The sequence below is a fragment of the Strongylocentrotus purpuratus genome, unplaced genomic scaffold (assembly GCF_000002235.5).
Source record: "Strongylocentrotus purpuratus isolate Spur 01 unplaced genomic scaffold, Spur_5.0 spur5_scaffold_19, whole genome shotgun sequence".
NCBI classification, from domain to species: Eukaryota; Metazoa; Echinodermata; class Echinoidea; order Camarodonta; family Strongylocentrotidae; genus Strongylocentrotus; species Strongylocentrotus purpuratus.
Window position 1 is genome coordinate 27287954 of NW_022145604.1, and position 60948 is coordinate 27348901.

The following is a 60948-nucleotide window of genomic DNA, read 5'->3' on the forward strand; positions in this document are numbered from 1 at the left end:
TCGCCAGATTTCTTTTACAAGAGTGACCTTTTGTCGATGAGCAACGTCCATATGGATAATCCCCACGTACGAGTGGCGATCCATACATTATTCAAATAAGGCGTCTTCATCGAGCTTTTTGTCTATTATTCAATCTGCCTCGAATGGTATTTGAGTCCATCCAAGTCTTAGCTCTGTTTTCCTTGCGTCTGTGAGGAGTAAACCAAGATGGGTGTTTGGACGTGCGAGATCCTAGAAGATTTGCGTTCGAGTGTTTAGGATGAGTGGGGACAAGCAAACTGATCCGATACATAACAGATGCCGAAGGTTCGGGCGAGGGCGGGCCGTGATCCAAAAAAAAAAATGAGGAGGGGCGGCATAACATGTAACGTTGATAGTATTGTACGTGACGAGATGGAAAGTGTTCAAAACTATGATAACTGTCTTAATCGGACTCAAATTAGAGTCAAAATGGAGTTTGTATGTAGGCCTATTATAGATTTCACTTTGATCCGCATAAGGTGTGCGTATGTTAATGTGTGTGTGTGTGTGGATGGGGGGGGGGGGGTGCGTAACACAATTTACATTATGTAAGCAGTAGGTCTATTGTAGTCATCATTTGCCATGAACGAAGGAGGCGGTAATTAGGATGGCGTAAACTATAAGGAAAATATTTGATTATGTACACTGTAGTAAATATGGCTGACTCTGTTTATGAATATTCTGAAGGAAAGCATTAAAGGTGTATGTGTCAATTGTCAAAGGTATGGACAATATATGAACCTTATGAACCTTACTATATTAACCCTTCACTTACGGGAACCTGATGGTCCCTGTGTTAAGCCTATGGGACCCAGACAATTCAGTAGTTAACGGGTTAATGAATCTTTATGTGTAACTCTCTTTGTGTGTTTAATTATGATCTGAATCAATGGGGTCGTGTAACGTCTGTAGCAGTGGATTTCGAACTGACATCCATTTTGTTTAAACATTCTCTGTGGTAAACTATTATTCATGTTGCGTTAGTGTTTATTGTTTTCCTGTGAATCCAAATGTAATCAATGAAAGTGTAGGGTAACCTCGTACAAAAGCTTAGGTTCGGTCGGTCTAGGGGTTTAAGATTCAATGTGATATACACAGAAATGAGAGTGAGGCAGTCCTATAATATAGTTGGCAATGTTAAATGTATTGACTTTATTTGAATCTCTGTTTGACTTTTCTTTTCTTATTTTGCTGGGTGTCTGTATCGGACCTAACCGGTTTAAAGGGATAGTTGAGTTCTGTTTTCATACCGCAAATGCCTTCAAAGTGCGTGGTTATTGCTCTTATTCTTATCTATGACATTTCTAGTGCCCTTTTAGAACCTTAAATTGCTATGAAGGCAATTTTAGACCCCAAAATGTGTGAAATTTAGCCAATATAATCATAAAAATTCAGCTCCACTTTAAACAAAATACGATGAACGTTAATTAATGATTTAATTAAAAATAATGATGGGCCGGCTGGTTGTGCGTAATATAACCAATACGAAAATGCCATTAAAAATGCCAACATTGGCATTAGCTGAAATACGACGTAAAAGGCGCTTTTTCGTATTTTTCAACGGCTTTTTCAAATTATCTAATAGTTGTGGTACACAAGTATTAGAAATCGTTATATTTATGGATATTTCAGCTGTCTCTGAATCGATTTTGATCAAACAAAGATGATTTTGTCATTTAAATTGTATCTTCTTTCAAATTTGACACTCAGTTTTTCATTATCTCATTGTGTAGCGCCCTCTGCCACAGAACTCAACTATCCCTTTAAGTCTATTTTCTGTTCACCTGGAGAAATAGGTATCAGTAATCTAAGGGTATTTACTTTGCTGTGTATTCCGCAACAGACACTATTAGTTTAACGGGCAAATGTCAACTTGTGATCCAGAACGAATGTGGTCGAGCGCAGTGACAACTGCCATGTTCGCACGGCACCAGTAGTTTCAAACTTTAAAGGGCGAGAGTCAGTCGTCAGTTTCCATGTGCAGAAGGTCTTCATTCGCTGACGCCAGAAGTGGTGGAAATACATTGTACCATTACTGGGCGTACAAGTCTGCACACAGCAAACCCGTAGTCCCATCGAGAAATACCCCCTAGTCTCTCGGGGAGTCTTTGGGTGAAGGTAATGTAAGATAATTGAATTTTCCATATGGGGCGGATGGGGGGGGGGGCAGGTTGAACATGCAGAGCATTACATAAGGCATGTTGGTAATAAAACAGGAGGCTTATCCTGGTGATTGGCAACACTTGTCATTGGGTATACATCCGAATGGTGTCGAATTCCTCATGAAAGCCCACTACTATGCTTCTTTAAGTTTACCGTGCCTCAAAGTTTTAAAGACCCATAATCGTGGGTTCTCATTGGGAAATTTTCACTATATTCGCCTGTTTAGCTGTCAAACATCGAGAGTTTACTTCACTTTACGTCTTACAAGTCTTACGTAATGCACAGCAGCCTCCAGCAATCGCCTCGTAAGGAAAGTCCATCTAATATCATGCACTGCCCTTACTCGTTATTGAAGGCAAGCTAGACTATTAGTGCCATATCGAGTGTCGCTGCCAAGGTTACTTGTACGCACATTAATTAAACTACATTCAATGTCAGGGAATTTTGACGCATTGGGCATGGAAACGACTCTGTGTCTTGTGTAAACAACGACCCTCTTACAAAGACTCGGGTTCACACGGCATCATAAATGAACAATAACTTGTTCAAGGTTTTAAACTACAAGCTTGGCAAGCAGTCAATACAAGTACACCTTGCGAAACACCGAATATAAGTGCGTCCACACGGCACAAAACTTCCGACGTTGGTCTCGCAACTTGTGTGGTTTAATAGTTCGAGTAAACTCTAACTTTCCAAACCACGAGCTCCCCCAACACAACTCTAAACTACAAGATAACTTTGATAACTTTGATAACTTTGAAGTTTAAAACCACGATCTAAACTTAAAGTTCAAGGACTCTCGTGTGAACCTCTCTTCTATTAGCTTTACAGGCAAACGTCAACACGTGATGTTGAGTGAATCTGGTCAGGCGCAGTGATACTGTTTTGAAAACGGTATGGAATCGATACTAAGATAATGCCTCCTGTTACCGGCGATTACAACCTCTACTTGACATCCGTGTTATTTAAACAAGACGCTTCTCCTGATTATTGAGACAGTTGAAGAGGATATATCCATTGTATATTGTCTGGCGTGTGTCTTTAGAACAGACAACATTCAAGAGCCTTGATCAGTTTTTTTTCACAATATGTTTTTCTTTAAAAAGAGAAGGCCACCAAAATATGCTAAAGTTCTGAAAAAACCCGACCTATTTCATTTTTAGACGATATGGTATACTTGTAACGAGCTGTTCTTTTTTCTTTCTTGATAGCATCTTTTTGTTTACAAAATGTGTTAGCAGACATTATTAATGAAGATCAAGTAGGCTATTTAAAGGGTAGAAGCGGTATTTATAATGCTAGACTAGTTCAAGACGTGGATGACTACCATCATTTAACGGCTAAAGATGGGGCAATTATTTTCACAGATTTTAGAAAAGCTTTCGACTCGTTGGAATGGATATACATTGACAAGTGTTTGCAGTTATATGGTTTAAGGCAATCCTTTCGGCAATGGATTGGATTGTTATATTCAAATCCAAGCTTATCAGTTACAGTAAATGGATGGTTTACTGGCAATATTAAACCATCTAGAGGCATATGGCAAGGTTGTCCCCTGTCTGCCCTACTTTTTATCCTGAGTGTCGAAGTTTTAAGCAACAAAATAAGACAGAATGTAAATATTAAAGGTATTACTATTGGAAGACACAAAACAGAAATTAAGGTAACTCAACTGGCTGATGATATGACAATTTTTGTACAAGACGTTAAATCCGGAAGGAAGGTAATAAATGTGATTGAAAATTTTGAAAGGGTATCAGGAATACATTTAAATACGAATAAAACTAAAACTATATGGTTGGGCAAAATTTCTCCTTCAGAGACAATAAAAAATATAAGTTGGTGTGATACTTTTGTTAAATCTCTGGGTATATACATGTACTTCAGTAAGAATAAATCTTTGAGTGTGAATATGAATTGGTCTCAAGAAAGATTCATTAAAATACAACAGCTTTTAAATTCTTGGAAACGGAGGAACTTGACATTTAAAGGGAAAGTAATTATCTTAAAAAGCCTTGTTATTTCAAAATTGATTTATACAGCTCAAGTTTTATCATGCCCTATGAAATGGATAAAAGCGTATAAAAAGTTATTTTATAATAGAGCAAAAGTGAAAAAGGAAAACATGATAAATACTCTTCAAAATGGAGGCATGAATATGGTTGACATGTGTATGCAATTTATGTCTTTACGAATAAAATGGTTGTTTAGCTTCTTAAGTTTTAAAGAACTCCAAGAAAAGAAAGGGAAGTGGATAATTTTTGTTGACTATTTGATTGAAAAACTGGGAGGGATTGATATTATTATGAACTGTAAATGTTTACCAAAATATGTGACTTTTTATAGAGGGAAAATACCTGATTTTTATTGTGACTTACTTTGTACATGGTTTACTGTAAAGCAAGTTAATTATGTAAAAGATATACACCACACCTATGGAAGTGTTACAAAAGAAATGATTTGGTTAAATTGTGATATCAAATTTAAAGGAAAAGCATTGTTGTATAAAAATTGGATAAAATCGGGTATATTATTTTTAGGGGATATAGTGATAGGAAATAGATTTTTGACAGTCAAAGAACTGAAAGATAAACTTATCTATTATGCTGGTAGATGGTTGAGTGAATATGCCAAAATAAGAACCGCAATACAACAAAGATGGAGGCGAATCATGAAATATGGCGAACAAGTTTATGATTTCAACGATTACAAACGTAAATCAGTTATATACTCTAATTTGAATTTGAATAGTTTTGGATTTGAATCCAAAAACCATCTAGGGCAGTAGACTTCTGGAACAAAACCTTACAGACAAATTTTACTATTAAGTGGGATTCTTTATGGTTATTTAAATTGAAATATGCTCGTGATAATTATTTGATACAATTCAACTTTAAATTTATGTATAATATTTTACCAACACCTGTTAATTTATTCAAATGGAAAATCAAATAAAACAATTTGTGTTATTACTGTAATAAACCTGGTACTATTATACATGTATTTTTTTAATGCGAAAATATTTACCGATTTTGGAACGTTATTGGAATATTATTATGTAACTCCTTCTGTAAAGATTTCAAATTCTCACCCATTTGTGTTGTATATGGTTTTCATGACGCAAAAGAAAATGTTACAGATATTGATTTAATACTTCATTATGCTTTATTTGCAATCTATAAAGCGAGCGTAGGAAATCAATTTAATAAAAATGTAGTAACGAGAATAATAAGCAAATGTTTTTGTTTATGTTGAAATACAAAATAGAAGTAGAGGAAAACAAAACTAAGACAACGAATTTGAATATTATTAAGTGGAAGAAGACAATTACTAATTTAAAATCTGCTATCAAGTAAATAGAGATATAATTTGATTTGACCTCATTTAGACATGTAATTAAGTGCTTTGTTATGAATATTTATGTATTACGATGTTATTCATGATTTTATCTGAATAAAGATTTATTTAAAAAAAAAAAAAAAAAAATTGTTTTAAGTGGATAGAATGTGAAACCGGAGCTAGCTGTGTGACAACATGTAATGCATTTGTGTTACGTTTTCAGATTAGGGTATGCGCTTGGGTACCCCTTCTGTACAGCGATGGTTGATTGCCCTAAAAGAGATTGGTGTCATAAGCTTGATGACTGTCAGTAGAACGGCATATATATATTGCCACAGCCCTGTGACAAGTATGCAATTAGCTGTCTATTGTTGTCTCTCTTTCTCTTTCTGTTTTCTCTTCTCCCACTCCCTCTCTCTCTCTATCACACACACACACACACACACACACACACACACACACGAACGCACAAACGCTGACACACTTTCTCCCTCTTTCTCTCTCTGTTCTCTTCTCGGTCCTCTTCCCTCTTTGTTTATCTCTCTCACCCAAGACAGGCACAGGCTCACTAATATCTCTCTTTCGTCTTCTGTTTCTGTTTCGCCCCCTCTCCCCCTTCCCCTTTCCCCTTCTTCTCTCTTTTTTTCTGTCTCACTGTTCATTGATCTTTATCGCTCTCTATCATCTCTTTATGTTTTCTATATCTATTTTACTGATACTTTTTTGTTCATCTTCAAAAATGCAAAAAAGGACCATAAGCATGTTCCTTTTCCCCTTCTTCTGTCTCTCTCCTTTCCCCCAAATCAATCACTTTTGAACTTCGGAAGGTGCAAGGTAATATCAGGTCGTGCTATTAATAATTGGAGTGATTGTAGAAATCATGACAGCATTCCTTGATATTTGTAAAAAAAAAACGAAAACGAAACGCGCCACTAGGGCATTATCAGCGGTCGCGGAGCAAATCGATGATTTTTTGTCGCAACTGTCTCGCGGGAAAAGGTAAAGCTTTGATTGTCTATCTTGCAAAGAGCGTCGGTACGATGCACTTAAATTCCTCCTCTCGACCTTCAGGCGATCTCTTTCAATCATGTTTACACATTGTTTCAAACAAGAGGCCCCCAGGGGGGTGTCCGAAAAACGGATCTTGATTGGCGCCAAAGCTTCATCGTCGGCGCAGCAGGATCAACATCTGAGACGCCATTTTGGCAACAGGTCTTTTTCACAATGGGCGGTCCACACTTTCCCCTTTCCCCGGATATGAAATATTTTTATTTTAGCACGGCCATATTGACTTGCTATCGAATTTGTGCATGCAAGATCTAGATTAATATAGAGCATGACCTGATACTTTTTTTACATTGACTAAAGTATGAGTAAAATTGAGGTTCAGTCACCTAGTGGCAGGGGGGGGGGGGTCCTTTGTGGTGTGGAGGGAAGGGTGGGCGAATGTCCCTTTTTCATCTTACAATTAATGTTATTTATATGGTTTTAATTTTCTCTCTCCTTTTTTTTTCTTCTCTCTCTCTCTCTCTCTCTCTCTGGGGGTCATCACTGCTATAAAGAGAATGAGACCTCATTGAAGATTAATCTTCTTCAAGGTATTTCTTAGATTCTTTGCCGAAGTACTACTTCATAATTCAAGTTATTATGTCTATTATTTTGAGAAAAAGACACACGCACAAACACAAAAAAAAAAATGCGTTTTTTTTAATATTTCAAACATTTGTCACAAACAAAATACAACATTCCTCTGATGTATACAACCGAATCAATACATCTTATAAACTTATTTATATGATCCTGTAATGATACAAAACAGTGATACAAAACAGTAAAAGTCGGATACTGCATGGAACATTAATCATAACTTTCGTAAGTACAACAACAATAAACTCATAGTGATGTAGAACTAAATTATATGAACTTTTCCACAAATTCAAAACAAATCAATATTCGTGAAATTGTGATTACATACTATAACATTCTTTAAATACATCGTTGCCACGTTTAATAGAAACTAGCTCTCAGAAAGAAAGAAAAAGAAAACAAAACCGCGATTTTGAGATGTAAACGATGAAAATATCTTGAAGAAGATTCCTTAATAATTCGAGTTTACAGTTGAACCATCTTAACGATCTTTCAGCAGACTTTCTATGTCGAATCTTTGTTGATGAATTGCTCTGCTCATACAAGGATTTGAAGATTATGATTGCTTTACCTTACTGCTGAGAAGGCATTCATATGCTTGTAAATTAAATACTAGGGGACCGATAGCTTTAAGCCCTCTCCGATGGTCTTGCTAATGAGGATAATTATATGCCTCACCAAAGGTAACGAGCGCATTGAATTAGTTTCGATCCCGGGACCTATTGGTTACGAGACCACTGCTCTTCCACTGAGTCGTCATGTTTGAATATGAAGTCGGTTTGGTATCTAAAAACGTATACCTCATTCACAAAGTCACACCGCCAAACCAAATTACCAACTCTTGGCGCCTTGTGTCGTAATGTAAGTCCTTGGTCTTTGTGATAACGGTCTTTAGACTGTATTCTCGGTGTGACTGAGGTACTTGAATAACATTTCTGACAAAGTCATTCTGACAATATTTCAAATTATAAATGTTACTTATCATAGCTCCCAAGTCACTACCAATTCATGTTCCCCATTTGACCTTCTTTAATCTAATATAATTGATTTAACTCATTAGAAGATCGGAACAGTCTCTTGAGAATACATGCGCAAGAGACGGCATTAAACGACGTGAATTGAATACCGTTGTATGAACAGTCTTCTAGACTAGCGATGCCCTTTCGGCGTTTCTTTTCGTAGCTGCTTCTCAGTACGGAACTCGTGGCGACATATCGACAGATATCTCACGGGGACAATGTACAGATGCCATGCAAATCTTATTAAACGTTCTCCAAATTGAAATGTCTCGGCATGAGCAATTTGGCTTGTTGAATTAGCGTAGTTAATTTGCCATAGCTGCCGTTGAATGTTCAATGTACAGTCTTGCTACTTCGGGGAAATGACGTAGCAACCAATACATTATGGCCGATTCGGGAGATTTCATTAATCTTTATTTGAATCATTTTAAATAAGGCGGGTGGGGGTCAGTACAATTCGACCAAATATTCATCAATTGTACTGATTTTCTTTTCTAACCGAAGAGAGGCTCTTTTCAAAAGAACTGACAAATAAGGTTAACTTTATGTCCTTAATTAGTTTTCTATGTAGTGTACATTCGAGCCGCCATTGATTGTACAACACGTCAATTATACTATGAATAGTCTTCTTCATCCGCTGTGCGAAGAATGAAAACTTAAGTATTCATTTCATGATACCTGACTAGATTCAAAGCCTTCCAATCAGCTTTTGAAAGGAGGAGCATTGCTGCAGCGAACCCAGCACAATCTCTTCAAAGGAAACATAGAAATACGTCTTATCGTTCCCGCAATGCCCGAAGCCTAATATGGGTCTCGTTGAACATCCACCGTATCAGACCAATTCAACAAACACATTACCATCACTTTAGAAAGCTCACAATGTGATACGATCAGGGCACAATCACAGCATCTATTATCGACCCATGCTCAGCCGATCAAGTCCAACATGGCACTGTGACCTAATTTCCTCCGCATGTCTCATGTGTGTCTCACCTTTCCCGCTTAACCATTCGCCCTATTCCTCGCCACAATTGCACAATTAATCCACTTAAGGCTGCCCAGGCATCGCGTTTCAATAAAAGTTCATTGCCAGGAATAGAATGCCATTCCAAACTCTATCGCTTGCAATTGCTATCAAAAGGGCATTTTACTCCATTTTTCCTTCTCATTCTTCTCCTTCTGTCAGCGCGTAGGCAACCACTAATGTGCCTCGGAGGCTCGGAGTAACGTAGAGTCTTTGCCCAGAATCGTGAGGTGTTTGGTACGGGATATGTCCTTGCACTTTTCACCCAGAACATGACTGATGCAGTGAGCTGTGAGCAGGACTGGTATTACTCTGTCTTAAAAAAGCTCCAATAATTCAGCTATTTTTCACATACTTGACAAATTACAAAACCTTGTAAGGGTATGAATAATTACGTTTTTAATTACTCTCGTTGTCTAGTACTAAGCAAAATGTTCAAAGGAAATATTATGTAACTGACGATAGACACAGAAAACTCTAGTGAAAACCCCTCGTATATTAAACACGATTAACAAGTAAAATCAGGGGAAATGTCAAAACCTTAACGTTTGGATTCCGTATAGTTACGATCGCGAATTTTAAAAGGTGATTGTAAAAGGCTTTTGAAATAGCCGTAGGTTTTAATTTAGTAGATTTTTTTTGCGTTCGTGTTCAAAACCAGCGTATGGCAATTTAAAAAACAACATCTGCGTCACCTATTGAAATATGCGAGCAAGGCAAATTCATGATCTCTATAAAGAAAATCAACAGGAAAATTAAGTTGCTCTTGTGTTTATTTCTTGAAAGTCTTCTCAATCGTGTTGCGTTCTGAAAAGGGAGAATAATTAAGGAATTCGTGCAGGACAGGGTATTGTATACTGATTTCCTATCACCCATAATTTTTTTTTATCTTTCTGTGTCACAGAACTGTCACACATAGTCAACAATGAATGCTACATTTATTTAATAATGTTATTCCAGCTTTTAATCTCCTGTGTAAATTGTGGTATATTTGATTGATTGATCGGTTGCTTATAGTGTGATATTCCATGTATAATAACAAAGCATAATGCATTTTAATAAACAGTCAAATTTCTTTTAGTAATATGGAAAATAATAACCCTGAGTCCCTGAATCATAGTAATTATTAACACGAAATAAAGTTCTGTAAATCATACCGGAAATGAAAAATGAACCTACTTAAAAGCTTGGCTTATTGAGTGTCGGTTCACTGGAAACTCTATCGTAAGTGACAGAACTGAAGACTACAATAAGCGGAACTCTATGAATAATTCAGGTTCGAGGACCTTGAAATTTGAAACTTCAATGTCATTGACCGTCTCGATGGCTGCCCAAGTTCACCTCCTCGAGTTCCTTTTTTCCAACGGATAGAATATTCCGTAGCCATCACCGTAAGGTGGAAACCCCCTTTAGCATGCATAGAGAGGAACGATCCGGCCGCATTCGACTTGAGATTCAGGGGATTCAAGAGCGTTGCCTTTCAGAAGTGCGTCTGAAGTGGTGTCCTCAAGGAAGTCCCTTTGTTGCGTTGCGTCCGCTCCCTGAGGCGCGCGTACATACGCTGGAATCACATACATGATGAATTAAGAGCACTAACTAAGCACGTGGCTTCTTTTCTGGCGAAGGTTGTGAGACGGACCCAAAGGCTATGTGGACAATCATCAATTTCGCGGGAAGGTTCACAGCTGATCTTAGATAATTCCCTGCAAGACATGCCACCCGATATCGGATGTACCTCAAGTAGGACATGGGACCTTCAAACTCAAATAGATATTGACAGTGAGCTTCTCATTGTATTTTCGTCTTTTCCCTCACTCCGTGAAAGCAGCTCTGTAAACAGATTGAGGACGGTGTAACTTGTATTTAAAAGCCTGACAGAGAGTGAACCTTCTCATTCCAGAAGGATTTACTCCATGTATTCCGTCTGTCTTAACTTTCTAATTGTGTATTTCGGAGACCTCGTTATGGTGAGTTGAGTTCAAAACGTTTTATACCTGTGTATTCGCAAAGCTGCTTTTTTGATTGATTAATTTGGACTTCTTTGTGTTAATGATTTAAATGCCACGCAAAATAATCTCCCTGTGTATGGGATGGATACAACAAAGGCTTCAAGATTAGTTGACTGTTTCGGGTGCAATTTTGATCCTTACCGGATGTTAAAAGGGTTGTCATGGAGCTAATCAAGACCGGAAATGGGTACTTTTGCAAAGCGCTTTTGGCGCCAAAAGCGCGTGAGGCCAAACGAGCAACCGCGCAACGAGGCGAAGAGAGCAACCGAATTGTTAAAAGCTTTATCATCAATATATTGAATAAGTCATTATATCATGGTTAATTCCAGAGCAAGCTATATTGACGCATATTTCACGCATGAGTGAGTGAAATCAATTTGAAGAGAGGAAATGAAGTCTTTCGTCTACGGCTGATTGTGAGCGAAAACGACTTCAATTAATAAAATTATGGAAATGCGAGCACTACTTTAAACAAACAGAGCTTTGTTATTCCTAGCTCATTTTTCCTGCTTGCGGTGTCATATGAAAGGGCAGAAACTCAACTTTCTAGAAATGTGATTTTCTCTTTGAAATTCAGATACCGTCCGCTAAACGACTTTTTGGTTTCCTTCTTCAAATTGATTTCAATCACTCGTGCGTGAAATATGCATCATATGAGTTGCATCAAATGATTATAAATGTGACTAAGTTATGATAAAAAAAATCGATAATCCTCGGTTTCGTTTTTACTGGGACGCACTGTATAGGATGATACTGAGCAGCGAAAAAAACCTCTCTTTATCGATATTACTACCTTGTAAAATGATGTATTACTTTAATACGTCTTTGAACTTAATATGAAGCATCATTGGAATTCGTTTTGCCATGGGGTGAATGAGATTGGCTCACATTCTTCGCATTGGCGTATCCATACCCTTGCTGCGAGCGTACCGTCGAGATAATGTTCCAGTCTTTCTTGTAATCAACAGACCTCGTTAAGTTACAAATTATCCATACTCCCGTCTCTCTCTCTCTCTCTCTCTCTTTCTCTATCTCCCTATCTCTCTGTCCCTCCCTTCTCTCTCTCTCTCTCTATCTTTATCTCTTTTTCTCAGTATATATATTTATTTTCTCCCTCTCTCATTCTCATCTCTATCTTCTGCCTTTCTCTATTCTTTAAAAAATTTATCTTTTTGTCTTCACTCACTGTTATTTGTGTCCTCTATTTCATTCTCCCCTCTCCCCATCCCTTCTCTCTCTCTCTCTCTCTCTCTCTCTCTCTCTCTCTCTTTCTCTCTCTCTCTCTCTCTCTCTCTTTCTTCTAGTCATGTATATCTTATCTTCCGTCTCTCATTTCTTCATCCGGAGTTATAAGCGGAAATAAACTTTGTTTAACCCCATGGATTTTCTGGGGTATTGTTGTTGACACTCTGCTTCAATTCTCTTTTTTTTCTGTTCTGTAAATACCACCTGATAAAATATAATCCACTTCCATGTCTCCTATTTCTTCCGCTAGGAACAGTATTTAATCTCTTTTAAATATAGACATTTCCGGAGTCAACAAAAATATAAATTGATGTAAACGTTTTTTTTTAACCGAGAAAATATATATTTTTAAACAGATTGTTATCGCTTTTTACCTTTCAGCAAATACAGACAAGAACCCAAAGGATTTTTCTTTTGGTAACATTTACAAGGCTGTACATATGTCACTCAGCAAGCGGTTGATTGTTATCTTGCTACCCATTATGAATTTGTTTGTTTTTTCTTATATGGACAAATGTTATGCAAAAGGATTTTTAAGATTTCTTGCCCTTTTTTTAGTAGTTAATATTTAAATGAAGTCACAAAAGAATCGGTGCAATATCAAAATATATTGCTTTTGAAATACCTCCAGATATAGCTGTTCCTCAAGGTTTATACCACATGTCTGTTTAAGTCCCGTTTACTCAAATTATTGTTTGTCGGTTTTCTTGTTTAGCTTTGTATGTGATGTGCAGCAATCCCATATCATTAAAATGGTTCTTTGACCTCACAATACACTACTGTATTAGCCTTTCCAATAATCATTTAGACAGTTTATTTTTAAATACATTTGCATGATCGCTTTTAATATAGCCCTACCTTTAAGCGGGCCTTTAGGAGCTTTGGTTTAATTTATTTGAATTACTTTCTTCGCAACATCCACTCCCTGCAGGAAACGACTGTGGGCAAACTAGCCAATTTTGGTTAAATGTAATGGGTAATCTTGAGAAGCATACCTATAGCGGTACAATTCCACAGTTCACCGTTTCCATAAATCTAGCATGCACAGATATCGGGATATACTTACTCCTAACAAATCTCTTTGATTTGTGTTTCATGTCTTACTCGGAAAAAATTCGGTAACCAAGGGAAATCATAGAAATAGTCGTATCTGCGTCTGATTCTCTGAAAACGTTTTGCCTAATACACATAAGTATTTCGTTTCATGTAATGATTCTCTGATACTTCTTTACTCGTGCGTCTTTCGCGAAATTCGTCTTTAAGACTATTATATGGGGCTAGAAATTGTTGTTAGTTTTTTTATTTGGTTTCTTTTTTCTTTTTTTTATTATACTTTGAGCCCAGATTAGTAAGCTAATCATGAAATAAATAGTTGAATTTGAACACGGCCTGGCATTATATCGGTGCTTACGCAACAGGTCTTTTGTCGCATCGCTATCGACATCGCGCTGCTGCGGTCACCGCCTGCAGAAAGCACGCGGCCCATCCAACTTCGGCGTTTCAATCTCGGCGGGTCGGGTATCATGAGCGATGGAGCTCGCCCAAGGGCGTGCATACTCAATTACAATTACCTAATGATATAGCCATCCTCCCCGTATATGTTACGCAGGGGCGGGCTTGGGTGTAATCCCGGTGGGAGGGGGTCTCATTTCCCGTAAACCAGTGCAATGAATGTGGCTGCTTTTTGATGTCGCTCAATCGACAACTGATCGTGAGTCCCCTTGCTGTTCCTCATTCTACTTTCTCTCTATTTCCCTTAGTCCCTCTTGTGCGGATTGTAATTTAATCCGGAGCAAGGGCAACTGAGGATTCCGTCCTTGTGTTTGGATTAAATTCATGATCTTGGCGGGTTTATGTTTGTCCAATGTCTGCATTTGTTTTAGTGTTGGCTTATCCGTCTGTCCGTCGCAAAGCCAGTGATAACCAGTTAAAGAAAGGAAAAGGTCTCTGAACATAATTATCGATTTTCTTATCAGGCAATGGTAGACATACATGAGCAAACAGCTTAATTGATACCAAGAAATGATAACATTATAAGTGTGCTTGTTTCTTTGTTTGATCTCTTGTTGCTTGTTGTTGTTTTATTCACGACTGCAAATCATTATTATGATAACACGTCTTTATATGTTTCAAGCGTTATGTGTCCGCAATATACTTTTGGAATCTCAAAATACTTATGTGATAATTAAAATTGTAATAGTTTCAGGCCGTGAGCATGCACAATATGTGAAGCTATTATAACATTTTCTCTTTTTGCATATGAAACGAAATTTGTGTTGCATAAATAATATTTCAATTTAAATACAATATGTAGATTATGTTCGGGACGATGTATCAGTTTAAATCTAATTCATTTTAAGAAACATAATCACTGTCATCACCGCAATAAAGGGAAAATATCACGGAATCACTGCCCCCGCCCCGAATCCCACCCCTGTCCCCCACTCCCTGCGCCCTAATACATCCTGTGCATGTATCTTCAGCCCAACTCCATTGCTCAAAGCTATGACATAATTCAATTCACCTAACGATATATACGATGGCGGAAATTAAGCGTGGTGCTGCTAAGATTACCCACGCCGTCCTGTACGGATGGGACTAGTATCTACGTTAGATGTTAAGTTACTATCTGCGTTAGATGTTAAGTTACTAACGCACTTTGCTCACCTCTTCATAACGCAACGTAATACGCTAGAATGCCGTTGTTTATTCCGATTCGTATCCATGCCATACGAATGTAAACAACATGTCCACTCTAAATTGCTTTACACCTTTTCTTTCCGGTGGTCCCGGGAGAGCTGTGGTGTGGTACGCGTTCTAGTTTGGGGTGCTGTATAAGCCGGGTTTTTGTAGTGTAAACGACGTCGCTGTGTTTGTATATAGTATTAAGGTAATGAAAGAATGGGATTTGGGGATGTGTATTTGGTTTGATAATGCGTCTGTTCTGGCTTGCAGTTCTGACCAATTCGAATTATATCCACAGAGCATAGTACAAGCTAGAAAAATGACCTACTATAATACCTGTTCATAAGCAGATGCGTTGTTGTCGTGAACGACACTGCTTAGTACATAGTATCTATTCCATCATACTATAAAATTTAAAACTCAAATACATTGAGGTAGGAGAAAGATTACAACTTAGATGAAGTAATGTCGTATCTATATTTCGGAATAGTAAGTTCATATTTCAATTGCTAGCATTTATTTGTATAAATTCATTATGAAAATGATATAATTGACCATAATTTCCGGTGCTCCCAGAATTACTTGGAAGCTATACGCGTACGAGTTTGGGATACCGTATACGCCGGGGTTTTGTAGTGTAAACGAAGTCGCTATGTTTGTATACAGTATTGGTATTGACAGAATGGATTTGTGGATGTAGATTTGGTTTGATAATGAGTCATTACAGGCATGTAGTTCTGGACAAATTTAATTGTATCCACAAAATAAAAACTAGAGCAAGTGTCTGATCATTAGCACGTTGGTTGTTGTCGTCAACGACAATGCTCACTACATAATTATGTCATATCTTAATTATGTATTAACTAAAATCGAATGAAGGATATTTCAACTATGATGATGATAACAGTTTGAGGTTTGGAAGGAAGGAGCACGCTTGGTGTTGTCACCAATAAAACAATTTTGGCCCGAATTCACAAACTAAGGAGGTTTGTCGACAGGCCTAAGTTTATTTGCGTCATATGAAGCGTTTCGATGCGTTTCAGACCAAGGTTCAGACAAACCTTGTTCTGAAACGCGTCGAAGCGCGCCATAGGCCTATGACGCACATAAGTTTGTCAACAAACCTCCTTTGTTTGTGAATTCGGCCTTTATGTATGTACATTTTTCTTTAAGATATCATAAACAATATAGATTGTGTAATACAATTCTTACTTAATAACATTTGCATACAGAAGTACGAGGAAATAGTGTTGAGTGATGCCGTCACATCCGATAAGCTTCAAAGAAATAGAGATATTACAAATAAGAATGGCTGGATTATGAAGGAGAAAAAAATACTCGTCTATATTTAACGGCTTTGAATTTATGTTATATGCGTTCTTGATATCTGATACAAGATGATAATAAAATAACTCCATTTTGGGGCTAAATATTCCAAATAGCCCACAACAACAGATAATGTTACTTTTATGCAAACTATCATAGCTTATGGCAGAAAGCACACTTGCCAAAATTTGAAACGGCGACCTGAAAAGGGCACCTTCGTCGAAAAGTGTCGGCGATACGGCCGTACCGTAATCGCGTGGAAATCCTAACGACTGTTGGATGGACAAACAGGACAACACCTAATACGTGTGTACCCGAAAACCCACGAACTCTCAATTCCATATAAAGTACAAGTAACAACTACGTTGAAGACTTGAGAAACTGAAATAGAAGAACTAAAGTAGAAGTTCTTTCATTGGACGAGTCAACCCTGTAAATTGAAACAAAAAAACAACACCACTACACAAACCACAAGATCAACAACAACAATTTTCGAAATGAAACAAAATACAATTCGAAAAGTTTGAATTCATATCATAAACTGGAATTCAAACATTGTAAGTTTGAAGGATTTTGAAAATATTTGCAGTAGGTTTTTTTTTCTTTGAAAAGAGGACATAATGGATAACAAGAATAAAAAGCAAACACCTCGATATTTAAGGAATATTATTCTATTTTGTCCGATCAATTCTTTTAAACTTATTTTAACAAATTGTCAAGGAAATGGAAATGAAATGATTTTTTTCTTAAGATTTGAGGCAGCTGGATATACGTTTTATACATGTTATAGAGAGCTTGTGAGCTTTTCCGTTAAATGCTAGTGAGGAAGAAAATCAAAGGAAAATGCTCTTTAAAAAAGAAGGCATATCAAATGCTGATGTAATATGACAAGAACTAGCTAAAATCTTTGGACCAAACGTTCATGACGCGTATTCGTATAGTCCCAAATACACATTTTTGTGTACAGTGAAACCTGACTTTCAGCACGACCGATTCAAATTATTGTGATGATTCAAAACCTCGCAGCGAAACACCCATACTAAGTGTGGCACATAATTGACCCCCTCCAATCGCTTCCAGTCATTTCTTTCACAATCCTCTCACAGGGCCTGAGCTCAGCATAGTATCTTTAACAAAATGACCGCTATCTTGTTACCCCTTTGTATACGCATTGTCCTTGCCTTTAGGTACTGCTACGGTTGAACAAAGACGCTAATGCAAAGATGTACTCTAAAAACGATCCCCCTGTGCCCAGTTGGAGTATACATTGGACAGTTCTGTCGATGGAAATGTGTCGAAGAGAAACGAAATGGGGGAAATTCCCCCCACCAACCTTGATATTGATGGAAACCTGAACTAAATGCTAAACGAGAAGAGGGAACATTTAACCAAAACTGGCGTCCCTTTGCTCAGGAAGGAGAGCTCGCACTTCAGAGTCTATCCCGCCATCCCTAAACAGAAAAGGATAAGAAGCAGGCCAGTCATATTGAAAAAGAAGTTTTTTTTTATGAATATGAGCTGCAATTTTGATAGCAACTATTCGAATTCCAGCGCGATCTAGATCTTTAACTCGATTGCAAGGACTTTCGGAGAAATCAACTTCCGGGAAATTCAATAGCCTCTTTCATCACCTTAATATGTAATATGCGAACTTTACATTAACGTATAACGTAATCCGGACATGATTGAAATGGTATATGCAATGTCGTATTGGTATTGCCCTTGATTTGATATGTGTAAAATAGTTCCGGTCGTGTTTTTCTACCAATTTTTTTTTAAAACAAAGTCATCAGAATGTATCCCATTTTCACTGCTGATGTTTTCAGTAACATGTATGGCGCAAAGGTATTGACTCCCCAAAAGAGTTTATATTTATCATGTAGAGGAAATGAGGGAAATTCTGGAGGATATAGGTCTCCAAATCGACTCACAGACAATTGCTGGTTCTATTTTATTAACTTCATATCAGGATAGACCAACCTGCACCCTCTACACAATGGTGCCACGGAATAAGGTCAGAACAAAATGGTACACAATTAAATCTACATGTACTATATAAAACACAGGAAAACGGGAGAATGGAGAACCTGTAATAGAAAAGAAGTGGGTGGGGTGCGGGTCAAGGGATGTTCCAAAGATTGTCAACATCGTGTCTTTACTCTTTTGTTTCTCCAGATGAATTAATTATTTTGGATATCACCAGCTGGCGCCTGTTTCGAACATAACAGCAACTGAAATTAATCGGACGTTTGATGTCTCTTTGAACCTCCTTTGTTATCGTTAGTTTCAGTGAAATGCAAATATAATCGATGACACAATTTTCATGGGGGTAAGAAAATTGACACCATTCTAAAGATGTGAAAAAATGTATGCACTGAATAGTTTATTAAGTGATGATCGATGTATCAAAACGCCTCTGCCGGGCTTGGAAAGGGTTTAAGGGTAGGTCGAATAGGATACGAGTTACGCTGCCGACCACGCCATTCCGTCCCACATTCTCTCTCTCTCTCTCTCTCTCTCTCTCTCTATCTATCTCTCTTTCTTTATATCTCTCTCTCCCTATCTCTCTCTCCCCTCCCTCTCTCTCTCTTCATCTTTATCTATCTCTCCCTCTCTCAATAAATATATATATATATATCCCTCTCTCTGTGTATGTCTGTGTGTGTCTGTGTGTGTTTCTCTCTCTCTCTCTCTCTCTCTCCCCCCCCCCCTCACATCATGACGGACATCGCCCCGCAACGCTCTTTCGTAATACAATCAATCAATACATCCCGGGTGAACCGCGTGCAGCCAAAAGAGATCGATAGCTGTAGCCCAAGACTCGAGGGACTACCGGCGACACACCAACCGCCCGCCTCCAACCCACTGGGGATCGCGGCCCCCTGCACCCACCGTGTGATATACTCCCCTCTCCCGACAGGAAACACAAAATTAAAGTGTCCGGTTTCACATCCCACCGTGAAACGTCAGGTGCTTTTTATTTTATTCCTCTCTATATATCGGGAAAATGGATGACGATGTCTTTGTTTAGATACAGTTGGCTTTCCTTGCATTATTTAGTTCGCCAATATTTCTTAGACCCCTCTCGCTGCGTCTAACAGATATACTCAATCAGTTGGGAGAGGTGACGAAAGCTTTGGCACACGGGGACGCTGCAATTTATAACCCGGATTCAAACTGGATAATTCCATGGCTATCCGTATTGCATCGCTGCCTTTATTAGCTTGTTTGTCTTTTGTATACTATTGCGTGTGAACTAGAATTCAAATATTGTTTTTGAAAACCAAAGCAACAACAGCAAAAACAACACACGGGGACAAATTAAACTCGTAGTTTGCCTAAATTTACAACAGTTTTCCGCCCCCAGTAGTTAGCCACTATACACTCTTTTACGGTTACAACAGTGCGCATGCGCAGACATGGACGCCATTTTAACGTACATTAATTTAAATGTGAATTAAAATGGCGCCCATTTAAATATGATGCGAGCCCACAGCGCAGGCAGTGACGCAACAATACATGCGCATCTGAAACATTGATGACGCAATGTTTACGAACAAAATAAAATGGCGGCCTTAACCTTGAAAGGGTGTATTAGCCAAAATTTGTATGAAACGCCATGTGTTAAATTTGAAATTACATATTAAATGAAGGAAAAACATAAAGGCGTCGTAAATTTCACAACATAGGCCTACTGATCTCATATATAAATCTTCGTTTCATTAATGATAAACTTGTACTGAATAATACATCTCATTGTTGGCGATTCATAGTTTTATCCAAGGAATTGTCACAAAGCTCTGTTATCGGTAATAACTCCTTTGTGTAGGGCCCCATAGCAGTCTTCTTTCATAAATACGGGCCTGCATAATTGAGTTATAGGAAACTTGAGATATTTTCCAGGATTATATTAATATATATGACATATGTCATTTCCGTCTAGGCAGTAATCAAGTGGTATTTGGGTACTCAGTTTTGACGACTTTCTCCGCTGAGAATCCCTGTTGGCACTTGTTATCTTCAATCTAATTGCATTCTAGACAGACAACAACAATGAGGAGGGTGGGCTAGGCAGTGTTTGAGGGGGGGGGGGCAAGGGTGGAGCGTATTAATAACATCCTTGATAGCGCAATAGATCCTTCCTTTTCTTGCTAAAAATCGTCATCGAGATCAGATCGGATGTTATCCGTCTCTTTTGTCTCGACATTGTTTACGCTGGAGAATATCAACAGAATCGATTGCAATACCGAGAAGTTTGAAATTTGCGGATGGACATCGGCAGTGTAATTGCATAATGCTGAGCAGACAGGGGCCCCGTCTTATAAACAGTTGATATTAATCGCAACTATGTACATAATATATAGGAGACTGCAAACTTGCGATTGACTGGAGGACTTACGATTGATTTGGACCAATCGCAACTCTTTGTAAGACAGGGCCCGGGACTACAACACTCATCTTATCGATGACCCAAGCCTTGCGGTTCAATTTCAAAGTTCTTTACTTTTCTCTCGCTCTCTCACATGCAGCCTGTGTCCGGTGATGCTATCCCGACAACCATGAGGGACCTGAATCCACCGGCCAGCCCGGCCACACCTAGCAACGAGACTACATCACTGTCGGTATCTGATGATGACATCATCCATGGCTTCAAGAAGTTATTGTGCGAGATGGATCACCTCAATAAAACGCAAATACTGGAAAACAGTGGAGGTATTTATCTTTTTTTTTTTTTTCATACAGGACTGGGATCTGTATGCGTGTACTTTTTTCACGATTACAAGTTTTGAATAACTGTGTGTTAATTAGTTTTAGCGACCACGTCACAAGTTCTCTGAAAGATCATATTTCCAATGTTACAATTACTCTTTAAATATTCCATCGTTTTCTTTAACAGCCAAATATTGCAGTTACACCGTTTAAATGCAAAGCTAAAGCGATCATTACATTAGTCATATTTCATTAATTACATATTAAAGTTTCATTATTTTTCACATTTCACTTTAGAAAATTCAACCTTTTATAAAAAATAAATAAAAAAAACCTACTTGTGATTCACTTCTTGAACTTTACAAACATTTTTATAACATATTACGTAATCCTAAATTGGTTTCTATGGGATATACAGTAGAGTATTGATATTGACCTTGAGTTGATTTTTCGAAGATATTTTGCAATCATGTATTTTGTTCAAGCCCCCGGCCCCTTCCCCCCCCCCTCCCCTCCCCCGCCCTCTCCATCAAGTCAAAGTAGGTGGCTTATATGAAGCTGTTAGTATTATTCAAAATAATCAAACGCGTGTCTGGTCGCCTTTATTTTGTGAGTCTCTTTCGGAAAGAGACAGGAAAGAAGTGTTTCTCAATCCACGTGTCATCTGGGAAATCCAATAGTCACCATCCTTAAGGCACACGCCATTCCCTGGTGCCTAGATCTTCGTTCAGACTTACAAAAATATTCGTATTACCATACGTATACCGTAAATATATAATATGAGTATTATTTCTTCTAGTCTGAACGCCGTGTACCGAAACGTCGTATAACGCCACGCGATTAAGCAAAACGCATGTTTAGCATCGTCTAACGAAAATTCGATAAAGAATCAGAGGCCCGTTCTCGTCTAAACGTCGTATCGTACACAAATCGTGTGAAAATCGTACTAAATTCGTACGGAAATGTTTTTTACTAAAGGCAGGGCTTGTCGTGAGCGACTACTAATAACTGGTCAGCTATCATGTCAACTGTTCTCTTCAAAACTAGTTTCTTTAAACCACATTGTGATCCAGTCTTTACAACCATTTCATTTTCTATGTTTCTTTGTACATGTATTATAGTACGACGTTTCTTTATACGATGTTTCTGTATACGACGTTTCGTTATACGCTGTTTCTTTAATGATACGACGTTTCTTTAAAAGAATGCGAGTTTCGTAATCGTTTCCTCTGGTCTGAACGAACTTTAAGAAGGAACTCTTAAAAAATTCATAAATATCTATTCTGATGGATTAAGGGTAAATCTCTCGTACTTTGCAGGGAACATTTCGCGAAAATCTGCCTGGAAGTTATTCTGAATTGTTGATTGTGCGGGAAAACATAATATTCATATCCGACGCCAACGGGGCCTTTAGGTAAAGTACAAGATAAAATGAACGGAAGCTTACCAATGTTTACTGAAAAATTGTGTACACCTTAAGGCAGCAATAATGGTGGATGAAGGAAAATCATATATGAAACTTGTTGTTTCTGATTGTAATTAATATGGGCTTAAAGTATGGTACAATTTATATCAAAAATGATCATCATGCAATACAAACAGCCAAGGGTGCGATTGTCATTATCGTCCTATTACAATTCGAATAAATTTAAAAGTCGGTTCTTTTAAATCCCTTTACAGGCGCGGATCCAGGATTTTCCAATAGGGGGGGGGGGGGCGGAAATTTGAAAATTGCGCATACCGTTTTTTCAACTCAACATAACAATACTGACAAGGTCATATTAGAAGCAACATACCGGTAATTTTTTTTTGACATTTTCATCGAGGGGGGGGGGGGGGGGGGGGGGCTATAGCCTCTCGCCCGAAAAGTAATTTTCTGGTTTCACAATTCGGCTCGTGAGCGAAGCGATCGAGCAAAATTTTGAGCATATGTATTCTGTGAAAGCGTTATTTATTACCAGCAAAAAACGAGAAAATATATCGAAAATTCCTATTCGGGCAGCTCGCTGCCCCCCCCCCCCCCCCATTACGCGCGAAGCGCAGAAGCTTTGATGTTTCATGAAATTATTAGAGAAAGGAGAGGATTCGTTGTACCATTCTCGACTCTTACTCCTTGTTTGAATTCAGTTCCCCCCCCCCCTCCCGCGCGAAGCGCCGAAGCTTTGACCTTTCATTAATTATTAGAGAAAGAAGACGATTTTTTTGTTGGTACCATTCTCGACTCTTATTCCTTGTCTGAATTCAGTTCCCCCCCCCCCCCCATTACGCGCGAATCGCAGAAGCTTTGATGTTTCATAAAATTATTAGAGAAAGAAGACGATTCGTTGTACCATTCTCGACTCTTAATCCTTGTCTGAATTCAGTTTCGGCCCCCTTCCAAGCGAACCGCGGAAGCTTTGACATTTCATTTAATTATTAGAGAAAGAAGACGATTCGTTGTACCGTTCTCGACTTGTCAGAATTTCAAAAATGTTTCCTTGACTGCTCCTTTTTCGTCCTATGTCCTCTTACTGCCCCTACCACCCTTGGCTACGCGCCTGCTTTAAAGGGAAAATGAAACAATCACGATTGTAATAGCACACAATTAGGTCAGTAGAAATGAACGGGAAAAAAAGAAAGATCTATTACACCAACCATGGATAAATCACGCCCGGGAGCGTCAGATCATAGTTTTTTGTTATCGGGCGAGGGCCGGGGAGTAGCGGCCAAGCGAGATTTTGCAATGTTGAATGCTGAAATTATGCATTCTAGAAAATCCCTAAGCCCAATATGTACGTTCTTTCCGCTATATTTCTTTCGAGCTATATTTCTAAATTTCCGGGGGACGTGTCCCCCTATCGGGCCAGGATTGCCGCCCCTGTCCATGATTACTACGAACATGAGTTCAAATACAAGAACAAGCTAGTCAGTATGAGCTAAATTTAAATGAAGGGCAAAATAAGAGTTGTAAAGCCGTTATTTTCAAATTATATGAGTATATAGCTTCTATTTAAAAGACATCCAAAATATGGTGCCCTTTTCAAATTGCTCACTAAAGAGTGATGACCTTTGTAGCGCAGGGGATGTTCTTAACGTTTAACTTTGAATCCGCGGCTCGAGATTTTATGCGGCCGGCCCGACCCCCTCTATTCATGAACGTTTGTCAAGCCTTCTGGAATGACCCCAAATCTCCCGATTACAGTTTTCCCTTATTCGTCGTTAGTGTCACTTAGCGCAATTTCCTTTTCTTTCCCCCTTTCTCACCCGACTTTTCTCTTCCCCCATTTTTGTGTATTACGGGCCGGACTTTGTTGGGAGATTTTGGGAACACAAATTCGGTCCATCCGACCCCGGAGTGGGAGAGAAGGGGGGGGGGGCGTTCTTCGTGTTATTTTCTACTTTTTTTTTCTCTCTCTCTCTGTTTCTTTTCTCTTCTTTCTTTTTTTTCTCTTCTCCTTTTTTTTTCTTCTCTTCTCCTTTTTTTCTTCTCTTCTCCTTTTTTTCTTCTCTTCTCCTTTCTTTTTTTCCCTCTTCTTTTCTTCCTCTTTTTTCCTTTTTTTGAGCCGCCAATAGGGGGGCCGCGGCCGTTTCGGCCCCCCTGGATCCGCCACTGCTTTACAGACCATTTATGATAACTTTTAAGTAACAAAAACATATAAATAAGCTTCTAACCAAAAATGTAAGTCTTATTCTACATCTGATTTGGTTTAGACAACGTATAGAAGTATGAATATTTTACTATTTCTTTTTGCTTGACGGAAAAAACATGTAGATATTTAAAGATTTTTTTTAAGCATTTTGATACGTTGCACATAAATACAATTGTTCAGCCAAAGATACATGTATAACATCTTTGAATGGTGAAACAGAACTAGTTTTACAAAGCACTTTACATTATCCTTTCATGAATTTCCGAGATTTTCGTTTTTATCCATTTATTCGCGTCCGAATGTTACTTTTTGCTTCCCGAAAACTTTCCTGTTGAATTAAAGCTATCACAACAAAAATCACACATGTAATCAGTAATTCACAAGTTTTATCGTACTCTTCTTTGCGGTTATCTATCACTCACACAAATTAACAAGACCCTGATCAATGAAACCAGCACCTGTCCAACAACGTTTAATAGACAGGCGTAGAGAAACGTTTGAGCTCGATTTTGGACAATGAAAAGTGGGAGATCCCAATTTACTATATTCGCGGTTTTATCACAAAATATGACTTTTTTGTTGATTTCCCCCGGCGCATAGTAGCCATGTCCATCTATCGTGAAATCAAATCTTTAGCATCTCAAAAAGCGCGGTAAAAGCAGATTGGGCCTGGGGTGGTCGAGACAAGCGAGAAGAGGATGAGGGTGGAAAGGGGATGTGGGGATGCGCGGTGTCATCCCTCCTTGTGTTTGATCCATACTTAAAGTCCTATCCGAGGGGCTTAAAAGGATTTGATGGATCGAGGCTAGAGGCTATAAAAACTCAAGATGGGAGAGGATGAGGGTAAAGGGGAGTGTGGGTAGGAGCGGTGTAATCCCTCCTTGTATATGATCCATATTTCGAGTCCTATCCGAGGGGTCGTTATGATTTGATGCGCCTAGGGTGATCCAAACAGGAGCACGATGGAGTTGACTGAAAAGTTATCTATTTATTTATAAGTAAATCAGGTAAATTGTTTATAGAGCAGCGACTTTGTTTTAAACCAGAATTCCTTCGGTTCCAGAAATAAATGTGCAACTGGGTAATATCATATGTAGCTATTAATAGTAAATTTGCTTTCATTTTGTTAAATATATGCGCAATGTGCTTGTAAACCAATTTTTACGAATCAGAATGGAAAGTAAATATTATTTTAAAGAAAGAAATATCTCCAACATCACTGTTACCCCTTCCCTTCAAAGTTCTCCGCCTTGCTACTCCCTCCCCATCCCGTCGTGTTTAAACATCATCCTGTCACTCGATTCCGGGCTTTCGACGTGGATCGAGGGAGGGATTCGTCCAAATTCAATCAGATAATTCCTAACCGAAGAACGTCTCCCGAGCGTTACAAAAAAATATAGGATTACACCAGCTGTGACCCGCAACGAATGACGAGGATTATATGTATACGTTAATTTGACAGATAGCTCGCTTGTGGATTTATTTTTTTAAATGAATAATATTTATTCGAAACTATTAAGGTTTAAGAGAAAGGGTAGATTTGGAAGACTGTGTCTTGCCACGCCATGTGAAACTTTAATTTGATTCAATTCTCAGACTCTGGAATAAATTCATGAATAATATTTTAAGCACAATCTGCGAGTTTTACGTGGAAGAGTCCCGAGCGCCGCATTAAAAAAACATTGATCGCTCAAATGTCCACTATTTTTGTTCATAAATTCATATTTTATTATTTTGTACATAACTTATATCAGAACTATATACAGCATTTCTAATCTGCTGAAACTCTTATTTTGATAAACCACAAAATTAACTTTTTCCATCAGTAAATTAACAAAACGTTCAAATAACGTAAGTAAACACACAAATAGCACGTTAAAGGGATAGTAGAGTTCTGTTTTCAGATCACAAATGCCTTCACAGTGCATGGCTATTGCTCTTATTCTTATCTATGACATTTCTAGTGCTCTTTTACGACCTACAATTGCTATGAAGGTAATTTTAGACCCCAAAATGTGTGAAATTTAGCTAATATGATCATACCAATTCAGCTCCACTTTCCAAAAAATACAGTGACCGTTAATTAACGAATTAGTTAATAATAACAATACATGGGCCGGTTGGTTGTGCGTAATAAGACCAACACGAAAAAGCCACCAAAAAAAAAACCAGCATCGGCATTGGCTGAAATACAACGTAAAAGGCGCTATTTTGTTTTTCCAACTGCTTTCAACGGCTGGTTCAAATCATATAATATTTGTGGTGGTACACAAGTATTATAAATCGTTCTATTTATGCCTCAATTCCATGACCACCCCCAAGTGAATTTATAAAAATTTGATAAATACATATATAGATAAATGAAATAAATAAATAAATATTGTAAATACATGATGACTAGGTTCAGTGGATTTTACGGACATAGTGAAACCCTCACATACGATAGCAAAGACTCGAAAAATAGTCGTGTCTATCACCTGTATAATATGTGCGAACATTTGGAGGGTTGAAATTAACCGTAGGGTTGATTTTTGACAGTCTTTGATATTGTTAAAGAGAAGGTTGAGTTCCGGGAAGACATGAAAAATAAATTTGTGAGCGTTATCATTGTTATTATGCAAGTGTGGAAGAACATCAGATAAAAAAGCATGGCTCTTCAAATGCCTTAATATTCTAAATATGGCGTGTAACAGCATACAAACCTGGTCTGAGTTTTATGCCACATGTTCGTGTAGTCCCATATACATATTTTTTGATCGATTCCAAAACGTTTCTTTCACAATGCAATCGCATGACCATAACTCCTATTTATCTTTAGGTATGCATGTTCTCATTTTTCATACATACTGATTACAACGAATTGCAAGGTTCTGTGCATGCAAAATCGACTGTTATTCCGGGCATTGAACCACGAATGAGTTTTCCCCTATCAGTGATATGTCAAATATGTCAGAATCTGCGGAAAGAATTTTCTCAACAAACAAAAATTGGAGAAAAAAAATAGAATTCCAAACAAACACTATCCCGTAACACTCTCGATGATTAAGAGATTGCCGTTAGGTGCATGCTTTCTGACAAATCTGAAGGTGCTAGACAAATTATGCGTTTTCTTCGTTCAACAAATTAAATTCTTAGAAAATGCAAGCGCAAAACAAATATAATTCCTCTGTGAAAGGGAGATTCCCTCTTCTTTTCCTAAGACACACGGGTAAAGATTTCTTTGGGAAAGGAAATATTCGCAAATAAAACTGGAAAGACTCTTGTGTTCCAAATGGCATTGCATCGTTCAAATTACGAATAAAATGTCACACATTCATCTTTCCTGAAGATGTTGAACTACGAATGTGATTCCCCCTATCCATCAGGCACCAACGTCAACAATCAAATGTTGAGATGTAGAGGAAAGAGGAGAATGAGAACGTACAAACAACATAAATTTCTCCGAAACACCCTCTTTAATTACGAGCTTGTCGTTAGGAGCACCTTCCATGACTGATTAAAACGTGCCAAGTGGATTTAAATGACAAATTAAGTTTCGATAAATCAAAGCAAAGCAACGAATAGTATCGTTATGAGTGCGCAAACACATTCCCTACTGATTAAGAATATGTGTTTTGTTTGTTTGTCTGTGACTTTATTTCTACTCATTTTACTCACTTCGGAATAAATGATAGTAATAGGAACATGACAGCGATTGTTAGAGACTTGTATGGATAGTGCCATGTTTAAAACGCAAAATGAATGATTATAAATGGAAAGTATGATACCCACTGTATGTCAAAATGATGTATGAGGGAGAGACTTGTTGAATACATTTAAGATTACCTCATAAACCACTGTATCTATGTCTTTGTCATGACAATATCGCCTCCTGCGTCTCTCTCTCTCTCTATCTCTCTCTTCTCACTCTCTCACGCACACGCATACACACACACGCACACACACACACACACACATTCTATTTGTTGTTCTCTCTCTCCCCTCCATTCTCTCTACCACTTTGTCCCCTCCTCTATCTTCAGCGAAAGTGCGTTGCACTGTGTAGATAGTATATCTACACAGTGCAACGAACTTTTCTTCTCCCATCAATGATGGGCGAACTATCTTTCATCACGTGATTTACTTTTGACCAATCGTAGAGCCAGATTCTTAGTATGTGGAATATTTATCTACATGATGCTTTTCGTTCTCTTTCATTCTTTATCTCTCTCTCACTGTCCTCCCTTATAGTGCCCTACTGCAACGCCTCGCACGATAGGCTGACGTGCTGGCCGCCAACAGAAGCTGGTCAGAACGTGAGCATGGATTGCCCTCCAGGTGCATTGCGTAAGTATCGGTAGTAAAACCATATGGCGGTGGTGTGGAGTAGTAGTAGTAGTAGAAGTGGTAGTACAAGTAGAAGTAGAAATGGTAGTCGTGGTAGTAGTAGTAGTAGTAGTAGTAGTAGTAGTAGTAGTAGTAGTAGTAGTAGTAGTAGTAATAGTAGTAGTAGTAGAAGTGGTGGAAGTAGTAGTAGTAGTAGTAGTAGTAGTAGTAGTAGTAGTAGTAGTAGTAGTAATAGTAGTAGTAGTAGTAGTAGTAGTAGTAGTAGTAGTAGTAGTAGTAGTAGTAGTATAAATAGCAGAAGAAGTCGAAGTAGTAGTAGTAGTAGTAGAAGTAGTAGTAGTAGTAATATGTGCAGTAGTAGTATTAGAAAGGGTAGTAGTCGTCGTCGTCGTCGTCGTCGTAGTAGTAGTAGTAGTAGTGGAAGTAATAGTAGTAGTAGTAGTAGTAGTAGTAGTAGTAGTCGCATTCGTTCAACCAATACATCAGTTTATAGTTTCCACTGCTCTTTGTCCGACTGTGTTTCAAAGCTATTGATAAGAGAGAGAGAGAGAGAGAGAGAGAGAGAGAGAGAGAGAAACAAAGAGAGAGAGGGGAGAGAGAGAGAGACGGAGAGATAGACAGACAAACATACGCGGATGAGTGTGGGGAGGAGAAGTAAGGAATTTCGAGGTAAGAAAGTTTGTGATAGTGAGTGAAATGCCCTTCATGTCAAGTGCATGTAACGATTACTCGTGACAAGTGCGATGCAGAGTAGATACCAGGAAGCCTCTCACCTCCGTGTATAAAATTCGCTAAATATCGAACGCCTGGAGCGCTGGAGATCACCTGATCTTGTCATGTGACATCCCTGGGAGAATTTCTCCTTCTCAGGCCATGGGGGAGGTGTAGCTTTACATATTTTGTATGTACAACAAAAAAGTGGAGAAAGAAAGAGTAAAAAGACGGAGGGAGAAAGGGACAGAAGTTATAAAGAGAGAGAGAGAGAGAGAGAAAGAGGAAGAGAGAGAGAGAGAGAGAGAGAGGGGGGAATGGTAGTGACAATTCGTTATATGTGTGAAAACGCATATTTTTGTATATTAAAGCAGAATGAATAAATTTGAAGAAGGACAAAATAATTAGGCCTATACAACAAAATAATAACAACGAAATAGCAATAGTAATCGATGAACTTAAAAACAAACATCTAGATAACATTTCCTACCATATCGTTTGGTTGATAATGCACTAATAGTTATAGTGACTGTTCAAAAACATTCCGACTGGAAATTATTGTACCATTATTTCAGAAACTGTGTTGCCCGATGTATTGTATCTTGTTTCCCACAATACAAATCCATCCTTAATGTAATCATGACCTCATGTAATTTCACAACAGCTTATCAAACGATATGAACCATTACTAATAACATTATGATGATTCGCCTTTCAAGGACTAATATCAAAATAACGCTTTGTTCCATTCACACATAATGCATTCAACGTGACTGTGTGATGAATACTTTATTAGGCTTCATTATGTTGACAAAGCCTGATCTAAATTAATTGATAATCCACAATTACATCATGACACTAAATCAAATTGGTTAACGGCATGATATCGAACAGTCCTATTCAAACTGCATTACGGAGTTAAAAATTGAAAATCCCTTGTGTACTCATAATTATTTCAGACTTCACGAGTCAACAAAAGTGCGTTATAATTACGTCCCTGCCGAATATACCAAATGTTAATGCCTGCACCGTTGTGTATGAGGTGAGAGGCCAGGTGGAATCCGATATCACGGGCCTCGTCTGGAGGAAATTAAAGCTCAATCAGACACAAAGAGTTTAATGAAGAGAGGTTATTGATTTGTCTATGGTGGTGTGCTGCGAGACACCGCTATGGCCGGGGTCAGGTTCATGCCTCAGTCGCAAGACGAAACCGATCTCAATCCGACTCCAAATAGATTGATTCGGCTCCAAATTGTAAATAAATAAAATGTAATTCTTGTTAAGTCTGTTGTTGGTCTGGGGCCTGTTTCATAAAACCTGCCATCTATAACAAATGCTTAATTTCAATGATTAATTTGCTCTCAGCCAATCAGATGCCTTGATTTCAGTAGCTTATAACAGTAGCTTGTAACTTGTTATTGATATCAAGTTTTGTGAAACAGGGTCCTGGTGTCGGTCTTTGAGGTGTGACAGGGGTCACGTTTTATAGAAAGGTCGGGTTTCAATGACATCTGATTGGTTTTCTTACTCGCCGCGGAAATTCTTTCTCTCATTACCCGTCCCAATGATAACCTCTGAAGTCGTCAAAACCTCGTCACACCTTCCTCTTGTACATTTTTATTTTGTTTATTTTATCTGTTATTTAGTTGTTGTTTTTTTCTACTTGTATTCTATTTGTATTTTTGTGTTGCTGTGCTGTGTTCCCGTGCAGTCTATTTATCTTGATATTTCGTATTGTTTCTTGGTCAAGTTTTGCTTCGTATTCATCATTATCTTCTATTCGTTCCCAATAAACAGAACACCAAAAAGTAACCTCTTTTGGGAGTGTATTTTAAGTGATTTTAAAGTATAATGCCTTTTGAACTAGATTTAAACGTTATCGACACGTGCCTTCATTTAAACAAAAAAGGTACTCCTGTTCACGTTTTCATCTAACCTAAAAACCACCAGTTTATCACGCGACTGGAGTAGCGTGATTCCACTTACCTCTGTAAATCAAGTGTTTATGACCAAATAACCACTTGACCAAGCAACGAGTTTTTTGTCAGTTAACCGATGGTGGCGATAAATACGTAATTATTTGGTCTTGTAAGCACCTTTATTGATTGGTTTCACAGGTTATCCAAGGTTGATGGTAATAATCACGTTGCTTACACCGGCTAATCGTCTTATTGTTCTGTCCGTGAATCTCTGGTTATATTCAACTAGTAATTCTGAGGTGTCTTACATACCTCTTTAAAAGGTTTCAAAGTTACCATAAATTTCTTGGTTATGATCACGTGGCTCAAGCTGATTACTAATCTAAGCTGTGAAAACGTGATATGTAGGTGTGAAAATTAGTAATTATTAAGTGTTTTAAAACACCTTTTTAAATGGTAGTCAAAGTTGCCATAAGTTCCTCGGTGATGATCTCGTGACTCTAACGGATTATTGATCTAAGCTTGTCATACGTGACTTTTAGGTGTGAAAAATTAGTCATTATTAGGTGTCTTAAAACACCTATTTAAATGGTTTCAAAGTTACCATAACTTTCTTGGTAATGATCACGTAGTTAAAACTGATTACTAATCTGAGCTGTGAATCCGTGATATTTAGGTGTGAAAAATTAGTCATTATTAGGTGTAATAAAACAGCTATTTAAATGGAAGTCAAAGTTGCCATAAGTTCCGCGGTGATGATCTCGTGACTCAAACGGATTATTAATCTAAGCTGGGCATACGTGACTTTTAGGTGTGAAAAATTAGTCATGATTAGGTGTCTTAAAACACCTATTTAAATCGTAGTCAAAGTTGCCAGCAGTTCCGCGGTGATGATCGCGTGACTCAAACGGATTATTAATATAAGCTGGGTTTTCCGTGTTTTCCATGAGTGAAAATGAGTTATTCTTGGGTGTCTTGATGGTTTCACAGTTACCATTTAAGTTCCGTGGTGATAATCCCGTGACTGTTGGCATATTTCTATGTTCACCAGTTGATAACTGACTGTTGGCATATTTTCATTGCACCAGTTGATAACTGGAGTGTGCATATTTCCAGTTGCACTAGTTGATGACTGAGCATTGGCATATTTCGAGTTGACCCAGCTGACACCAATTCATTTGCATATTGAATATGGGGTGCGTGCAGATCTATGTTTTTTAAACAATTTATCTGAATTTACAGCATACTTCTTAATTACTGATGATTTAGTTATATGCAATTTATTTCGAAAATACTACAAATATAAATTACCAGTTATTAGGACATTTCGCTACTTCGTATAAATAGTTAAACATGAATAAGGGAAACATTAACTGTGAACTAAAATAATTTCAATAAAGTACAAGTATACGATTTTGTTTCGTTTAATTCAATTATGTAAGTCTACTTATTACCAATGCCCTTACATTGGAAATACAGACGTACCAGTATTGAAGTATTGTTGCTGTTCAACTGGTTGGAAGTTTTACCAAATGGTTCTAATGGCTCAGCTAGACCAGTTGAACTATAACTGGCCTGGATCAACTGGATCATTTAGCCCATTTCAATTTCCAGGGTTACCAGTTGGCATTAAATGGTTCATCAATTGGACCAGTTGCAACTAGCTTTCTCTTCTGGGATGTTTGCACCCCCCCCCCCCCCACCCACCCAACCCCCTCTAATCCCAAACTGCTTCCGGCGCGCCTGGACGTAATTATGGAAGATCCAAGACACGATGTTCAGAAACGGGATGAGAACGTCATTATTTTGGTTCATTTATTGAGTAACATTTGCGTAATTATTGGGTTTAACGCGGGTTACAGTAACATACTTCCTCTTCGACGTAAATTTCACGTGAATGAAGAACATGATTCATCTCAAGTCAGCCTCGTAATATTCACGTGAATTTCACGCAGATATTTTGACTAAAACTATCACTAACGCTTCACGTGTTTCTGTGACGCGATAATTTCGTGTATGAAGATGTAATTTCATAACCAAACAAACACGGGAGTATTAGGTTTACAAACCATGGTCTCCAAGGTAGGGATAATCACGTTATTATAATGGTGATATTGCAGTGACAATTGCGTGATTTAGTGTACGTGTGTTTTAAGTTACCTAATGCAAAAAACGTATTAACACATTTACGTAAATGTCCGGTGTTTGAAGAACGTAACTCTCCTCAAGTCGATACCTTGATATTGACGTGATTTTCACGTGATTTTGTTTATTGGGTTATCCAAATCTGAATAATGATATCCTTCTCATTCTCCCTCTTTTTCCTGCTTTTCTCTTTCTATCCTATGGTTCTTCGTTTATATCTTAGAGTCAGGGGTCTCATTTAATTTGCTTATTTTCTTTTCTTACATCGGGGGATACAGGACCAAATACAAGCTCGACAGATATTCACAATTACCGGCAAACGCCCTCCATGAAAAAAATAGATAACAGGGAAAACAGAATTGCTTTGCTGACAAGACTTTAAATTATTTCTCTGATATGTGATTTTATTTAAGACAGCTCTTTACTTCTTTAAGTGTAATGGCCGTACAATCCTGACAATATATCGACTTGACTGATTGTGTTAAAACACCCCAATAAACAAAATCACGTGAAAATCACGTCAATATCAAGGTATCGACTTGAGTAGAGTTACGTTCTTCAAACACCGGACATTTACGTAAATGTGTTAATACGTTTATTGCATTAGGTAACTTAAAACACACGTACACTAAATCACGCAATTGTCACTGCAATATCACCATTATAATAACGTGATTATCCCTACCTTGGAGACCATGGTTTGTAAACCTAATACTCCCGTGTTTGTTTGGTTATGAAATTACATCTTCATACACGAAATTATCGCGTCACAGAAACACGTGAAGCGTTAGTGATAGTTTTAGTCAAAATATCTGCGTGAAATTCACGTGAATATTACGAGGCTGACTTGAGATGAATCATGTTCTTCATTCACGTGAAATTTACGTCGAAGAGGAAGGATGTTACTGTAACCCGCGTTCAACCCAATAATTACGCAAATGTTACACAATAAATGAACCAAAATAATGACGTTCTCATCCCGTTTCTGAACATCGTGTCTTGGATCTTCCATAATTACGTCCAGGCGCGCCGGAAGTAGTTTGGGATTAGAGGGGGTTGGGTGGGGGGGGGTGGGTGCAAACATCCCAGAAGAGAAAGCTAGTTGCAACTGGTCCAGTTGATGAACCATTTAATGCCAACTGGTAACCCTGGAAATTGAAATGGGCTAAATGATCCAGTTGATCCAGGCCAGTTATAATTCAACTGGTCTAGCTGAGCCATATAGAACCATTTGGTAAAACTTCCAACCAGTTGAACAGCAACAATACTTCAATACTGGTACGTCTGTATTTCCAATGTAAGGGCATTGGTAATAAGTAGACTTACATAATTGAATTAATCGAAACAAATTCGTATACTTGTACTTTATTGAAATTATTTTAGTTCACAGTTAATGTTTCCCTTATTCATGTTTAACTAAATGTAATTTATACGAAGTAGCGAATTGTCCTAATAACTGGTAATTTATATTTGTAGTATTTTCATCAGTAATTAAGAAATATGCTGTAAATTCAGATAAATTGTTTAAAACACATAGATCTGCACGCACCCCATATTCAATATGCAAATGAATTGGTGTCAGCTGGGTCAACTCGAAATATGCCAACGCTCAGTCATCAACTGGTGCAACTGGAAATATGCACACTCCAGTTATCAACTGGTGCAATGAAAATATGCCAACAGTCAGTTATCAACTGGTGAACATAGAAATATGCCAACAGTCACGGGATTATCACCACGGAACTTAAATGGTAACTGTGAAACCATCAAGACACCCAAGAATAACTCATTTTCACACATGGAAAACACGGAATACCCAGCTTATATTAATAATCCGTTTGAGTCACGCGATCATCACCGCGGAACTGCTGGCAATTTTGACTACGATTTAAATAGGTGTTTTAAGACACCTAATCATGACTAATTTTTCACACCTAAAAGTCACGTATGCCCAGCTTAGATTAATAATCCGTTTGAGTCACGAGATCATCACCGCGGAACTTATGGCAACTTTGACTTCCATTTAAATAGGTGTTTTAAGACACCTAATAATGACTAATTTTTCACACCTAAAAGTCACGTATGCCCTGCTTAGATTAATATTCCGTTTGAGTTACGAGATCATCACCGCGGAACTGCTGGCAACTTTGACTACCATTTAAATAGGTGTTTTAAGACACCTAATAATTACTAATTTTTCACACATAAATATCACGGATTCACAGCTTAGATTAGTAATCAGTTTTAACTACGTGATCATCACCAAGAAAGTTATGGTAACTTTGAAACCATTTAAATAGGTGTTTTAAGACACCTAATAATGACTAATTTTTCACACCTAAAAGTCACGTATGACCAGCTTAGATCAATAATCCGTTTGAGTCACGAGATCATCACCGCGGAACTTATGGCAACTTTGACTACCATTTAAAAAGGTGTTTTAAAACACTTAATAATTACTAATTTTCACACCTACATATCACGTTTTCAAAGCTTAGATTAGTAATCAGCTTGAGCCACGTGATCATAACCAAGAAATTTATGGTAACTTTGAAACCTTTTAAAGAGGTGTGTAAGACACCTCAGAATTACTAGTTGAATATAACCAGATATTCACGGACAGAACAATAAGACGATTAGCCGGTGTAAGTAACGTGATTATTACCATCAACTTTGGATAACCTGTGAAACCAATCAATAAAGGTGCTTACAAGACCAAATAATTACGTATTTATCGCCACCATCGGTTAACTGACAAAAAAACTCGTTGCTTGGTCAAGTGGTTATTTGGTCATAAACACTTGATTTACAGAGGTAAGTGGAACCACGTTACTCCAGTCGCGTGATAAACTGGTGGTTTTTAGGTTAGATGAAAACGTGAACATGAGTACCTTTTTTGTTTAAGTGAAGGCACGTGTCGATAACGTTTAAATCTAGTTCAAAAGGCACTATACTTTAAAATCACTTAAAATACACTCCCAAAAGAGGTTACTTTTTAGTGTTCTGTTTATTGGGACATTTCTGCACGTCTAATTATGAAATTGACTTGTTGGACATTAATAGGAACCATGCTGAGTTACTGTGGTGGCAAAATCGTTTGAAAAAGACTGTGTTACATTGCAGTTTATAAGTGGTGTTGTCAGTGGCGGATCCAGGGGGGGGGGGGGGCCCGGGGGACCCGGGCCCCCCCCCCCCCTTGAGAAAAAAATCATGTAAAATCACGTGATTTTTACGATTTTTGGGGGTTGGGCCCCCCCCCCCCCTGGCGCTCAAGGGGGGGGGGGTGCAAATTGAAATTTTTTTGAGGATCAAAAAAAAAAAAAAAGTGCTCACTTCCCCCCCCCCCCCCACCCACTGAGCGATTTCTTGGCCGGCGCGTTTTTCAAATTTTCGGCCCCCCCCCCCCCACTGAGCGACTTTTCGGCCGGCGCGATTTTCAAATTTTCGGGAGCAAAAAAAAAAAAAAGTTGGGCCCCCTCCCCTAAGAAATCCTGGATCCGCGCCTGGGTGTTGTACATGTAAAGCTAAAGTTGAGTTCTGGTAATGCGATTGCATTGTGAAAGAAAAGGTGTAGAATGGGTCAGAAAAATTTGATCATGTAGCATGTAAGTATTAGTGTGTACTTCAAGGTTTTGGAGTCATCAAAATCATAATAAATTTGGCCCAGTCTTGGTACAGTATCAAGCACTGTACACAGAAAGATGTGACTACACAAATGGTGTCGGGGCTACCAACCTTGATTTCCTTATCTTTGTATGCTCATTAGTCAGCCAGTATACGTTGTCTACCAAATTTGTTTGGCAAATGACATTTATTTGTAATCTTGAACATTCAGTGTAAGTTTCGTTTGATTCTATGAGAATTGTTTTATTTTGTTTACCAGAACTCAAGTTTATCTTTAAACTTACGTTGTACTTTAACAGCATTCTCAAACCTCATTTTTGTTAAAGTAAATAAATATGGAGGTGCATATGTTGACAAACGCTGATTTATCAGAGGCTGTAGAATACGAGAAACATGTTATATCATTTTTTGAATGAAAAGCGACATCTGCCACTTATTTTAGGCTATAGGCCTTGTGAAAGGGCTTTGTCATGGCATCTTAATCCAATGCCATATATAAGATATCAGACACTGCAGTTGAATGGACCGAATAGAGTGCAATCGTATTTCTGAACCATTTAGTTGTTTTGTTAGACACAATAATGGAGGCAAAGGGAAAACAACACGTCACTGCCTGTCATGGCTCAATGGTTGCGGAGTGCATTATCTCATTAAATGAAGATGACGGGCCCATGTCCGACCATATATGCATTTTCTTGACAAGAATCATGTGCTATAATCTGCAGTGGCGTATCCATACATTAATACAAAAAAGGGTCTTTATGGATACGGGGCGGCGGAGAGATGGGGATGCATGCACAGTAGGCCAATAATTCGTGAGAACTGGAAGTTTTTATGGTATTTGTGTAGATCTTCAAATGACGAGAGAAGTGGGTGGAAATTCAGAGGCAATGACCAAAGAAATTTACGAAAGCACAAGTATTTGGAACTTCAACTCGTTCTGAATTTTAAATATTGAAACCAGTGCTTCTATGTTCAATGACCATGGATGCATTTAACACGACACATTGTACTAAACGATGTAATTTCGCGCAAGATAGTTCAACCCCTTTTCTTCCTACTTCAAATCTTTTCTCCCTTTTTTTCATGCCCATCTCTTCTGATTTCGTTTTGGGTCTTTTAATGGGAAAGTAGCCCCCCCCCCTCTCTCTCTCCTTAATTCCCTTCCTCTTTCCCTCCCTCTCCCTTCTTCCCCACCCCCTCTCTCTCTCTCTCTCTCTCTCTTCTGTCAGTTCTCCGGTATTCCTCCGTCGTTTTTGCATCCCTGTCACTCCCTCTTTAACCTCCCATCGGTCCTCCTCCGACTTTCTTTCCCATTGATTTCTTTCCCCTTTCAATGTCCCCTCGTGTCTTGCCCTTGCCCTCCTAAATGACCTTTACCCATGCACCCTTGTTTCTTCCCCTCCCTCTGCTCCACTTTAGGGTAATCTATCCCGTTCAAGATCATTCTAAAAGATGATAGCGCGAAAGATTTAAGTCGCCGTTTGAAGAAAATACTTCATCGAGGGCAGCCGTACTACCGTATCGCTACCGGGAAAGCAATCCTTAGATAGGTCACTCTCTCTGTCAAGGAAGAAAAACGTTTGGTATCAGCGTCAAGTGTTTTCACCCATTAAAGGATTTAGGCGCTGAGCATCAGTGGCGGCTATCTCTTTTTGATCGGTGTAAGTTCCGCGTAAAAAGTTAAATACCCTCGTTAATATCCCCGTTTTAATTCTGCATCAGACATTTGCCGAATTTAGATTTTCGGTTTAGCGTGTGACCTTTTAACACACTTTGGGTACTTCTTTAGCTGTTAGTCAAGAAGGTCAAGAAAATATAAGTTCTTTAAATGCCCATGCTTTGCATATCTGCCCTCGTTTCTGAGTAATTTACCTTTTTTATCTTCTTGTTCGTTATTTTCTACGTATTCTCCCTTAATAGTTTATGCACCCACCTCTCTACTTTTGCGATTTGTTTTAATAGTGCTTAACATTTTACCATGTGATCATAAAGTTCTGCACGTGCATGTGGTAAATAAACGTGCACAACAAACTACAATGATTAAAAGAGGAGGAAACTCGAAATGAAGCCTTGTCCGAGCAGATGAATGCCAAAACATTGCATGATCATTTTTAACCGCTTTTTGAAATCTGTGAAGCACGTATGGAACAGAAAAAAAAGTTAAAGAGAACGTGAATAATGCTCCGAATAAAGAGACTGTGTGGATGCGTATAGGTGGATAAAGTGAAGACATGTTGGTAGAAAATATATGAATCCATGTATTCGCTGCCGTGCTGTGGGTTTTGCTCTCATATTATAGTACGTAACTTTGAATCATCCATACCCTTTCACGTTTATATTTGCCTTATATTTTCATCTAAACCTTCTTCGTTTTTTATTCCTTTTCTCCTCATCGCAGCATTTAAAGCGACTCGTTTCTGCCTGGATACGGGGGAATGGGCTGCTTTTACGCATTACAATGACTGCCACACAATCAATATGCCGGTAGGTATTTATCAATGGGATTCAAGAAAATAATATACATCAATGTCCTCGTTAATGACCTCTTGAAATGAATTTGAATTATAACTGTTTAAAGGTAAAGACCAGTATTGGAAACGCCCCAATTTCAAAAAATGAAATGGAAGCTCTCATTACCAATCATGTGAAAGAATATGTTTTGACTGATACATGATGATAAAAAATTTGCCAGGAAACCGCCTACTAATTCATATATTTGGTAAATTTGTTTCTCTCATGGTCTGTGAGAGATATAGGGTAGTCCCATATACATCTTTCTGTGTATAGTGCTTGTAACTTTACGAAGAATGGGCCAAATTTCTTATCATTTTGATGATTCCAGAACCTTGCAGATGCTAGATGCTAGATGATCAACCCTTTCTGATCGATTCCACAACGTTTCTTTCACAATGCAATCGCATGACCATAACTGGTCTTTACCTTTAAGAAATCACTACATAACGGGAATGATTTTACTTTAGGATGGAATACATTCTACGATAAAAGGGATCGCTCCCTTAAAGTTTTCATTATTTTGCTACAACAAAGCTTTTGTCGAATCTTGGGTACACTAAGTAATTTTGTCTCTTGTCCATCGATTGATGAATGTGTTGACACCCTTTTCATTCTAAAGATGGTATAATGTTTCTCAGTGCTGAAGAAAGTAATAGTTTCCTATAGAAACATACCAATCTGGCTGATATAGAAAAGATTATGTAAACGCTGTAATGTACACGAGAAAACAAACGAGAAGGCGAAACCGCGAAACAAAAAATAAATTCCTCGAAATATATACAGTTAACTTATTCATAGGCATACCCTTACCAAGTATTGTAAGTTTTCAAGTATGTGAAAAATGTATTTGTCCCGAAATACCTTTCTCGAGAATGTGGTAAATTAAAACATTCATCTACAAGCATTCAACAAATGTCCTAATTCAACCAGTCTACCTTTTATTCTTGAGTTACCACAAAAACAAAACAAAAAACATCAAATTTACTAAAGGTATGAATAACTTAGTAGCTTACTGTAGGCTATATGTATATTATTTTAAAAAAGGGTTTAAGTACAACTTATATAGCTATGAATCAATGAGAAGTGTTTTAAGTATTAAAGATAAACTTGAGTTGTGGTAAAAAAAGAAAATGAATTCTCACAGAATCTAACGAAACTTACACTGAATGTTCAAGATTACAATTAAAGGTCATGTGCCAAACAATTTTGGAAGAAAATGTATACTGGCTGAGTAATGATCATAGAAAGATAAGGAAATCAGGGTAGTACTAGCCCCGACACCATGTGTGTTGTCCCATATACATCTATCTGTGTAAGTGATTGTTACTTTACCAAGACTCTGCCAAATTTATGATGATTTTGATGACTCTAGAACCTTGCATTACACACCATTACTTACATGCTATATGATCAACTTTTCTGATCCATTCCACACCTTTTCTTTCACAATGCAATTGCATTACCAGTACTCAAGTTTATCTTTAAACATCTCACTGCACTCTTCTCCTCCTATCTCGTCGTACCCTTACAGGTGGCGCCACCGAGTCCTACCTTCTATCTGGCTCTGCGGTACGTGTACCTGATCGGGATCACCCTCTCACTCGTTCTCCTTCTCATCACCCTCTTCATCTTCTGCTACTTCAAGTGAGTTTATTTGATTGTTTTTGTTTTTATACCTGCCAAGAAAGCCTTTTTTTACTTCGTGGCTCTCCAAGGGGCTTGGTAATTAGGATTAAAGACTTACCAAAGGTCACTAGCGCATCTACTTGGTTTCGAATGATTTAACAGATCTCTAAGGAATTCGTATTGAGGATATAATCCATTTTAATTCCTCGTCTTTTTAGCTGAAAGTACATTTTTAAGTATTTTTCAAAAACGGCGGTGAAATTTGTTGCAAAGTTGTCACCATTATGTAGTATACAGTTTATGATGACAACTTTCCCTAAATGGTCTTGCGGGTTTACAAAATAGCGATCGAGCTGAATTATTACGTGGTGTCAATTGATTTTCGTTTTCAATCCCCAAATCAATTGGTATTAAAGTACTCATCTTTATTCAGATGAAGTATTGCAAATTGAAATATAAAAGCCCTACAAGGAAACTGAGATAACGGCGTAAATTGATCAGGGACGATATCATCCAGAAAGAAATACGTTTCATAGTTTATAGTTCATAGTTCATAGTTCATAGTTCATAGTTACATTATTGATATTTCTTCTTCTTCTACTTCTTTTTATTTTTCTTTCTTTCGTCCTGCCTTTCTTTTTCTTTGTCTTCTAATTTTACAGGGCGTTGCAGTGCACGCGGATCGCAATCCACAAAAACCTCGTAGTATCCTTCATCTTCAGATACATCTTTATGATAATACAACTACAGCCTCTTCTGACCATGGACTACAGCACTGAAATCAGGTTAAGCTCGTCCAATCTTCAAGAGAACAGCCAAAACAACTTCGTACTCCATAAAGTTGTAAGTAGCAACCTAGGACCGAAAGACCCCTGATACCGTATTCTACTAGGTCCGTTGAACTCGACCCTGGATCGAAAATCACGTTTACCAAAAGAAAACTTAGACTGCAGACGAGTTTCCTTGGTTAAACCTGATTTTGGACAACAGCCTATAAACCCAGCGTAGTTGATCACGAGTTAAAGTTAATCTTGAGCTCTGATATGGACATCGTGTGTCGAGAGAACATGTCTATAATTCATATCAGGTTGTTTATCCTGCAGTAGATTGATTATTTGAACCAGTAAAATAAACACGAACTCACACAAACTTGCTGGAAATCTTCTTCAATAAAATCCACAACTCTCATTTCCACATAGTGACCTGTGTTAAGCACAAGTCATGGTGGACTTTATCTAGATTTAACTCTGTTTTGTCCGTGTGGCATGTCCGTCCCTTATCCATTTATGTAATCCCCAAATGACATTACCATCGACTAATGGCTATTTAGGCATCACTATCATTAGTCAATTTTCATATCAAGATATTTCTGTGTTCTGAGGTTAAAATACTAAATGTCATATTACGTCGTTCGCGGCACTGTTCATGGAATCGCACATAGAACATGAATGATGATTAACCCATTTTAACGAGAACGGGCAGGTTTTAAAGATGAAGTTGGGTTCTGGTCATGCGATTGCATTGTGAAAGAAACGGTGTGGAACCGACCAGAAAAGGTTGATCATCTAGCATATAAGAATTTGTGTGTATTGCAAGGTTCTAAAATCATCAAAATGATAAGAAATTTGGCCAAGTCTTGGTAAAGTTACAAACACTTGCACAGAAAGATGTATATGGGACTACACTAACACGTGGCGTAAAAAGCCGGCCCCCGATTTTTACGATGTTACATGCATATTTAGAATATGAAGGCATTTGAAGAGCCATGCTTTTTAGGGAACATGTCTTAACTGATGTTCTTCCACACTTGCATAATAAGAATGAGTAATGCTCACAAATTATTTTTCAACTCTTCCTAGAATTCAACCTTCTCTTTAATTAAGCAGCCCCTCCCCCGCATATCCAACACGAAAACAAATAGATTTGGTTTCTAAAACACCGATTAGTGTACCATTTCAGGGAAGTTTATACTCCAATTACGGCGATTCTAAGATTTTAGAATGAATTTGAAGATAAAGTACCTTATTTTCGTAATGATTGGGGTGTTTCTTTAACTAAAAGGTACCCTCTCTGACATCTGACTACGTTTTGTTATAGCCCACTGACCCCTTCTCTGCGATATGCAATGTAAAAAAGGGTTGGCAAACGATCAAGGAATATACAGAAATATATCGCTTGTCAGACACGAATTATAGGAAGACTCAATAAGTAATATAGCCATGCAGGCAAAATGAATATCCATTTCAGCTCAACTCAAACTTCTATTGCTTAGGTTTCTTTTAAAGAGGCCATTAGTGAAAATATTGACATTTCCCCGGCTTTATATTTTCAGAGCGTTCGCGATAAAGAGGGATAATGGCAAAACAGTTCAGAACAAAAATAAACATTGGCATTTTTCAGTTCCTTAATCCCACAGTTTATAGAATGGGACATTTAAGGTTATTCATATATTCGAGCCTACGGTTAGTTAGATCCAGGAGTAAGGAGGGCCTATAGATTTCTTTCAAATTCTGCTTACGTGGGATAGAGAGAATCGCCTACATCCTTTATGATTAAAACATTATATTTCCATATACATTGAAGGAGATGTCTGCCCTAAGGGATGACCCATCTCAATTTACCGCCGTCGTGGGTGATTTGTACTGCTCCATCGTTTTTATCCTCTTATTTTGTTTCTTTAATACCACCGTAGAATTCGCTGATACCCAAACGCAGCTCAACCGTGTTTTGTGCGGAGCCCTCCCGTTGTTTGCCCCTCGTATCTCGGCGTATTGGATTCCCAGAGTGGGCATCAGCGGGGCGAAAGATTGATTGTTTGGCTTCGTCGTCACGGGTATACGGTCCGTCGACTCTTGTTTTAGTCTTCTCGTCTTTTGAAGAACGCCCATGTAATGTTTTGTACAACTCTCCTTAACATCGTATAAACGTAATCGATATTGCCCATCAGGTTTCGGTATCGCTCATTTGATAGATCATTCATCGATCGTTCGCTCTTGAGAAGATCCGGGGAGAAGATATCCTTTGCGACCCTGCGCCTCCAGAGTCTTGACAACACATGAATAAACACAAGTGAAACAATGGAAGCTATTTTCCCGTTTTCTTTCCGCTTCGGGGTCACTTATTAATCATGACAGGATTTCCAAGAGAAAACGGACTAGTTCTTGAATCTATCATGATATTATATCATTTTGTAGCAGTAGGCTTTTGTAGATATATTGTTTGATGATATTAAATGGGGCGAGGGGTTACGGGGCAAATACCCACTCAAGTGTGCGTTGCTTCACTTTTTTTACAGACGATCTGCCGACAAGCATGACAAAACCTATAAAATTACTAAATTTGCCCCCAATTTTAATATTTGCCCCATCCCTTTCCTCGTTTCGACGACCTTCATATTATAGGTAGCATATAGTTTGGAATTTTCACAGAATGCTATGAAAGCAAGATTTTCGACACTAAGCCATGTATGTTAGTCCATCGTACTTTAAGGGATAACTTAAATCACTTTGACCAACGGCCGAGTTAAAGCCCCCCCCCCCCCCCCCGAAAAAAAAATAGATAAAAAATAAAAATAAAAAATAACAAAATAACAAAATAATAAAACAAATGTTATGTTATTTATTCATGTATTATTTGTCTATTTATTTCATTTGTTTAATTATTATTTTATTTCATTTTTATGGTGACATTGCATTAAATACGGATTTGGACTATCGCATGGATTCTCGAGAAAAAAAAACAGTTTGTGTCGCTCATTTATATACAGAGTGGAAAAAAGGGACATTAGCAATATTCGGATATCGCTTTAATTTTCTTTGAAATATAAGCTTTCGCGAAATCGCCATGGGGTATATATATGCATGATACATGAGTGTATACACGGCAGACAGCATACAAATTGAAATTGAAAGAACAACCTGTCAGAATCCTGCCTGGTTGTTTTATTTTTAATGATAAAATACACATTTGTACAAATTTGATGGCATCTTGACAGTTCTTTGGGGAGATACACGCCACTTCTGAAAGTTAAAGCTAAGCTATTAAATCATTTCCTTTTGTATAGTTATCGTGAGTTGTATTAAATGCGCCACTTTTAATATCCCAATAGTCTGGGAATGTATATATCTCGCCTGGGTGTCCCGCGTTTGATATAACCCCTTTCGCTGTCATGGTAACGGAAAGCCGATCCTTAGGGATCATCGATCTTTTCATATTATAGACGGTCTAACCAGATAGCGCTCTGAATTTCTTCTATCGCCCACAGAATGATTGTTCAGTTCTTCCCCCTCGTGTCCAAAAACTGCCTCATTTTATTTCGCTGTCACTTGCCTCTGAGTTAACCCCCTCAACGCTGTTTAATCTTCACTTTATCTCCACAAGTTTGACAGACAAGCGGCAATGATAAGTGGATCCCCCGTCCCTTCACTTCCTCCCTTGTGACGCTAATATACATAGAATATTCTTTGTAGATCCGCTATTATCCTTTCCAGAAAAGAATAGTTAAACAAAAGGGTTAAAGTAAAAGGATGGAAAGAATGAGTCTGTAAATTGTACCCATCTCTCCATGTACATGAACTATCCTCTCCAGATCTGTGCTTCCCGTGTCCCCTCCTCTCTCTCTACTTTCCTCTCCTTTTTCTCTCTATACATAATATCTCTATTGTGTATATATATATATATATTGTTTGGCATTTTGCGTGATACTAGTCACACTACTGTAAATACTTTGGTAAAGCACTTTAAATTATGGTAAAAAAGTAATCTATAGCTTTTCTGAACTTCCATCCCCTATCCTGCTTATTAGATTAAAAAAAACATAAAATGTAAATGCAATGTACATGTTAACGTTTCTACTCTATTAAATTATGTCCTCTTTCTGAATTAACGCTTGCCATGGCTAGTGATATAATACTGATTGACTGATGCTTATAAGTAAATCACTGACCGGAATATTAACTGCTCTTTAAATAAAGAAAAGAAGGATCCGATTGTCAAACTGTGGTTTCTGTTCGGTGACATAAGCAGAAAAAGATTTGCATTGCAAGATGGAGATCAACTTGATAGCTCAGTTAACGTCAACTCTCTTTCCCTCTCCCTCTCTTTCCCGTTTCCCTATTTATGTATATATGTTTCTTTTTTGTTTCTATCTGTCTGTCTCACCCCCCCCCCCATCTCTCTCTATCCATCTATCTATCTCTCCATCTCTCTTTCTTGCTTCATCATGTATTTGCTCTTCATCTCTCTCACTTTTTTCTTTCTCTCACCTTTTCTCCGTTTCTATTCTGCATCTCCCTATCCTCTCTCATGTTACTTCTTAAGACATATAATAATAGCAACGTAGCCATAGGGTAGGAATGACGTACATGCCCTGTTTCGTTCTCTTTTCTTGTTTTCCTTATCTGCATGGGCCTTGTGCTGCAAGACGGAAGCGATTCTAAATGTAAATCAAGTCACTCTATACTTTTTCATACATTTCTGGCAAAGTTCAGACGTCCAAATACACCAGACTTGTTAATTAATCTCTGCGCGTTAGCTACATCAATAATTCAATTGAATGGATGAACATTTGTGTCGTGCTGAATGTTAATTTAGTGTCCTTTTCAACTTCCTTGTGACACGGTTACAAATTACAATTGCCCTTCTCCACAATATTCATAATGGAGGGAGATCATTTCTGTGTGTCCCTTTACGGCGGCCGAGGAGTTGACATCTTCTTTAGATGCCGTTTCTTTACATAGCGTACAAAGCGCGGCGTATTTTACCAGACGTAGCGCATTGCGTATCCGGACACCTACCCCCTAAAGATCCACCCCCGGATAACCACCCCCAGACAACTACCCCCAGACAACTACCCCCGGACAACCATCCCAGACAACTACCCCTATGACAACTGCCCCCGGACAACTACACCCTAGGATAGTTGTCCGGGGGTAGTTGTCCTAGAGGATGGTTGTCGTAGGGGGTAGTTGTCCGGGGGTTAGTTGTCCTAAGGGGTAGTTTATTGGGGGTAGTTGTCCGGGTGGCAGTTGTCCTAGGGGATTTTTTTATTGGGGGTAGATGTACGGGAGTAGTTATCTAAGGGGGTAGTCGTTCAAGCTCCCTCCCCCCCCCCCCCCACCCTCACACACACATACAAACACGTACACATATCTCGAAAGTATGATTCAACACCATTTAGAAACCATTTTCACCTTTTCTTTTCTCTTAACATTGCAGCCAGGGTTTTGTCGCTTCATCTTGGTACTCCTGGAGTATTTCATCATGGCCAACATGTACTGGATGTTTGTAGAAGGTCTCTACCTGACCAGCCGGATTGCTGTCGCAGTCTTCAGCACCGAGTCCAACTTCAAAGTATACCTGGCCATTGGTTGGGGTAAGTCATTATTTATTTATTTTTTACTATAGTTTCATAGAGCCCCCCCCCCCCCCCACATAGTCCGGATAGTTGCAAATCAACAGCAGCTCTTTGAAGGGCCCTTTTAGGGTATTTTTGGCTAAAGTATTGATCCCCCACTATTTCAATTCAATTCGATTTAGTTTGCATTCTAAACATATTACAAATCATAAACACAGAATGCATGAGAGGTCTGGACCTCTAAGAAGCAACTTGTGCTTGTAAATGAGACCCTTATCAAGGTAAACGCGATATTGGATTAAATAGCAAAAGAAATAAAACTTGCAAGGTGTATATATGTATATTTAGAAGAGAGAGAAAAACAACAGCTGTTTTTTTTTATATAGTCCGTGTAGTGATGCACTTCACATTTTCAGGGAGTTATACAGGGAAGAAGGGACCCGAAGGTAATAGTGTATAAGTTTGCTTTCCCCTCTCAGGCGCATGTAACACCGAAGTACAATGATAATATCAATAGTATTCTTTATTAGAAAGCAGACATTAAATTTTGAGCCACCTCTGATATCATATACAGTACGATTATGACGGCAACGGCGTGTACGAAGATGATGATAATAAGGGTAATGGTGGCGCTGGTGGTGATGATAGTGATAGCAATCATTTTATCAAAATGATTAACACAGGGGCAAATTGTTGCAGTAAGCAATGAGTTAATTTTAAACAAAGTTATACAGGTTATTGATTAAAGGCATCGTTTAACAATGTTAAATCTGGTATGCATGATCCTGCGTGTTATCAGTGTCTGTGATATGGGGTAATATTGAAACCACAGAAAATCGCGCTTCAAAGTGATCAAGAAGCGCCTCAAAAAAGTATAAATCTTTGAGTGACCGGTTTTACCATACTCGTTATGGAAACCGTTAGGAAAACGCAAAATTTGGTTTCGATATCCAATCACAAATATCTTGATAATCAGACAGGCGATCGGCTTGAAAAAGTCATGGGGTTCCTGACTGACCTAAAGGTTTATAATTATCATTGCAGCATTAGCTAAATCCAGGATTTTGTTTCAAAATCTGAGACAAAGTTACCGGATCCCTTTAAGGTTTATAAAATGCAAATATATATACGCATCTTATATTTGTTGCAGTTCATAACATAATATTCACTATGGATTTCACCAACAAAATACTATCAACAGAGAAGGCAACGTCTGATGAGGAGTCTATCTTATTTAAAGTAGGTCGAAAGGGGGAACCTAGATGAAGCACAAATTTCTACAGGTTATTGATTGTTACGGTTTATAAAATGCTAATAAATATATATATATCTTACATTTGTTGCGATTCATAAAATAATATTCACTATGGATTTCACCAACAAAATAATATCAACAGAGAAGGCAACGTCTGATGAGGAGTCTATCTTTTTTAAAGTAGGTCGAAAGGGAGAACCTAGATGCAACAATAGTTAACTTAAAACAAATTTCTACAAGTTATTGATTGTTAAGGTTGATGAAATGCTAATAGCTATATGCATCTTACATTTATTGCAATTCATAAAATAATATTCACTATGAAGTTCACCAAATAATATCAACAGAGAAGGCAACGTCTGATGAGGAGTCTATCTTTTTTAAAGTAGGTCGAAAGGGGGAACCTAGATGAAGATCGATCGACGGCCTATGGGATTTCATCCCCTGTCAGTTAACAAATTGCCGCGCAGAATACTCAAACTGAACCCTTTCCAAGTTAACGCAACATCTTCTTGAAACCTCTTAAACTTCCACCATGCTAATAGATACATTTTGTTTGCTTAGTACTCTACTCCTGTTTTGAAATACGAGTACCTACATGCTGTAGCTTTAGGATAACATTGTGACGTCAGGCTTATCTCTCTCTCTCTCTCTCTCTCTCTCTCTCTCTCTCTCACACACACACATACACACACTCTCTCTCTCTCACACACACACACACACACACTCTCTCTCTCTATCTCTCTCTCTCTCTCTCTCTCTCTCTCTATTATACTTCTTTTTTCTGTGTCTTATTAGTAATATATGTCAAGTTATAAAAAGGATGCCGTATTTGGGTTATTTTTGCTCAACAATCGATGATTGTTTTTAGCCCCAGGAATTCCTCTCTCCACCAATAACTAGGAAGTCAGAGAGAACATATACATACATTTCGGTCATGCTGTTGTTTTATTTGCAGGGTTCATTTTGTAGGTTGCTCAGTACTGTTATTGGACCCCAACTCGTCAATCATCTTCATATATCCTGCTCTCTTTCTCCCATCTCTTTAATTCATTTTATTTTAAATCTTCTCTCGCACCCTCCCTCTCCATCTGTTCATCTTTTGCCCCATTTTTTTCTTTTCGCAAACATTTTCTCACTCTCTCTCTCTCTCTCTCTCTCTTCTTTCTGTCATCTCACTTTATCTCTTCTTTTTGTGTTTCTTCTTTGTTCCTTCAATGTTGCTCCTCCCCCTCCTTCAACCTTTTCTTCTCTTCCTCTTTTTCTTCTTTTCTCCTACTTTTCTCTAACCCTCTCTTTCTCTCACCCCCTGTCACCTTAACCTCACCTTTCTCATATCCCCATTTCTTTCTTTCATCTCTCTCTTTTTTCATCTCTCTCTTTTCCTTTTGTTTCTCTTTGTCTAACTACCCCTCGTTCGCTGCTTCTAAGTTTCTTTAATAATGTGTTTCTCCATCTCTCTATCTGTCCTATTCTCTTCCATTGTAAAACAAAATCAAATATTTTGCGCCCATGTTCCGGAGTTAACCGAAGCAAACACCAGTTGACCAATGGTTTTTCCAAATCAGGAACAGACCTCCAGATTAATGTAAAGAACTTTTCAAACAAGTTAGGTCACGTGTCCAGACGTAGGTTCTCACGTCAGTACTGTTGTCCAAAGTTTCATTGTCGCCCCTGAACATGGTCAGATGTCATGCCTTGTAGCGTAGTACATCGGGATGTCTTACGATGGGTGGACAGTGAAAGACAGTCAAAAGTTGTGGTATCAATAGCCACGTTGAGGAACGAACCTAATATAAACGATTGCCAATTCGGTTTGGGCAGTCACGACACGTTTCTCAGCTTACTGGAATTTCCAATAACCCTATGGACACTGAACATGATTCGAATCCTGGGGTTTGGGGGATTTATGTGTCAGCACATGATAAGCCATGCTATTCACCATACGTGCTGTCCATACGATTTGAGCCGACACGTCATGTTACTTCGCACAAATCAAACGTCATTTTGATGCAGATTGGGAAAATCCTACGTGTGAACATAATGGCAAACCATGTGACTCCACACATAATCAAATGCTGTCCATACGATGTCAGCCACGTTCGAGGGGATACATTGACAGTAACGTTGAAGACGAACTATTAACGAAAATTGCCGTGTAAACATTATGCTTAGCCTAGTGACTTAATCCTCCGGTACATTTTCGCCTGGGCAACTTCTATGCATACGTTCAAACCGATGTGAGGGATCGGGATACGTTGAGGACATCTGACAGGTGATCCCACAGTTTATGGCTCAAAATGGAAAATGCTGCAAGGAAGAAAGTGCAAATGTATTATTCAAGGGATGCCCTCTGTCGGCCATGATTAGAGCGTTTCCATTGATTTTTCGGAAAGGTACGAAAATAGTTGAGCCCTCGCCCGAATCTATCCCCGCTACCCTGACCTTAGAGGTCAACATTAATTGAAGAGGGCGCTGTTTGTTTCGTTTATTACTGATAACGATGATCCGTGAGTCAGATGAAGTGGATTTTCGAGGGTTTTGTAAAGGTAAAACATGCCCTCTCTTTCACAAAACATATCGATTTGGATATGGGTGTGCAGTGTGTGCGTGTGTGTACGGGGGTGGAGGCGTAAAGGGGGCACTCCATGGGGTGTGGGTGTTTAAGGGCGTACCTAGTAAAGCTTGCGTTTAACCCCTCTTAGGAAGCCCAGAAGGAAATAAGTAATACATTACTCGCAATGTATTTTAGTCAAGGGGAACTTGCCTGCTATAGCCCCCCCCCCCCCCCAACGATAGTAACTGCTGTGTATACATTTAGGTGTGTGGGTGTAGTGAGGCGAGATAGGGAAACTTTTTTGGAAAAGTATATGGTAAAGATAAAAAGACAAGTCTACAGTATATGTGATGACATATTCGACGAAATGAATTTGAAAATTTAGTTCCATTCCTAAAGTTTAGATGGAACTTTTCAGTGTTTTTTTTAACATAATTGATGACCTGCATTGTAATTAGCTAAACGATCGCCAGGATTTCAACGAGGAATGAACGTTCCATACGAAGAAGTAAAACGCAGATAAATGATGGGCCACAACTTGTGTTTGTACTTCTACCTTAATAATCAATTACGTTTTATTATCTAAGTGCCGATAAAATAAATTTTACAAGTGAATCCATTCTGAAGAAAAGGATTATTTAACAGACTGATTATTGGAAAAAGTGTGAGTGACTTGGTCTTGTGCATTGGGTTTACTTAATGTGGCATTGAAACGTTCTGCATGAAACCTCACGCCATTCTAAATAATCCGTTGGACAGATTGGAGTGCCCTAAAAGTCAGGAAAAACAATTCCAATAAGTGGGGATGTCCCTGTTGAAATTTACATTTCAGTAACCTAATCATGGGTAGCAAGGGATCTAAATCTTCTTTGGAGTCATCTCTCTCTCTCTCTCTCTTTCTCTCTCTTCCTTTCTTTATCAATTTCTCTCTTCTCCTCCCATCTATTTTTTTCCTTTTCATCCCCTCTCCATTTTCTTTACCCCCTCTCTCTCGCTTGTTCTCGCCTTGTAATTCTACAATTTATTATCGAATGTTTCTCTTTGGCTGTTGCTGTCGATATCTTCTTTTTGTTTTCCTACACAACATTGTGTTGCTCTGTCTGGAGATGTACTTTCAATCTCAAGGCCGCTGTGTCCTTACTTTCCTCTGTGATTTCTGCGTATCCTTTTTAACTGAAACCTTTATAAAATATTTGTGCTTCGTATCTTGTGTTCTTTCTTTTTGTCCATACAGTTTCTACATGTATGTTCATATTGTTTTACACTTTAGCAAAACTTTGAAATGTGCACTTGTCCAATATGAGTATCAACTGACACTGCATCTTTGATCCGATTGAACTTGGGTTATCCAAACTGTATATGTAGAGCCTGGTACTAGTAGGTGCTACATCTACATTCCAATTGAAAAACACCACTTGTGCCATTACACTTTTATAGTTCTGTAGGTTTAATGGGATCATCCATAGACACGTCAACGGCAATAGGTTACCCATTACACGAGTTCGGTCCTTTTTAAACTCTTATTAAAGAATCACATGATTCATTGATTTGTTTCATTGTCCCTTTTAGCCCCCCTTATTTAAAACACTCTCTTTCTCTCTCTCTCTCTCTGCCTCCCCCTTCTCTTTCTCTCTCTGTTCCCTCTCCTCTCTCTTCTCTCTTTCTCACTCTCTCTCTCAGTCTCTCTCTCTCTCTCTTTTCTTTTCTCTCTCTCTCAGTCTCCTCTCTCTTGATTAAAAAAAACACAAATACGATTCACACAATTTCTTTTAAAAACAAACATACAAGTTTTTACTCGCACCCTGTACATATATGCACAAGGATCCTGGCCAGCAGGCTCACACAGGCTCCTCACAGGCACACACAGTGTGCACTCAAGGCCTTGAAGCAGTACTTTTCTTGGAAGAAGAAGAAGATATCAAATTTAAAGATCTACAAACAAGTATTTGGAAAAAAATTGAAATTAAAAAATAAAATGAAATTAAACTCATCTCTCTCTCTCTCTTTATCTCCATCTCTCATTCATCCTATACAGTTTCTCCGTTGCTGTTTGTCATCCCATGGGCTATTGTAATGAGTTATGACAGTATTTCACCCTGCTGGCTGGATCATCTTGATAACCCATACATATGGACCCTCAGAGCACCTCTTATAATCGCAATATTGGTAAGCATTATACCCGTATAAGAAATGGCATATTAGTAGCGAGTATCCTATTGGCTGAACAGGGGTCACGTGACAATCGCCATTTTGTTTTATGTGCACGGACGTGAATTAGACTTCGCGCCTCTCTCTCCTGCGCGTACCCATTGTCTCCGTATTCTTAGTTGCGCGTATCTGACGCGAAGGCAACCTGAATGTAAAGTGGGGGCTTGACTCCAAAGAATTAAGCAAGGCATGAAATATAAAATACCCTCAATTTTATAATGCTGCATCCATATTGTCGTTCGATAAAATATATATTCAACTCCAAATGCAGCATTCCCCTCATGCCATTGTAGTTCAACCTTGGCCCGCGGCCTCGGAAATATAACACCACTTAGGATTTTCAGAATTCGTTGGTTCATATATTTTGTTGTATTGGACGCCGGAGCACGCAATATTTGTATATTAATCAGTATGAGGTATTCAGCATAAGGTGAAGTCGATGTCCGTTGGAATGCCCAGAGGAGAAACTCAATTCACATGCAGTTGTGGCATTTAACAATAAAGTTCCTAAATGCATGCCCCATGGGTAGCCATTATAGACGTATATATTTTGACAAGCTATTTTCTTTCATATCATGCTGCAACTGTGCTCGAGACTTTGTCAAACGTTGAAAAACACCCATAAAACTGCTTTTATATTATAAGAGTGTATATGATATTTCTTATTACCATTTTTTTCAATTTGCTGATCAGTTATCAAGTATGCCCAGTTCAGTCTCTTGAGTCTGCCAAACCACGCATCCTGTTATTTTTCTTTTCTTTTTTAACTTGTTTTGTTTTAACAGATCAACACTCTATTCCTCATAAACATCATCCGGATCCTCATTACCAAGTTACAAGCCAGTAACACCATGGAGACGAACCAAATGAGGTCGAGTAGATTTTTATCTTCTTTTTATTTAATAGCGGTCCCGCCTCTCGAGGCATTGGGTCCATTTAGAAGGAAAAATTATCTCTGGGAGTTGCCGAATTGCACCGTAATGGACCGCTAAAGAGTGTGACAGAGGAGGATATGCCCTTTTAAGAACGTTGCGTAAAGAAAACGAGCCAGTCATAAATCATCATACCTTCTTATATTTCTGTGCTAAGATGGAAGAATCAAATACATCCATCACATTTAGCGTTGATAACTACCCCATTCAAAATTAGGCCTCGACTAGTTCTCTTAATTTCGTTAACCTCCCATAAAGTGCAAACATATTTTTCATCGATATTCTCCTTGCATGGCTACTATTCCGTCTGTTTGGCGCCACCAACGTTGTATGTAGTTGACTCATACATCTTTTCTTATTTTAACTCTAAAAGGTTGAATTTTACGTTTCGGGGTAGTTATTCCAACGTGTTACATTTGACAAGAACGAACAAACTTACAGGAATCATTGACATTCATACAATAAGCCATCATTTTCTTTTGTTTTACAGGAAAGCGACGAAAGCTGTGGCCGTCCTGTTCCCATTGCTCGGTCTGACCAATCTCATCTTCTTTTGGAATGTGAAAAGTGAGAACGAGGCCGTAGAGAAAGCTTTCATTGCCACCAATGCTGTTCTACAGTCAACGCAGGTAAGGAATATCGTTAGTGTGGGTTCTCAATTATCGTGTTTGCATATACTTGAAATGTAAAAATCGAATACCTCTGAAAATGACCGTTAATGAAATTATATGGCCATCCACAAAGATTTCGCGAATATTTCATGAACTGCAATATTCTAGAACTCGGAGGTAATTTGAAATCAAGTTTGCATAATTAACTTGAAATGAAAACCTCTGAAAATGACCTTTAATCAAATAAAGGCTATTCACAAATATTTTTCGATTATTTCACGAACTGCAATATTTTATAACTCGGAGGTAAATTTAAACAATTGTGCATATACTTGAAACGAAAACTACTGAAAATGGCCTTTAATAAAATTGAGACCACGCACAAAGATCTCGTGGATATTTCGTGAACCGCATTACTCTAAAACTCAGAGATAATTTTAAAACAGGATATGCTATGTGAATGCAACGATAACAACTGGTTCTTATAAAAGCGTTTTACCACCTCACATCGGCGAAAGCACTTACAATATTGTTATTACTCGGGTCATTGTATTCAATTACTATAAGGCACAGTATGACAATAAAAATTCTCCACTCCCTGAGGATAAATCCAGCAAGATGTATTTTTACCGGATGGCAATAAATAGGGTATTTGACGTTTGATGCTTGAGGCATGCATGACTGTTAAGGAGCCCTTTCAAACATATCAACTGAGAATTTATTTGTTGTGTGTGTGTAATCTGCATTTTCCAGCTTTTATTTTGAAATGGGCGAAGTACATGGCATAGGAGAGGGCCCTTAATTTACTGTTCTGTAGAAAACGTCTGATTTGATGCTTTAAACACGGATTATTTTTGTTCTGGGTTTTTTTCAGGGTGTTTTCGTTGCGGTGATCTACTGTTTCTTGAATACAGAGGTAAGAAAATCCGGCCAAAGCACGTATCGCTTAAAGTGACCAAAAAAAAAAGTCTTAAATGACTGTATATAGGAATTATTAAGTTTTACCAATGATTTCCACGCCTTTAAGCTTAGTTTATGTGTCAACCTTCTTCGTGATTTTTTAATGTTAGTATTGCATTATAAGTATGTTACGATGACGATGTAGTCATTATATAACTTGTTTATTTACACGATGATATCGTAATTAATTTGTAACTTTGGAAAGACTCCATTAAAAAAAATAACATAAATCAAATAAATCAAGATTATGTGCACGATTTTTACCATCTGCTTTGCACCCTTGTCCAATTCTTGAAATATATTGGAACAATATGAGACAAACAGTAAAAATAAATATTCCTTCTTGTTTCAGCTGATTCCGATCAAAATGTTTACACCCAAAGCAAACTCTGTAATCCATGAGTATAGCAAGAATATGTGTGCTTTAGTCAAATAAATGGATAACATGTACATTATACTCTATCAATATTCACCAATTGATGCTCTTTCAGGTTCGGAAGTTGGTCAAACGCAGGGTTCTCGCTAGCCTTGACGAGTACGGTAAACGAACTCCTCGTCGAAGCCACCAGTACCACACCACCAACGGCTCGTGCGGAGTGCCAACGACTTCCGAGGTCGTCATGGCGGTATCGTATCGTCGAAGTACGCAGGATCAATCAACGATAGCTGACCCGGATCAATACACCGAAATGAAACCGTTTACTTCCGAGTGCGGCGAGAGTTGAGCATAGGGCCATGCCTTTGGAAAAACTGATAAAAAAGTTTGTGCGATTGAACAATCTCGATGTTTTAAGGATCAAGTGCTGCTCCCGAAAGGTATCCCGTGCCAAATAGTTGTTTGTAAGGCGGTGCACCAGTGCAACGGAACGCTATAAAGAAAGTATGTAATTGTGATAAAACATTGGCTGCATTGAGTGAGGTTATCTGTACAAATGCTGGATTAACAGAACCGCGTGTGTCGTACAAGGATAAAGTATATTATGAGTACCTTGAGCCGCGCTGGACGCCATTTTGTTTTTTATGACAGCTGAACGATTGATGACCATTACGGATTGATTATTCGTAACTCAGTTATCACGATTGTTATTCAACTTGTTTAATGTTGATTGTGATGTATATTGCCAATGATGCCACTTTACATGTCTTAGTAGTTTTCTTCTTAAATTGTTTATGTGATTATCATGTTTGTGATATATTGGTATTAATAATGGTTAAACATTCGTAGATTGTGATTTGATATGAAATGACATGGATTGGCACCTTATTTAAAAACACTAGCTATAATTCATTTTGAAGATAGAAAAAGTGATCTAAAACAGAAGGAGCAATATGGAAACACACATTTGAGGATTTCTTTTTAAAGGGTTACCATTAAAATGGCTTGTTTGTATTAGGTCCACGGTTCGTCATTCGTTTAAAAAGTATTAATCTAGGATACAAATTACAGTACTCGTAAACTCTGTCTCCCTTTAATATGGTCTTAAAAAGTGACTTTAAATGACAGCGGATATTTAGTCTAGTGAGAATAATATCTTTTCTTGTAAGGGGGTAGTAGAGGCAAGTGCCTCTCCGGAGCATTTTGCTACGAGTAATGTATTTGTTGAATCCCATTCAAATCCTAAAGATAATTCGCTCATCCTACCCCCACCTCCCCCCCCCCCCTTCCATCTCTCTAAACAGGGGAGTGAGGGCACATTATTTGGCATCCAATCTGGACGTAGGTATTTGAGAACATTGAGGCATTTTAATCGTATTTATATGTCAATGTCGTAACCATCAATTTGTCATTATCTGTACATAAATCTATTGTATAAAAACGAAAGTATATGTTCAAAATATGTAAATACATGTGTATCATACTGGTTTTATTCTTTATTGTGTTTTCTAAAATATGTGCCAAGTAAATGTATATTTAAACGTAATGACGAGACTGTTTTCGTATTTAACATGAACAGAAGTTTCAAATTAACATTTTTTGATTGTCAAGAACATTTTCTTTTTATGAAATTTAAAATGATTAATATATCTAGATAATGTTAAAAATGTGTTAATATTCTCATTTCTATTTTATGAAAATTGAGTATGTTTCTGTTAACTGATATGGTTTAAGCTTTGGCTACATAACTCTATCTTTTAACTTACAGGACGGATTTCGTTTGCTTTCTACGCCTCTGTGCACGGTTGCTTGTTTGTCATACGTGCAATTTTGCACAAAACGATATGCACCAATAATGACGGAAGGACTGCTTTGCGCAACACAATGGCGTTGACATTTAGTAATTTCCGTTCTTGATTACTCCACCAAAATCTTTTTAACACCAAGATAAAGTTATCTTGCACTAGAAACATTCAAATAACCTTGCAGTCTGTTGTAGGATATCCTATGATAAATACAATGTGGCACAGGGATATTATTTGTGTTGCATGCAGAGAGCGAAAATGAAACTAATCGTTTACAATATATTGCATCATTTGTTTTCATAGTGCACAAGTATTAAATCTATTATGATTTTACTTTTGTACTCGTCTTGTGAAACACTATTACCTATCCCTTAAATGTAAATTGCTTAACAATCTGTTCACCTTTGAGATATATAATGAAATTCAAAAGGGAATATCTTGTGTGAGATTGATGTAAATTTGCAATCGCGAAGTAGTATACTTCAAATCGTGTATAGATGTTATACATTAATGTCCATCTATGTACTACATAATTTATAATGATGCATACCCTAGATCTTAGGACTTTGGGGATATGCTATTCATATATATTACAAGTCCATACTTTAACCGATTTGAATTTAAAGGGGAAGTCCACCCTGATATTAATTAGGTTTTAATAGAGGCAGAATAATTAAAGAAACAGGTCAGTGTAATTTTCATAATTTTCTTATTTTTCATCAGATTTTGCTCAGAATTTCACCGATCAATTGCTCTTTTTTTTCTATCAAAATCTACTTAATATCAGGTGAACTTCCCCCTTTAATAATCTCCACCGACCAGACCAACGCAACGCGATCTCCCCCAACTTGATGCAAGCCGAAGATGGCGGGATTCCCCAATTTCTAGGCTCGGCGTACCTGTCCAACGAATCAGGGTATATGATTGGGAGAGTTTGGCCAACCCGGTTCGAAGTGGGCACAATATGGCAAATACTGCTGTGTTGGGCAAACACTACACATATTAGAATACACGCCTTGTTGTGACCAAGTGAAATAAGGTTGGCCAAGCTCTGTGTAAGACGGCTCTGGAACGGATTCGTGTATCACGCTATATTCGGCTTGCATCAGGTAGAGGATGTGAGAGATCGCGCTCGCGGAAGATGACAAAACTGCCCAGATTTGGGACTAATACCTCACTGCCGGATGGAAAGGTTTTCTTACCATCTTCATCTGTCTCCCTCCACGAGCTCAGCCAGTTTTCCATCCATATTCTTTACTTTATTGTCTGAAAAGTGTGATTGTACATCAACTAGATTTCTATGGATGATTGATTTATTGAAGATACGAATGTATTTACTGTATTTTAATAAAACCTTATGAAGAATTTAGCTAATTTTAAAATTGTTATCCATTTCTACTCCCACAACATTGGGTTATGTGTCAATCAGTACCTTTCGCTAAAGCCGTCAATTTAGTATAATTGTAAGAGTGAGCAATATAAAGGTTTTGGGACATAATTATTGACTAAAAGTAGAATATCATAGAAGGAAAGCCAACCTTTGCATGTTGGCTACTGGGCTTGCTTCGAATCATGGGGTCATCACGTCGGGTCAGGTGGTCGTGTGACACGACCTTTCTTGAAAGGAAAGCGGAAGATCATGTGAACATGAACTTTACATAGCGACCTTTCGTAGATTTGCCGTGGGGTTTTCATAAAGTGTCCGGTTAATAGGACCAGATCATTTGTAGATGAGAGAGTTTCTTTCACAAACATTAACCCCGACATTTCGTGAATAATGGGGAATGTTTCACAAAAGGGCGGGAAACGAGACCATCCAATCCGACGGCAGTATCCGATGATTCGAAGTAAGCCTCGCCATCGTATAGGATGTGGGTTCGGATGATTAAGAAAAGTGAAGCTCTGACTCTGACCTATGATCTTCAAATTTTAGTTATGTGTCATGTATGATGATGTCCAACATAATTCTTCAAATATTTATGCTATAGTGCAAGTGAACTTCTTCAAGTTTCTGATTGAAATCAACTCTCTATCTAACCATCATGTCCGGACACACAACATGTGTTCGAATCTGAACCCCATTCTCTGGCATTCATACCAATGCTGCCTTAGTGACTAGGTCACAGAAATAACCAGTGAATTCGACAGAACGGTTTATTAAAGTATATACAAATAACCAACTTTTGCAGGTGAAACAAATGCAA

At 38.1% G+C, this 60948-nt stretch overlaps 1 protein-coding gene across 1 annotated transcript; it reads left to right on the forward strand.

The window, feature by feature from the left end:
* Nucleotides 1-21006: 21006 nt before the first annotated feature.
* LOC585532 (corticotropin-releasing factor receptor 1) lies at nt 21007-58316 on the forward strand. The gene is made up of 11 exons (XM_030990760.1): nt 21007-21191; nt 29048-29143; nt 39944-40029; nt 41591-41703; nt 42348-42528; nt 47902-48058; nt 53888-54018; nt 54846-54931; nt 55483-55621; nt 56478-56519; nt 57055-58316. Exons 1-11 carry the CDS (start codon nt 21038-21040, stop codon nt 57286-57288), a joined length of 1419 nt encoding a protein of 472 aa, XP_030846620.1. The 5' UTR covers nt 21007-21037; the 3' UTR covers nt 57289-58316.
* The last annotated feature ends 2632 nt before the right edge of the window (nt 58317-60948 follow it).

What these genes read in the sequence shown, in the direction of transcription:
- LOC585532 (XM_030990760.1), top strand. Translation starts at nt 21,038, where the DNA reads ATGAGGGACCTGAATCCACCGGCCAGCCCGGCCACACCTAGCAACGAG. An exon ending in TTGCCCTCCAGGTGCATTGC is followed by an intron (nt 29,144 to 39,943) that starts GTAAGTATCGGT and finishes TCCTCATCGCAG; the next exon opens with CATTTAAAGCGACTCGTTTC. An exon ending in ACTGTTTCTTGAATACAGAG is followed by an intron (nt 56,520 to 57,054) that starts GTAAGAAAATCC and finishes ATGCTCTTTCAG; the next exon opens with GTTCGGAAGTTGGTCAAACG.